This window comes from Castanea sativa, chromosome 4 (genome assembly GCF_040712315.1).
Source record: "Castanea sativa cultivar Marrone di Chiusa Pesio chromosome 4, ASM4071231v1".
Lineage (NCBI taxonomy): Eukaryota > Viridiplantae > Streptophyta > Magnoliopsida > Fagales > Fagaceae > Castanea > Castanea sativa.
Window position 1 is genome coordinate 16,004,908 of NC_134016.1, and position 72,089 is coordinate 16,076,996.

A 72,089-nucleotide genomic window follows, 5' to 3' on the forward strand; every position below is an offset into this window, starting at 1 on the left:
CTTGGTCAAGATCGAGGTCGTAGACAATTATCTTTCTTCAAGATCAAATCCTTTGGTTGCAGACATTTCATTCATCAAGATTAAGATCGCAGATAGTTCCTTCGTCAAGATCGAGCTCGTAGACATTTCCTTCGTCAAGATCAAGTCCTTTGGTCACAGACATTTCATTCGTCAAGTTTAAGTCCTTTGGTTGCAGACATTTCTTTCGTCAAGATCAAGTCCTTTGGTTGCAAACATTTTCTTCGTCAAGATCAAAGTCCTTTGGTCACAGACATTTCATTCGTCAAGATTAAGTCCTTTGATCATAGACATTTCCTTCGTCAAGATCAAAGTCCTTTGGTCGCAAACATTTCTTTCGTCAAGATCAAGTCCTTTGGTCGTAGACATTTCATTCGTCAAGATCAAGTCCTTTGGTCGCAAACATTTCATTCGTTAAGATCAATTCCTTTGGTCGCAAACATTTCTTTCGTCAAGATCAAGTCCTTTGGTCGCAGACATTTCTTTCATCAAGATCAAAATCCCTCGGTCGCAGACATTCCTTCGTCAAGATCAAGTCCTTTGATTGCAGACATTTCATTCATTAAGATCAAGATCGTAGATAGTTCCTTCATCAAGATCGAGGTCGTAGACAATTACCTTTCATCAAGATCAAGTCCTTTGGTCGCAAACATTTCTTTTGTCAAGATCAAGTTCTTTGGTCACAGACATTTCATTCGTCAAGATCAAGATCGCAAACAGTTCCTTCGTCAAGATCAAGGTCGCAGACAATTACCTTTCATCAAGATCAAGTCCTTTGGTCATAGCCATTTCATTCGTCAAGATCAAGATCGCAAACAGTTCCTTCATCAAGATCGAGGTCGCAGACAATTACCTTTCGTTAAGATCAAGTCCTTTGGTCGCATACATATCATTCGTCAAGATCAAGATTGCAGACAATTCCTTCGTCAAGATCGAGGTCGCAAACAATTACCTTTAGTCAAGATCTAGTCCTTTGGTCGCAGACATTTTCTTCGTCAAGATCAAAGAACTTGGTCATAGACAGCTCTAGTTTCAAGATCAGGATTGAAAAGCCTCTTGATCACCTCCATTATCAAGATCAAGATTGAAAAGCCTCTTGGTCACCCCACTTGTCAAGAATCATTTCAAGAACCATCAGCTATCAAATAGGTCAACTATTTTCATTTTTTGTCAAAGGTAAGGCACTAGTTCTATGTTCAAAAGTTTTAAGTTCGAGGGCTAGGTAATCTTTGAAAATTCAACCTTAGTTAAATCATGGCCACTAAAATTAGTGTCTTTGTTTTACATTGATATTTGCTTTCCAAGCTCTGTCAATAAGGAACATTATGTAGACACTTGATTTTGCACCTATGATTTAATCAAGGAAGATGACTGGAATGACCATCCATGTGCCCAAAAAAAAATGATTGCATTACATGAATTAGTTTGTTTATTGCATATCATAAAAATGATCTTGAGGTTCTAATGGTCGTGACAGTATGTCTGGTTTCCAAACCGGACCGTCGGATTGAAAGATATCACATGATCAACTTTGCACAGTCAGTATGCATTGTGTCTAGGTAGAGTTGACCACGCATGATTAGTTTAAATTAATTCTGATTGGTTAAACAATTAAAATTAATTAAGTAATTTTGTGATTGGTTGATAATTAGTGTCAAAAATAAGATTGCTTGCATAGGAATAAAGGGGATAATTGGATAACAAAAAAATTGTGGATAATTTGAACTTTATCAAGATTTATTTAGAATATTTATCTACAAGATAATTGTTGCTGAAAAGACCTGAATTATCCAAAAAAAGAGTTAAAAATTAGAATACAGACTGAAAATGCGTCTAAGTGCATGTCCCGACACAGGATAACCCTAAAAAAGAAGTCCAAAAGGCATCCGAATACGAAAGTGTGATTGGCATCCAAGAGTGCCATTCAACACTTTTGGAGTGCCGAATTGCACTCTTTTGGGCTTTAGCCCAACTCTCTTCGGGTGATGATAAGGCACATCCTTTTCGACTTTTTTGTAAAAGGACGTGTCTCGATTTGTATTCTAAGCATCGTTGCTTATTTTTTAAGCATTCCAACCTCTATAAATAGGGACTGGATCTCAAAATTCAGCACACTCTTTGACATATTTTTTTTTTCTGGGGAGAGAGACACGTTTTCACACTCTCAAATTACTCATATTTCTGACTCTCACACTCTCAAATTACTCATATTTCTGACTCTCATTTTTGGTATTCTCTCTCTTAAAGCTAGGGTTTTTAGGTTTTAAAGATAATTGCATAAGGATCTTTAAACCCTAAAATATCCACTCAAGAAGAAGAGTGCTCCATGCAGGAGGTTGTTTCTGATTACCCTTTTCTTTTGTATGTTTCTTTTGTTGTGATGATGCATGTTTGTATATTTCTTTCAATTGAATTGTTTCAAATATCCATAACATGAATTGTCAATTCATATTGGTAAAGCATGTTCTTGTTTTTTTTTATTTTATATTATTATTGTCGTGATCTCCTTCTTAGTTTCAAAAATCTACATGTTATGAATTCTTTTCTCAAAATGAAAATGGATCTACATCTTCATTAGATGTAGATCTGAATTTTTCTCAAATAAAAACGGATCTACATCTTCATTAGATGTAGATTTGAAATTTTCTCAAATAAAAACGGATCTACATCTTCATTAGATGTAGATTTGAATTTTTCTCAAAATAAAAACGGATCTACATCTTCATTAGATGTAGATCTCAAATAAAAAATAGATCTATGTCTTCATTAGATACAGATCTAATTTTTTTTTAACATAGCATATCTTGGAAGTAAAAAAGGATCATGAATAGTTGTGTTTGTTTTATTTAATACATGTAGCATGAATTTATTTCATGAATGAAATTCTCTTCTTAAGAAACCTTTTTCATATTTTTTGAACATATAAAAACAGATCTGATTTATAAAAAAAAAATACAAATTTGATTTCTTTTTATTACTACAAAACAAATCTGGATTTTTACAAATCAAAAACCATTTTTTTTAAGTTCTTAAAAAAACAGATCTGAGACAATCATGAGTAGCAAAATTATAGCAAATAATTAAGTAATAAGATAACAAGTTAGTCATTCGTCAACCAAAAAGCAAAATTCATCTGCCAAAGAAAAGGGGCTTAGCTTTTCAGTAAACACAAGTCCAAAAAGGGAGTTGATCTCCAACATGGGTAACCTCATAGAAAGCTCCTGCTATAAAGATTACACACTTTGGAAAAACAACCTAGATGGGTTAAACTTTAATCCTTGAATTCTCAGAAGATGGGTTTTTTGAGAGGGAGAGAAATGGGTAGCTTATTGATGCATGCCTCTATTCCTATCACTCCTGTTTTCTTGGATTTTTGTCTTTCCTTTTTTTTTATTATACTATCTTTCTTCCTTGTTCTACCTCTATTTCTTGCCGTAGTTCTGCATTTTTCTTCATTATTCACGACTATGGCCTTTTATATTGCCTGTCGTGACAAGATTTACCATTTTTACCCTTTAATCGCTTTTGGCTCGTTGTGGGCATCCTTCCAAGACTGCCCACTAGCCTACCGGCTACCCAGCCACTACCATTACACCGTGTTGGCTGCACCACGCCTTACTCCCAGAAAAAAGTGGTTTGTCTTGTCTCTTACCTCTCTTTGTTTTCAATACTCTCATTTGGATAAGGGTTAAACCTCTCACTCACCTACCTTTATGGCATGCATCTAGTGGTTCTAGCTTATATTTACTTCTTTTGGGTGAAATGTCATCCTAGCAGGATATTTCTCCCCAAAGAAGTTTAAGTGGGAACCCCAGAATAGGCTCCCCCCTTCTCCCCACCGCCAGACCACACCCTCTCATACACTTGACCCATGGCTCACCTCTCCTGTATTGACTGGGTACAAGTAGGTGATGCTTGGGCCCTATGTGCATGCTCCACTTCCGTCCGAATCTATAACTTTTTTAGCCTTCATGCATTTGCCATTACCTCCGCGTTTGTCTAATTCTACTATATATTCTAGTAACTGTTTAACTCTTGCAAGTGAAAGATACATGGGCCTTTGGGCTTACGTTCTCTACTTTCCATCTCTTTTTTGGATTGGGCATTGCTTGGGTGCAGGCTCTCTCCTTCCTGCCTAGTTCATGTCCTCTTCTTTCTTGTGTCCATGGGCTTCTTAGCTGATGATCCTGTCATGCCACTACATTGCTCCTGTTATGACATCACTTCTCTTTTATTTCTTTGTTACCCATGGGCTTACGGGCTGAGGCTTCCTTCCAGTCCATTTCTATATCCTTTCCTTTTTTGGGCTTCACTAGCCAACATTCCTACTGTGTCAACCCACTTTCCACATCCTTACCTCTTTTGGGCTCTATTGGGCCACAATTCTACTGTGCTAGGCCATTTCATTCCTTAGACTTCCTCGACCCATTTCGTTGATTGGGCTTCCTTGGCCCATTTTCTTCTTTTTTACTTCTTTCACTCCCATGGGCTTTTGTTAGATCCTTTGGGCTTCCTCGGTCCAGTTACCACATCCTTATCTCTCATTACCTTTTGGCCTTTATGCCAACCCTTGGGATTCCTCGGCTCATTTACTTCTTTATCTCTTATTATTCTCATGGGTTTACTACTTCATTCATTAGGCTTTTTCGACCCATTTGCTTCTTTTTTGCCACTTATTATTTTTGTGAGTTTGCTGACCATTATTCTTGGCATTCTGGCCTACTGGTCTTTACTTTACTATTGTTGGGCTTTTTCTTCCCATCTTTTTCATATTGTTGGGTTTCTTCCGCCATTGGGCTTTTTGTCAAAAGTGGGCATCAACACCTTTCTAAAAGTAGAACATAACTACAACATGTGTCAATCTTTTTTTTTTTTTTTTTTTTTTTTTTTTTTTTTTTTGCATTTGGCACATCTCATGAGACATGGTTTTTTATTTTTGGTGTGCCAAATGCTAAAAATTTAGCATTTGGCATACATGATGCTAATGCTCTAAGGCGACTTCGTATCCTGGTAAAGAGAGTATACAATGCAATTAATTTCATGACTAACTTCACCAATGCAATCAATACATCATTGAGATATTGAAAAATTATCTTCTTAAGATGTGCAAAATGATCTTGTAAGACTCTAATTCTATGGTTGTGGCCTACTGCAAGGACAAGTATTGTCACTTTCTCCTGAACTAAGGTCGTAAATGAATAATCATATTGTTCATAAATAGCTTAGACTTGGCTAGATAAAGTGCTCATTTATATTTGTTTGTTTATAAATAAGTCAAGTTTGAGTCTTAATTTTAAGTTTATTTAATAAACGAGTTGAGACTAAGCCAAAAAAAAAAATCTTAACAAGCTCGTGAACAGTATATATATGGCTTAAGAAAAAACAAGTCAAGCTTAGATTGATTATGGGCTTAAAAAAATTAACTCATACACTATGTCTTTAATTAATTAGGAGTTGGGACCACATATCTATATCAAATTATAATATGCTTAATATGAGTTTGATAATGTACTTGTAATGGATTTTGAGTTCAAAAACTTGATATTTAGCTTCGGCTTAAGCTTGATATTGAGCTCAAGTTTGACTTGACTAATGAATCAAGCCAAGCCAAGCAGAGTTTAAAATTTAAAACTATCTAACAAGCTTGTTAATGCCCATTTTGACAAAAAGGTCCAATGACAGAAGAAACCCAATAATATGAAGAAGATAGGGAGAGAAAATAATAAAGTAAAGCCCAGTAGGCCAGAATGGCAAGAATAATGGTCAATAGGCCCACAAAAATAATAAGTGGCCAGGAAGAAACAAATGGGCCAAGGAAGCCCAAGGAATGAAACGGGCCTAGGAAGCCTAAGAAATGAAATGAGTTGAGGAAGTCCAAGGATTGAAATGGGATGAGGAAGCCAAAAAAATGGAATGGGCTGACCCAACAAGAGCATTGGCCAGTAAAGCCCAAAAGAAGAAAGAATGTAAGAAATGGACTAGCAGGAGCTTTAGCCTATAAGCCTAGAGGTAACAACGAAGTAAAAAGATAAGTGATATCATAATAGGAGCAGTGTAATGGCCTGGTAGGATCACTAACTAGCTCGAGGGCATGGAAAGGAAGAGGACATGGGCTAGGTAGGGGGAAGAGGGCTTGCACTCAAGTAATGCTCAATCTAAAGAAGAGATGAAATGTAGAGAACAAGAGCCCAAAGACCCATATATCTTTCACGCCGTAAGAGTTAAACAGATATCAAAATGTACAGCAAAATCAGACAAATGCAAAAGGCAATGGCAAATGGGTGAAGGCTAGAAAAGTAATGGATTCAAACAAAAATGGAGCATGCACACAGGGCTCAGGTACCAGGAAGCCCAAAAAATGGAATGGGCTGGCCTAATAAGAGCATTGGCCAGTAAATCCCAAAAGAAGAAAGAATGTAAGAAATGGACTAGTAGGAGCTTTAGCCTGTAAGCCCAGAGGTAACAATGAAGTAATGAGATAAGTGATATCATAATAGGAGCAGTGTAATGGCCTGGTAGGATCACCAGCCAGCCTGAGGGCATGGAAAGGAAGAGGACATGGGCTAGGTAGGGGGGAGAGGGCCTGTACTCAAGTAATGCCCAATCTAAAAAGGAGATGGAATGTAGAGAACAAGAGCCCAAAGACCTATATATCTTTCATGCCATAAGAGTTAAACAGATATCAGAACGTACATCAAAATCAGACAAATGCAAAGGCAATGGTAAATGCATGAAGGCCAGAAAAGTAATGGATTCAAACAGAAGTTGAGCATGCACATAGGGCTCAGGAACTAGGAAGCCCAAAAAATGGAATGGGCTGGCCCAACAAGAGCGTTAGCCAGTAAAGCCCAAAAGAAGAAAGCATGTAAGAAATGGACTGGCAAGAGCTTCATCTGGTAAGCCCAGAGGTAACAACGAAGTAAAAAGATAAGTGATATCATAATAGGAGTAGTGTAATGGCCTGGTAGGATCACTAACCAACCCGAGGGCATGGAAAGGAAGAGGACATGGGCTAGGTAAGGGGGAGAGGGCCTGTACTCAAGTAATACCCAGTCTAAAGAGGAGATGGAACGTAGAGAACAAGAGCCCAAAGACCCATATATCTTTCACACTGTAAGAGTTAAACAGATATCAGAACGTATAGCAAAATCAGACAAATGCAAAGGCAATGGCAAATGCGTGAAGGCCAGAAAAGTAATTGATTCAAACAGAAATGGAGCATGCACACAGGGTTTAGGAACCACCTACCTATACCCAGCTAATACAGGGGAGGTAGGCCACAGATCAGAGGTATGAGAGGGTGTGGTTTGGCGGTAGGGAAAAAGGGGGAGCCTATTTTGGGGTTCCTGTTTAAACTCTTTTGGGGAGAAATGTCCTGCGGGGATGACATCTCACCCAAAAGAAGTAAACATGAGCTGGAATCACTAGATGCATGCCATAGAATTAGGTAAGGGAGAGGTTTAACCCTTATCCGGATGAGAGTATAAAGAGAGGTAAGAGAAAAAATAAAAACTATTTTGGTCTGGGAATCAGGCGTGGTGCATACTACACAGTGTAATGATAGTGGCTGGGCAGCCAGTAGACCAATGGGCAGTCTTGGAAGACGCCCACAATGAGCCAAAAGTGGTTAAGGGGTAAAAATAGTAAATTTTGTCATGGTAGACAGTATAAAAGGTCATAAGCATGAACAATGAAAGAGGAGGGAGAAGAACAACAACAAGAAACAGAGGTAGAAAGAAAGATAAGGAAGTAGAGTAAAAAAAAAAGAAAAAAAAAAAGGAAAGATACATAAATCCCAAAGAAAAAATAAGAGTGATAGGAATAGAGACATGCATCAATAGACTACCCATTTCTCTCTCTCTTAATAGACCCACTCTTTGATAAGCTAAAAATTCAAGTTTAAGCTATCTAAGTCATTTTTTCAAAGTGTGTAATCTCTACGGCAGGAGCTCCCTCTAAGGTTATTCACATTGGAGATTGACTCTCTTTTTGGGCTTGTGTTTGCTGAACAGCTAAGCTCATTTCTTTGGTAGACAAATCTTTTTTTGGGTTGATGAATGACTAACTCGTTATCTCATTACTAAACTTTTTGCCGTAATTTTGTTATTCGTATTGTATTGCCCTATTCTCCATTGTCATGTTATTTATGTATTATTGTTGATTGGTAGAAATGTTTTAGTTATCTTGCCGTTTCGTGATTCCTGCTGTAATATCTATAACAACCGTTCCTACCGTGAGTACGGTACATCTAAGGCTCCTACTAGGGCATGTTTATGTGAGGATGACCCAACTTGCAGACAAGCTGGCCTAAGTTGTGTTTTAGTTAGGCCGGTCCCAACTCTTCTACCTCAAAATCATGGGCCGTGGTACAACAGGAGAAATCAAGCCCAAAACACAGAAAAGGCTCACCACAAAGCTCAAGGTCAAGCTCAAGTATAATTTGTAAGCTTGATTCAAAGTTAAGCCAATCTTAAACATTTTATATTTGTTGTTGAGTCGAGTTTGAACAGCCAATACTCAATAAAATAGGATGATTTTTTGCATAAAAAAAACAACATGTCCTTCCTCTTTTGGAACAACTCATAGCAAATATCATTAGCAATGTTTTGCACTTCTATAGAGATGCATGTCGAGTCAAATTTGAGTATTTACACATTTTTTAGGCATATGATGAAGTAATGCAATCTTCATGCAAAAAAAAAAAATGTTTTGATAATTACTTGTCAAATTTTGTACATGCCTTATCTCTTTACTACAACAATTGTATAATTAAATTTATTTGTCACTATATATTAGGAAGCATGAACCTACTTTGACATTTGGATAACACAAGTGAAGATTATCAAATATTAAATTTACTTACATATTAGTGTCATATACCACGTACTAATTCAAGTAGATCAAACTTTTTTTTTTTGAGAGAGTTTCAATCTATTGCGTCTGCTCCTGATGATAGTTCTTTATCATCAAATCAAGACACCAATTGATTTTTGGTGTAGGCGGGGATTGAATCCCATATCTCTTATTCAACCATTAGAGACTTTACCAGTTGAGTTAGCTGGAACTCACAAGTAGATCAAACTTTGCTTCTAGAATATTACACATGGTTCACAACAAAGAGGGCATCATCATTAGGAGTGGGATGGTGTATGAGGTTATTAACCATTTCTTCAACAAAGTTTTTTCCTTTTTTGGGTATGCATTCCCCCTAGTTTAAAATCCGGTTCCGTCCTTACAAATAAGTTAATTAACAATTTTTATTCCGTTTTTCTAAAAAGGAAAAAATAAAATTAAAAGAGTAAAACAAATTTTTTTTGAGAAAGAGTAAAATACAGTTAGTCCTCCTGAATTTTGGGTTAATGCTAGTTATGTTTAAGACTTTTCAAAACTGATCAACTTGGTTCCTAAACCGTTACTCATTTTTTTCCTCTCTCACGAAGATTAGGGATTAAATTAGTCAATTTTGAAAAGTTTTGGACTTAACTGATATTAGCCTAAACCTTAAAGGATACGTTTGGTACACTGAATGTGGATTATAACAGGAATTGTAATCTTTATTATTAGGAATAAAATGTGTTGTAATGTAATAACTAAACTTATTTATTAATTTGGTTGTGAGTTATAGCATTAGAATGAAAGTTAATATTTATTTTAGGAAATTTTGTACTCATACAATTATATTTCCTTAAAAATTGTTATTTTTAAGTTGGGCAAAACTTAGGTACAGTACCTCAGGTACCCCTTCTAAAATTAAAACACCTGGACACTCACTTAACCATCATACTGCCATTACTTTCTCCATTTATTTGTTTTTTTTTCTCTTTTTTTTCCCCTGTTTCAGACCCAAGACATCCCACGAAAACTGAAAACCCCAAGCTCCCACCGTTCTCTCTCTCCCTCTCTGTTCTTCTGTTTCTCTCTTCCAAGCTCCCACCGTTCTCTCTCTCCCTCTCTGTTCTTCTGTTTCTTTCTTCCAAGCTCCCACCTTTCTTTTTCTCCCTCTCTGTTCTTCTGTTTCTTTCTTCCAAGCTCCCACTGTTCTCTCTCTCCCTCTCTGTTCTTCTGTTTCTTTCCTTCGCTCTCAGTTAGAATTAGATGAAATAGAAGAATCCAGCTCTGAATTCTCTATCTCGCTCAATTTTCGCAGATTGGTTGGCTGGCACTATGGTATGTATTGGCTAAATCTCATTATAGATTTTCAATTCTAGTTATTTGGGTTTGTGTTATTTTGCGGTTTGGTAGAGTTTTTCATTGTTGATTATGATGCAGGGTATCAATTTTTGTGATTGGGTATGTGGTATTGCTTGGGATTGTGTTGATTTGGGTTTTCAATTATAGTTGCAGAGTGTGAGTTATTTTGAGGTTTGGAAGAGTTTTCCTTTGGCTAATTCGATGAAGGTTTCAATTTTGGCTAATGGGTTTCTCTTAGTATTGCTTTGGTTAATTTTAATTTGGGGTTTCAATTATAGTTTCTGGGTAAGAGCAACCTTAAACAATTTTGTGAGGAACAAAATGAAATTGACCCCTATAAAGTTGAGTATTGGAAGGTACATTACGCCTTGATTTTATAGGTTATTCTTAGAATTTAGAAAGACACCATGCTTTGAGAGAGAATCTAATATGGGTTTAAATTAACTTTAGTTGAGGTAAAATTTAGTAGTTGGTGTGTGTTCCCACGGTCATATGAATTCTTCACATGTCATTGTATAATCGGTTGTGTCAACCTCCAACGCTATCCAACACAAAGCTGTCCGGTTGCGAGGAGATCAATGTTTATATGCTCATTTACACCATGCTTTCCATCTTCAACCATCATCACCAATATGTGTTCTTTTGATTTTTGAATCAAATGTCCTGGGACCACTGTGTTTTCCTTCCATTGACTTGAATTTGGTTGGTAGGGTGGTGCTTTAGATTATATTAAGGTTGCTCCACCTATTCTCACCTTGAAGACTGTTAACTTTTTTCTTTTTCTTTTTTTTTTCTTTTTCTTTTTTGTTGAGGGGAACAAAGACTGTTAACTTGAAAATAAATTTGTGATAGTGGATCATTTGCTTTTTGAATCCTTGGTATGTTGGTTATATCTAGAAACTTTATTTATAACCACAACTTTGGTATCATACAAAATGTTCTTAATGATTAAACCCATGACCTTTTAGATTGACTAGGGCAGTAATCTAAGCGCTTTTGGGCTTGAGTTATTGTATTAAAGCTTATTGGGAAGAGTTACATATCCTTAGTTTCACATTGTAGTAGCATAACACGCATCAGTAAATAAACATATCCTTGATTATTTAGAAATGAAATTTTACCATCTTTTGACTATTTTTGCTAATATTTCTCATTTTGCCTTGATTCTGACTTGTGCATTGGCAGACAGATTGGCAAAGTTTGCCACTTCAAGAGTTATGAGGGATGCATCTCAAGGATTGACCATTCATTCCTGGTCTATTAAAGCCTGCCCAGAAAATCTATTCTCATTCACCAAAATGAGTTGATCGAGTTCATTAATCGGACTGATCTCGTTATATCTCCTCACTGATTAGAAAGAATATCTTACTATCAAGATGCATCAGTGTTAAGCCCAGTAGGAGAACTGAAAGAAACAATTACAATATCCAAAAATATATGCATTGTTTGGATGAAAGATTTATACAACATGGAGACATAAAGTGATTTGCAGCTCAACCATTTCAAGCGTCTTGAGACATAAAGTGATTTGCAGCTCAACCATTTCCAACGGCAAAAAGACGTGTTAGATTGAATAGGCAGTAGGACTTAAGATGTTGAATACATCCAAATTATTTTGTACAATTGCAAGTTATTTAAAAATTGCACAATAAGCATTGTATTTATTTAGTGAATTTTGATTTTACTGTAGTGTACTCCCTTTTGCAATATGTCATGTGATATTTGTAATGTGAGTTCACAATAATAAAACATTGTTTACTTCATTTTATTATCAAAACTTTTTTTTTTTTTTTTTTTGAGTTATAAGTGGGGCATTTATGCCATTTCATTTGAATTTATTGTGAGTTTTGGCTCTATGTTCACCACAGGTTGCCTCATCTTTTATAAAAAGAGTCCACCAGGTCTTGCATGATATTGTTAGTTTGGTCTTGCATGATATTGTTAGTTTCGTATTGATTGGACATGTTAAGCTGAGAAAGTAGGTACTATTTTTCCAAGCAGGTCTTGCATGAAGTGGAGATATGATCTTGAAGGCAAGGCATATAACTAGTAAAGCAATTGGCTACATTCAATTATGATCCAATAAGTACAGCCCTCATCCAAAACCAAGAAGACCCTAAGATTTTCAAGTACACTAATCAAATAATCCACACAAAAAAAATTGTACACGTACAACAAGTGGCAATATTTAGCTCAAAAGAAATGAATGATGCAAAATGTAATATTATGTACACATGTATTTATTACGACTTTCACCATCAGATACACAAGCAAGCCTATTCAATGATGCAATTGCATTAAGAAAACAGCAGCCCACAAGCTGCAGGCAGCAGCTATCTAGTGCAGAAATCCAGCAGTACCTAGTGCAGAGAAACCAGTCCAAAGTGCAGAAATCCAGCAGTTCAGAAATCCAGTGCAGAGTGCAGAAACCAGTGCAGAGTGCAGAAATATGGTAGTGCTTGAAGCATGGGCAAAAACAGTTCAAGTTTGAGATGATTGTAATAAATAAAGTAAGGCAAAAATAGTTCAAATAATCAAAAGGCCAGTAGTGAATCTGGACCAGAAAAAGTATCCAATACTAAAGAAGTTACACCTGATGAGTTATCACAATAAAAGTACCCAAAACACGCATCAGTAAATAAACTGATACACGACACCAAAACAAAGTAATGTCACTTGTAGCAATTAGTAAACAAATTATTGATCACATGTTACAGAACACAGTGGTCTGCCACACAAAACTCTTTGCCCATTCCAAAAAATGATTGATTCATCCAAAGTCACACTAAACTTCTTGCACGCTAAACTCCTTGCCCATGCTATAGAACACAATGGTCTGCCAAAAAAAAAAAAACTCATTATTTATTAATCACATCATTAGATAGTCTATAGCCTAATTCTTGAAATTTTCATATATACTAAAAAATTTAGATATACATAAAATACCTTGTTAATGGTAAGCTGTAGATACTACCACCACACTAAGTACACATCCACGGAATCTAATGACTACTAGTACCGACATCCCTTGCAGAATAATCAAACCCAATGCTTGATGCCTACCAATTCCAAGTAAAATTGAAATAGAATAAGAACTAAGCAGAAACAAAATAAGAGTAACTTCCAAAAAAATAAGCACCACTTAGATTCTTTCCTTCAATAAAACAAAATATAAGACACATCCAAGAATGAAAATAACATTTAAAGGTCTAAAACAAAATATATATGCAAGAAAATTACCTGTGTTACTTGTGTATAGTCAACAGATAAAGAAGCTGGGATGTTGACAGTAGTACTTGTCACAGGAGTTTCTCCACAAGGATGCCTCCTTTTCCTTGATCCTTTTTCAATAAAACTTTTAGGCCGACCTTTAACATGAGATGCACCTATTTTTTTCTTAATCCCAGTTGCTTTATAAGCTGTTATGACAGATGCAACATCAACATGTTCATTATGAGAAGGATCCATCCCAATTTTATTGGAAGGTAAATCTGTTTTTTTTTTCAAAATCCTTTCCACATCAAGATTTAATTCAACCATCTTCTTAGCTAAAAACATAGATGCTTCTTCAGTTTCAGCAGCCTTACTTGCAATGTTTACTGCATTACGACACAAATCTTTGTATCGATTTGTTATATCCAACTTAGGATCTTCTTTCACAATGCAACCATAGGTATCTAGTACACATCCAACTCTCGCTTGCTTAGTCCATCGCTTCAAAATGTATCGAGAAGGAAGTAGTTTTATATTTTGAATATCTAACACCTTTAATGCATGACTACATAAAAACCCAGCAAACTCAAATTTCTTACAACTGCAAACAACTGTTTGGTCCGTAGAATTGAAGATAACCTTATGTTCTCGAGTATGCCCATACATGCAAACCTTGTACTCAAACAATGGTGCAATATCATAGCATGTATTAACAACCATGTCCAAAGACTTCTTATACTCTTCTTGAAAGAAATTAAAGATTTTGGGTGTGTAAACATCCCTTGAGTTCTTCAATAAAAGCACTTCCACTTTCAAAACTGGCAAACGTTGGCTCATGTCATAATTGGAATCCAACTCATTGTGGCGTAGGTCTTCAAGTAACCTGTCAAAATGACTAAAAAATTCCAGCACATTGTTGGTTGACTTTAGATAATGTCTCAAGCGACTATTGAAGCTTTCACTCAATTGTGTGGTCGTTATATTTGCACAAAAATGATTTCTACCATATACCATCGCCCATTTTTCTCTAACTTCAAAAATGAATTTCAACCAGCTATTTTCTTGAAGACCATGTTTATCTAACATTGATTCCCATGCTTGAAAAAAATCATCCTCATACTCATGATCACACATACAACTTTTAAATTCTGCAGCAAATGAATTTGAACTTTGAAAATACCTGTTGAGTTTTTTGAGAGCATTTTGATATATATGCCATCGGCATAAATGATGATGAGATTCTGGTAACACTTCTGCAATTGCTTTAGCCATTGCTGGATCTTGATCAGTAAAAATTGTAACCGGCTTCTTTCCACACGTTGCTTTTAAGAGGGTTTGAAATAACCACGAAAAAGTTTCAGCTGTTTCATCATACAACAATACAGCACCAAAGACCACAGTTTGTCTATGATGATTCACTCCAATTATAGGTGCCAATGGTCGATGGTTTTTATTGGTTCGATACGTAGTATCAAAACAAACTACATCACCAAATAAATCATAATCCACAACCATTTTAGGATCTGCCCAAAATATATTAGTTATTTGATCATCAACATCCAACTGTATCTCATAGAAAAATGAAGCATTTTCAGACTTTCTCATCTCAAAATAATGAATAAGGGTAAATGCTTCTCCCTCTTTCATTTCCCTCATCCATTTAGATTGTAAATGATTACTGATATCTTTAAGAGTAAAACCAAGATTTTCCCTACCTCCAACTTGTTTACTCATGAACTCAAAAACTAATTTTTGCCTAATCCCAGAGCAATTTGCTAATTCAGCTTCTGCTGCTTGGGCAGCTGATATCTTCCTTTGTGATGGCAATTTGTGTTTACTTCGTGGAGTTACAACTTCATGATTGTGTTTCGCTTCAAAAAGGGTAATACGATATTTACCACTTTTTTGACGACTGATAACCATTTGGGCTTCGTAACCACATCTTAATTCCATTCTAGATTTCTTTCCATCATATGCAACTTCCTTCTTGTAACCAGCTTTAAAACAACAAAACTTGCGGGATATGATAGTTGTTTTATCTGTCTTCATACATGTTAGCCAATCTCTACGAACCTTTGAATCCAACATATCCAGCATATATATTATAATATAGATATGCCTCATCCTCTGAATCAAACTCCATTCCGATTTTTGGAGTTATATCTTCTTTAGTGTCTTCATTTTCTCCAATTCTTGGAGTTGTATCTTCCTCTGAATCAATAGACACAACTTCTTCAAGGTTGCTCTTCCCATCTTTCTCCATAACCTGTAAATTAACAAACACAACTTATTAGGTTCCACATATTCTAAAATTAACCACTCTGTAAATTGAGTACTAAACACAACAACCATTGGTGTGGGACAATACTAATAAAGGGTTACACAACTTTTCACCAGATTTTGGTTAAAATTTTTTTAAAGCACCACAACCTTTTCTTCCCCCCTTTTTTTTTTCCCTCATTGTATGATTAATATGTTTTTGTAATATTTTTGAGCTAGTTCTTAGCTTGGCTTAGTAAAACAATGTGGCATTCAATTTACTCAAATAATTTTATACTTTAATAGCTGAAGCAAATAAGTCAACAGTCAAGAACCTTAAAAGAATCATAAAAGAACCATTTAATTTATCCTCGGCTCTCTGTTTGTTCCCATAAATTAACTTATTAGTTAGCCCCTCCTTTGCAGCTTATATATATATATATATATACTATATTCCTTTTGTTAGTTGATACAGAATATCAATTTGGAATCTTGAATGAATTTTACATTAACAGTTTTTTCATGTTTGGACCAAAGTGTGGCAATATTGCTAAAGCTATGTTCCTCTGGCTTACCTCACTATATATATAAAAAAATTCTGGTTGATGTAAATTGTTTAAGGTTGATCTTACCCAGAAACTATAATTGAAACCCCAAATTAAAATTAACCAAAGCAATACTAAGAGAAACTCATTAACCAAAATTAGAACCTTCATCAGAAATAGCCAAAGGAAAACTCTTCCAAACCTCAAAATAACTCAAATTAAGCAACTATAATTGAAAACCCAAATCAAAACAAATCAAAGCAATAATAACACAGACCCAATAACAAAAATTGATACATAGATCATAATCAACAAAGAAAAACTCTACCAAACCTCAAAATAACACAAACCCAGCAACTAGAATTGAAAATCTATAATGAGATTCAGTCAATACATACCAACGAATTTTCTTAGTGCTAGCCAACTAAGCTGCGAAAACAGAGCGAGATAGAGAGTTCAGAGAGTTGGATTCGTCTATTTCATCTAATCTGAGTGAGAGAGAAGGAAAGAAAGAGAGAAAGAGAAGAACAGAGAGGGAGAGAAAGAATGGTAGGAGCAAAGAGCGTTTGGCTGGAGTTCAAGAGTCAGAGTGCTTGGGTCTGAAACAGGGGAAAAAAAAAAGAGGTGGCTGGAGTTCAAGAGTCAGAGTGCTTGGGTCTGAAACGGGAAAAAAAAAAGAGGTGGCTGGAGTTCAAGAGTCAGAGTGCTTGGGTCTGAAACGGGAAAAAAAAGAGAAAAAAAAAACAAATAAACGGAGAAAGTAACGGCAGTATGATGGTTAAGTAAGTGTCCAGGTGTTTTAATTTTAGAAGGGGTACCTGAGGTACTGTACCTAAGGTACTGTATCTAAGTTTTGCCATTTTTTAAATTTAAGAGAGATATGTGTTATTTTTTATGATTTTTTATTTGTATAATTGTTAGTTGTATATGGAAAGTTTGTTTATTTGGAAATATATTAAGTTTTGAAATTATTTCATTTACTAAGAATTAACCTAATACAACATTTTAAAGAGGAATAATTATTTCTCATTTTGAAGAATAACTATTCATAATGAATGATTATTCATTGTAATAAAAACATAACCAAACTAAAGAATAACTAAACCATAAGAATAACTATTACATTACAGCGTTTATTACAGTCTACCAAACATACTTTAAAAATGTTAACTACATTTGACCTTGTTAAAAACAATAAAATAATTAGTGATTTCACAAATTTAACGTGTGAATTGATGATATAACCCTTTTCAAAAAAAGAAAAAGAAAAAGAATTGATGATATAACCCCACATAAAAAAGAAAAAAAAAATTAGAGCTTTTACTGCTGTTGTGTCTTTATTTATTTTGAGATAATGCACTTCCCCTATATTTTTTCATTGGAATATCGTTGGTTTTGGTATTTCTTTTGCTTTTTTATCGGTTAGCTTAGCACCAAATGTTATATTCCATATTGACCAAAAGAATGCTATTTTTAAAGAGGACAAGCATATAATTGGTCATCTTTAAAAAATTGAAAGTCACACATTTTTGCTTTGGTGTGATCTAGATGTGAAAATTGAGAGAATCATTCAAACTACAAATATACTAAATCTAAAAAAAAATAAAAACTATAAACATGCCAACAGGCAAACACAAAAATCATCCACAGTAAATAAATAAAAAAATAGAAAGAAGAAAAGGAATAAAGAAATGGCAGTAGTAGATAATTAAGATATTTGAGGAGATTTGAAAGGTTTGGTGTGGCTTCTTTCTCATAAAACTTCTAACACCATGTACCTTTTAACCCAAAAATAGACGCATTGCCTATGCTTTTGGCTTTGCTTTCCCCTCCCTCTCCTAACATTTTTTTTTTCACCACCACCAAACTAGCATAGAAAATAAAAAGAGAGAACAAAGAAAGAAACAACCCATCAAATTAAAAAAAAAAAAAAAATTCAAAAACTCAAAAACACACAAAAGAAAACAAAAAAAACAAAAGAAGAAGAAGAAGAAGAAGGGAAGAAGGCCTTGGAGCTAACAACTCCAATCCTCTCTATCTCTATATCTCTTCACCGCATGCTCGGACCTTGTCAATATCAAAATCAAATTCTGGTCTCTTTATTTCTCTCCTATCCCTCAGATCTGAAAATTTTCGTTTCCTTTTTCCGACTTTGCCCTCCGAAATTCCGGCCGAAATGAACGACTTCGAGGGCCTATTAGCCTCCGATTTTGGCTTCAAACCCCAAGGCAAATCGGCTCCGATGGCCGGTTCCAAATCCACCTCCGCCACCACCGTCGGAGGATCATCAACGCGTCCTCGCTCCTCCTCCAATTCCTTCGAGGATCGCGATTCTCTCTTCACCACCAACCCGCAGCAGAAACCCCAAGATTTCGGTTCCGGATTCGGCGATCTCTTCGGCTCCGCTCGCTACGCCACCAAATCGGAGACCACCGCCGCGGCTTCTTCCTCCTTCAATTTCGATATGTTTCGCGATTCCGGTGCTCCGGTGAAGTCTTCGTCTTCATCGTCGGCGCCTCCTCCTCCGGTCTACGACAAGCCGGTTTACGATGATGACATTTTCGACGGCGTCCCCGGGCTCAAGAGCTCGTCGGCTAGCGCGAAGTACGAAGACGTTTTCACGTCGGTTGCAGCTTCATCGTCGCCGCCGAAACGGAGCGGCAGCGGGAGCGATGCGTTTGACGATCTTCTAGGGGGGTTCGGGAAGGTGGAGCGTGAGTCAAAGGGTTCGGGCGTAAATGTAAAGCGATCGCAGAGGGAGGAGAAGAAGAGTGTGCCGGATTTCGATGATTTGCTACCCGGCTTCGGTGGTTCTAGGGTTCCTAGTGAAAGGTAATTGCTCTAACTAAGATTACTGATCTTCAATTTGAAACAATTAAGTTTTTTTTTTTTTTTTTTTTTTTTTCTTTGGCTTTAGTTTGATTCATATCTGTTTTGATGTGGAATTTGATTGGCATTTTGCTGATTAGCTAAGTTTATTTTGCATAGTTGAATTTGTTGGATTTGAATTTTGAACTATATAGCTGTTATATTGGTTTTGATGTGTGATTAGATTGACATTTTGTGGTAATGGTTAATTGGGTTTAGAGCTAACTACTGGTGGAGTGGAATTGGATTATGGGTAGCATCTGATTTGGATTCTGATTTGTGGGTTGAGGTTGGATTTGACAAAGGAAATTCTGGAAAACATATTGTATTTGATTTCATTCAAGTTAAAGTAAATAAATAGAAAACAAATGGGTTGGAGAATAGTGAAAATTACGAATGAACTAAGAGAAGTAATTTGAGAGGGCACTTGAAATAATAAGGAAAATCGCCTGCTGATGTGGTTTAAATATATGGGTAAACTGGAGAAGGATAGTGTGTCTGCTTGGGTAAAGTTTGGGTTCTATTCAATATTACATCGATTCCTCCTCCCAAGACGTGCAGTTGAAGAATTCCCTCCCCCTCCTCAAAGAAAAAAGAAAAGAAAAAAAGAACTGACAAATAGAAGAGAGTTGGGTATCAATTTGTGTAATCCAATTACTAACACACTCTAATTACTCAATTTTGCTTTTATTGTGGGATTTATTTTATTTTTTTAATCAAGGAGAAGAAAAGAAATTTCTGTATATTCTGTATCAGGTATAAACTTTGGTTTGTAAATATATTTCTGTGATTGTGGAAGGTGCATGTTTGTATCTTGTGATTTTTGGAGGAAATTTTATGTCTCCTGCAATCATTGGAGATGGCATTCAGTGTCAATAATCATGTTGGAACCTTTTGAAGATGATTAATCATAAAAATTTTGTGATTTGTGGGCGTTGCGGTTGATTGGGATGGTAGAACTATAAAAATGGACAAATGCACTTACATAAGTTACATGAACAAAATAGGATTATACAGTCAGTACCTGCATGGTATGTTGTTGTTGTTGTTGTTGGTTGTTTGTTTATGCCTCCATGTTAACAATGAATTTATTAAAATGTCTTTTGTTATAAAGTCAATTCCTGTATCGTGGCATCCAACATGTACAAGCATCTTTCTTTGGGATAGAAGAGTCTTTAATGTCCTTTATGTCATTATGTGTCGCATCATTTACTTATCAAAAGAAAAAAGTATCACCCAATGGAATTATTTTTGAGATACTTTTGACATTCACTATCCTTTTCTTTGGCATTGACATGCTAGTCAGTCTTTGATGCGTCCAATCTCTGTAATCATTTGATTATAATGACTGAGATTATGTAGAAATGGGACAGATGCAGTAACATTCACCAATATTTTCTAGTTAACACTAGTATTTACATTTTTTTTTTTCTGATAAGTACTAGTATGTACTTATTGAAACACAAGAAAGAAAAATTAGTAACAGTGTTATGTAATACCTTTTACTCTGTTGGTTTCATTATTCACTGTAACATCTCTTGTAAGTATATGCCAATATTTATCTATATATTTGCTGTGATGTAGCAGTATTAGTTGATTTATGCATTAGCACCATGTTGCTTTTTTCACAGGCCAACTTCAGAGACCAGTTGGTCCTCAGAACCAACTGTCAATGCAGCTAGATCTCCCTCCAGCGACATGGAAGACCCCTTTAAAATATTAGAATCAACTACACGTCCTGTTGTTTCATCTCCTGAGCACTTTGTTGATCCATTAGAAGAAATTAGTAAGCTCAATAATTCACGAAGCACAAAAAGTGAGGATTTTTCTGCTGCTAATGGAGGAGTATATGATGATGCTGACCCCTTTGAAGGCCTTGGGAAATCTGTACCAGCATTTTCATCAGAGAGGAATAACAAGGGGAAGGACAAGAGTCCTTCAAGGACAGATACGAACGCGAGTTGGAACAGAACTTCCACTAGTAAAGAATCAATTCAAAGAACGTCTGTGAGAAGTCCTGAAAGTCACTCACAGAGGAAAACACCCGTTCAAAGTGATCAGGAGTCTCATCAGACCCCATTTGACATGCCAACATTTTCATCTGATTCTCATAAATCTTTTGGTCAAACAGCTTCCCCCCCTTCCTATGTAAATGCTAGTTCTAATGAGGCAAATGTTCACGTAGATATGTCTCCTAGATCTGAAGAAAATTTGGAATCATCGGAAGATGTATGGCTGACTGTATCAGAAATTCCTCTTTTCACACAACCCACGAGTGCTCCACCACCTTCAAGGCCCCCTCCCCCCAGGCCAGTACAGGTTTCAAATTCAAGGGGAAGATCAGGTTCCCCTGCTTACACGAATTCAAGAAAGATGAATGAGTACAATTCTTTCCCGAATTCTGCCCGATTCTCTCAGGGTCCCAAGTCAGCTTCTGCTGCAGCGAGTGACTCAGTTGCATCTCCCTTTGATGACCTTGAAGACTTTGCCACGGGTAGGAGTCAAAATAATGTTGATGAGAGTGCAAATGGTGTTCCTAGTGAAGAATTGGAGATGAACTCAGTTGCTGCTGCCATGAAGGAGGCTATGGATAAAGCTGAGGCTAAATTCAGACATGCAAGGGAAGTAAGGGAAAGAGAGAGTACAAAAGCTGCTAGAAGTAGAGATACTGTGCAGTTAGAAAAAGATGAGAGAACTACGCAAGATGAGAGAGTATTAAGAGAGAAACAAGAAAGGATAGACCGTGAACGGTTGCAGAGAGAAAGGGCAGAGGAAGAGAGGGAACAAAAAAGACTTCAGAAGGAGAGGGAGAGAGCTAGGGAAATTGAGAGGGAAAGGGAGGAGAAGGAGAGAGAACAGAGGAGGCTTGAGAAGGAAAGGGAGAGAGCGAGGCAAGCTGTGGAAAGGGCTACTAGGGAGGCACGTGAAAGAGCTGCTATTGATGCTCGCCTCAGAGCTGAAAAAGCTGCTGTTGAGAAGGCAAATTCTGAAGCTCGAGAGCGTGCTGAAAGGGCTGCTGTCCAGAGAGCACAAGCTGAAGCCCGTGAAAGGGCAGCCGCAGATGCGAAGGAAAGGGCTGAAAGGGCTGCAACAGAAGCAAAGGAGAGAGCTGCAGTAGCAAGGGCTGAAGCTGAAGCACGAGTAAGGGCTGAACGAGCTGCTGTAGAAAGGGCTGCAGCAGAGGCTCGAGAAAGGGCTGCAGCTGCTGCGAGGATGAACCAACAAAAGAATGAAAATGATCTTGAATCCTTCTTTAGCATGGGTCGAGCCAGCAGTGTGCCAAGGCCTAGGGGCAACTCTTCAGTGAGTACCTGAGGTTGAAACATATATTTACTTTAGCATGCAATTTTGGGTTGCTGAATTACTGATTGTATATCTCAGGAACTATTTGATTCCCAATTTCAGAACAGGCAAGAGCCTGAAGTGGCGAGAAAATCTGCAACAGCTTCCACAAACATTAGGAAAGCAAATTCGGCAACAAATATTGTTGACGATCTTTCGTCAATTTTTGGAGGTAGTTTGAATGCAGCTTTAGTAATAACGTAGTGATATTACTTCTTTTGTGGCCTCCTATCTCATGTTGCTGCTGGATGTTTTATTATTTTTATTTCTGGGTGAAAGCTGCTCCATCATCTGGAGAGTTCCAGGATGTTGAAGGAGAAACTGAAGACAGGCGAAGAGCCAGGTTGGAACGCCACCAGAGGACCCAGGAGCGTGCGGTATGTGTCTGTCGCTAGACTAATTTATTCTCTGTTCCGTTGTATACAGGATGGGTTTAAAGTACATATTCCACTTGGATTAAATGGTGGCTATGGTTCATTCAATGTGTTTATTATCAGTTCAGTTTCACTGAAGTTGTTATTGTTGTCTGCATTTTAGGCTAAAGCACTAGCTGAGAAGAATGAGAGGGACCTTCAAACTCAGAGGGAACAAGCCGAGAGACATGTAAGTACCTGTTGTTTCCTATCAAATGTTCTAATTTTCTCATTTGTTTTTGTTTTGTGCCCCACAACAGCGCCCCCCCCCCCCCCCCTCTTCTTTCTTTTTCCAAAAAAGAAAATAATGGTGATGACTACACACACTCGTCATCTTATCATTTTATGAACGGGTAGGCCTGATTTATGTGAAATATATTGTTAGATTTAAATGATTTTCATTTTATAAACCTAAAACTGAACCAAATAGGACTGACTAGGCTGGTTTGTGCCTTTTTTTTTTTTAATAACATTGTTGCACTATTCAACGTTGCATCTTTATTCTAGTTCAGTGAAAAGTGCCATTGATTTACGCTGCATCTTTATGATTATTAATTATAATTTTTTTTAGTAATTTTTGGTCCCTCTCAAGTACACCATATGTGTACTTGGTGGTGCTCTCTAGTCTTTTCAAAATTTTACTTATTAAAAAAAAAAAAATAGTTGTATGGATTGCTGTATTTTATTTTCTTCGTTCAGTGCATTTCATATTCTGTAGACATGCACGCATATGTTGTTTCTTTGCTTTTGTGTGTCTTAGATGCTAGGCTGTACTGAAACTCATGTGAAGTTACTGTAGTCCTTATTAATTGTGCAATCCTGCTATGCATGGTTTCAGAGGATTGCGGAAACACTGGATGCTGAGATCAAGCGTTGGGCTTCAGGGAAAGAGGGGAATTTGCGTGCTTTGCTCTCAACTATGCAATATGTATGTTTTTGTGATCTATATATAATTTATCTGACATCAATTAATGCTTAGTAGTATCTTGAATTGCGTTCTCTTTGTACATTATATGTGTGTGTGCGTGCGCATACTTTGTTCTTGGCTTTGCAATATGTATAATTTATATATACATATATATATATATATATATATATATATATATATTTGTTTGTTTGTTTGTTGATAATATATGTTTTCATTATCCATATTCCTTCATGCTCTTTTATGCCACTCATATGACATCAATTGATTGCCTAGGAAGTATTTTGGCCTGCTTCCTCTTAATACAGTAATTATTTATGTAACACATAGGTGCAGCACTGTTTTGTTTCTTCAAAATTCCTTGGTCAAGTTGTTCGCTTCTTCAAATGGCAAATTCTTTCACACTCAGCTTGCTGCTGTTTGAATTGATTAACAAAGTGCTTACTAGCTGCTTGTCATTCACCTTATTGTTTTAGTGTTTGATGCAAACGAAAATTCTGATCTATGTATAAAATGAATTCATTATGTTGAATTTAGGGATTTGATTTGTTGAATGTTCTATGTCCCTGTAGTTACCAATGAGTTTTAGACAATAAAACAATTCTCTTTCAAAGCTTATATGCCTAACCTATGGTGATCTGCCTATGGTAGTTAGTTGATAGTGATATGATCAGTGAGAATGATATTAAAATGGGTATGTAATTTTGCAAGTATGCACGCAGGGAGATTTAATTTTGGTGAATGTCCATGCTGTTGGTTTCTTTGGAAGTTATAGTCTTTTAAGCAAATTTGCTCCCATTCTTACTCCCTCTCTCTCTCTCTCCCCTGCTCTCTCTATTTCTTTTGTGTGGTGTAGGCCCTGAATATTATGATAGCAAGGATTAGCTGAAGACCTTTGATACACCTCGGATTATAATTTCTAATATTCTATTTGTGGACAATGCCATTAATTTTAGCGGGGTCACAAGTCACATCTAGAGCAACTTAGATTACTTGAGTATTTCCTTCTTTTCTTTGAGGTTCTTTTGTCCTAAAAATCTGTTCAGTAAAGAGTTATGGTATTGATTGGGGTGGTTGGTGTTGGGGAGATTGCTGATACTTTTTATTTTATTTTATTTTATTTTTATAAGTGCTGATATATTATGTTGTAAGGTCAGCTCTCTTCAAATGACTTTTTCGGACTTACCATTAGGCTCTATTTATGAAGCTATTATGATCTAGAATTTTGAGGTTAAGATGAGAGAGAAGAGATTGGCAGGCTAAAAGGAAATCTCTGTCAAAAGTGTATGTTACTTTTGTTGCTATGCCTTGGTCTGTCGCTGGTGGAGTTGATATGCCAAAGAGGACTTTCTTTGTGCAGGCCTTGGGGCATGATTTCAAATATCACTTCGTTCGAATGTGTATGTTGCTTTTACTACATAAACGAACTTGCATACTTGTTTGTCTTTTGTTACTATGCCTTGGTCTGTCACTGGTGGAGTTGATATACCAAAGAGGACTTTCTTTTTGGGGGCCTTGTTTGTTCCCTTCTCAAGTTGGAGGTTTAGGAGTTGGGAAGGTTAGTATTCTCTATCTAACAAATTTTGGGGAAATGAGAATGGATGTATGAGATAAAAAATTGTTGCTTTGTAGGTGTTTGATGAGATTAAAATTAAGGGGTTGGTGTACAATCATTGATTTTTAGTGAATTCAGCTGACCTTTGTTTAGGTATGTTAAGGCTACTTCCAAATGTTGTAGGTTGGTGGTTTATGTGCAAATCCAATAGGGAGTGTGGATTATCTTCTCCTTATTGTCCTATTGCTAGGGAGTGGATGAGTTGTGGGACCTACTGTTATGTTTGTTTGGTGGTACTTGGGTAATGGCCAATTCAGCAACTGCTACGTTCGCTTCTTGGAGGAGGTTGGGCAAGCTCAATAGTGGGGAAATATGGATGACTGCTTCTTGTCTCGTGTGGTGGCTTTGGAAATAGTGGAATATACATGCTTTTGAGGGAAAGTAGATCCATGCCATATTTCAAATCTCTTTCTCAAGATGTTATATGGATTGACTTCCAATTCCTTCAATTCCTCCACGATTAGCTTCTTGGACTTTTTAGATGACTTATTTTTCAGAATTATTTTCAGATGTTAATCTCTTTCTTTCTTTGGTCCTTATTAGTTTTTCTTTGCTATTCTTTTGTATACACCCATGAACTAGGATTGCGCTTTATTTTGTTATTTTTAATTAAATTATGTTGCTTATATATATAGAGTGCTTCCGAATGTTGCTTTCTTTGTTTGGACAGCCACCTTGCGGATAATAGGAGAAAAGAGAATTGCAATAGTGTGATGAAAGATCACTTCTGTAGACTTTTTCTTTTCTTCTTTTTGGCCTTTTTTTTTGGGGTGGGGGGGATTAGCCAAACTCTGCCCCACTTGTTAGCACTAGACAAGGCTTGGGCCAAATAATATTTTCCGTTCTCCATTGGGAGCTATGGTCTTTTGTCTTTGATCTAGTTGGAAATCCCAGTTTTGTAGGCTTAAGAGTTGGCTTTTTTGGTTAGACTGTCCCATTGTGCCTTTTGTATTTGAGAATTGGTGTTAAGGGTGTTGAGATAATGCTTTTGATAAGCAATAAAAATCCATTAGAAGAAAAAGTGCTAAAGGGGCACAGCCCAATAACACGGGGGTATACAAAGGAAAAGCTCAAATGAAAATTTAAAAATAAAGTAAAGAAAACAACAAAGGTTAATTCAAACTCAAGGTATCCAAGAACTCTTGGAAATTTTTAGATGAGAATTGAAAATTTGATCATACAAAGTCTTCAAGAATAAAAACTTCAACTTTGACTTGTGCATCTCATACCCCTAAAAGCAAATGAGCATTTTATTTTATCTCCAAATGCACCACATTAAACACGGGAACAACAATGTTCCATACCTTCCTATTGCTTCCCTTACCAAAATACCCCTTCCAACTGAATAATTCCAACATGAAAGAAGGCATTACACTGGCCACATCAATGAAACAGAAATTTTGAGATTACAATTGCTGAGCCACTGCACAATGGAGATATAAATGACCTACCCCATTCTCCTTGTCTTTTGCACATAAAGCACCAATCCATAATGATTAACCCTCGCTTCTTAAGGTTATTTGTAGTCAAGATCTTACCTAACGATACACACCATATGAAAAAAAATCCGCCATTGGTGATACATGAGCTTTCCAAATACATTGCCTAGGAAAAAGATTCCTACCTCCTCTCAATCCGTCAGGGAGCACCCTAGTGGTTGAAAGCTTGGGATGAGCTGTACACCCAGACATCCTGGGTTCATCCCCACTTGGAGTTACCCTGGATTGCTTGATACACCGTTCTGGCGATAAGGTTGTGTATATGTGGTTTACTTCCTAGGGGTGGGTCCAAAGGGCCCTGCCTTGGTTGGGTTCCATGTCTAAAAAAAAAAGAGATTCCTACTTCCTCTCAATTGCTTATAATTTGGAAGCCTTCAGTCTTTGAAGGGAGCCATTCCAATTTTCTAGTTTGTCTTTCCTCCTCGTGACATAACTTTGCAGTATATGCATCATCCAGTAATTGAATCATATATTCTATTTCAGTCTTGCACCTCTCTAATGAATAATGGATTCTTGTAAAAACACCCATTCCTATTCTCCACGTAATCTGCCACTTTAGCATATTTGACCATAGCAATAATGGAAAGGCTAGGTTATCTCTCCTAAAGAGTGGTCTTGTCTTTTCACAAATCATGCTTAAATCATGCAAAATCATATTCTAGACCCCTCACCAACATAATATCTAATAAACAGTGAGAAACTTTCCCCACGTCTAATATTCTTTCATAAGCCTTCACCAACATAAAGTCCCTAACCTCCTTAGAGCCTCTCAAGTAGTGCCATACTTTATGTCTACCACCCTCCTCCATAATGCATTTTCTTCTTCCCCATAGTGCCACAATCATTTTCCCAACAAAGCGTGATTAAAAAGCATTAGCTTCTTAATCCCCGAACTTGCATCACCAAATGGGGTGATGTAGGACTAATAGGAAGGAAGCAAAAATCAGATTGGAGAGCTGAGCTTTTTTATAAATTAGGGTTAGTGTTTGGTGGGAAAGGGCTAGAAAATAGAGTAGGATTTGAGGAAAACCATGGTAGTCAGAGGCGAGCCAGTTGAGGTGAAGCGCCACTAAGGCACCTATAAGGCTCTATGGTGAAGCGCCTTGAGAGCCTAGGCTGGCGCCTTATTGAAACTTTTCTTTTTCAAGCAATTCAGAAGATTTCTTTACATCAAAAATTTCTGCTTTTGACTTTTCAGCTTCTTGTTTGGACTCATCTACAAGCTTTTTAGGATTTGAACATCGTGTTTAGGTGTTCCTTTTTGGTTTTCTTGTTCAATTTTTATAGCAGGTTGTTCTAGCTTTTTAGCTGGCTGTGTGGAAATTCAATTATTATTATTTTTTTTGTTTAGGCTGTTCTAGCTTTGCAGATTCCTTCACTTTATGATGAGATTCTAAAACCCTTGTAATTGTTTCCCACATGTAGTTGTGTCATTAAATTCTTGGATCAATAATTCATTAATATTGAGAGATTGAAGAGTATGTGAATCATAGGATAAGAGCATGGTGGATAATTTAGAGAAGCACATAAAGGGTATTGTGTGATCCTAGAATACCTATTAAGTTGAAGGAGAAATTTTAAAAGACTACCATAAGACCAGCTATGCTCTATGGTTCTGAATGTTGGGCTGTTAAGAAGCAACTTATTCATAAAATGATTGTAGCTATAGTGAGAATGTTAAGATTGATAAGTGGAAATGCATGGAAAGATAGAATTGAAATGAGGAAATACACTTAAAGATAGGGTGGTCCCTATTGATAAATAGATAAGGGAGATTCGTTTGAGATTCAGAGGTGAGCGATTATTGCACTGGTAAGACAGTGAGTTTGTTCAAGTTGAGGGAACAAAAAAAATGTAGGGGAAAACCAAAAATAGCATTAGTAAAAAGAAGTAAAAAAGGACACTTCAATTATGGAAGTAACAGAGTATTATTTTGGATAGAATATAATGGTAGAATTAGTACATGTAGCAGATCCTCATTAATATGTTGAGAATCCATAGTTGACTCCCAAAATTTTGGGACTAAGGTTTTGTTGGTGTCTCTCATCAAATGACCAAGATAAAAAAAAAAAAAAAATCAATTAGCAATAACCAAGCCCATTATACCCATCCATCATGGGGTTGACCATGTCATCAAATCACTGTGAAAAAAAATTCAATTCGCAACTCATTTAATGAGTCACGTGGGCTGGTGGAATACTGACCAAAAAACAAGACAAAATATTCAATTCAAAAAAAGAAAAAAAAGAAGAAAAAATAGTGATTGGGCAAAGAAACCAGAGAGCTTTACTGGAGAAAAGATGATTAAGGTGTTGAGATGTGTGTACAGAGGGGAAAAACGAAAGGCAGTGAAACTTTGAAAAAGATGGTGGAGTAGGAAGATATATCATTTTGTACAATTTTGGTTACACAATCGTATAAGCACTGGAGACCAGATAGAGTAGTCTGGCGGTGCTTGTCCATCTGTAAGTTTTCGAAAGTTTTAAAAAACTTCCCTTTTTATATGTAAAAGTTACAGGGAGGATATGAATCATTTATTTATATGTGAAAGTTACAGGGAGCTGAGCTTTTTATATGCAAGGTATTAACTTTTAAGTTGCTGCAAATTTTAAGAACAGAAAAGGAAAAACAATGAACTTCTAGCCATTAGACCTAGGATTTCCTTGGCATCACACCTTAAAGAAGGTTGTATTACACAAATCTTAAACAAAGCTTCATAGCCTCTGAAGATTTAGGAAATCTATTCTTTTTCTCTCAATAAAAAGTACTACATCCATATCAATAGATAACTAATGCCTAAACTCAGATTTCTTAAAACCTTAATAAGAGTTGGACTTGGAATCCTTGGGATTTTATAACTAAACCCAAACTAAATAACTAAACTCAAATAGAAACCAATAAAATAGTCAAAAACCAAAATAAGACCCAATGGACCTGTGTTCATAAACCAGAAAATTACAGAATTGATCCTGTCACTTAAAAATGAAACTAAAGTAACATTTGCTTTGTGCTGCTTATGTCACATGGAGGAGTTAACATGGTTGTTTTTAAGTTCTTGCTGTACTGATTGATCTCTTTTAGAAGGTAAGTTATTAGTTTCACATGTCTTAATTAGCAATTTTTCTAAATTTGGGATGGATTTGATGAACTGGTTTTCCTTCACTGAGAATATGTGATTTCTAAATGTTGTAAGTTAGTATTTGCTTATACAAATGGTTCAGTAATTGGTGTCAGTATTGTTTTTATTGACTGGATTCATTCTCTGGATGATCAGGTACTCTGGCCTGAATGTGGTTGGCAGCCAGTTTCTTTGACTGATATGATTACAGGGCCTGCAGTTAAAAAGGCATATAGGAAGGCAACCTTGTGCATCCACCCTGATAAGGTGCAACAAAAGGGTGCCACCCTTCAACAGAAATATGTTGCTGAGAAGGTGTTTGACCTCCTAAAGGTACTTAATGAATCTCCAATCCATCTAAATGGTTTTATTGCTCTGTAAAATTAGTTTTTCTGGTGTGTGTGAGAGGCCATGGTCTACTATTGACATTTGACACTGCAATTGATAGGGTTATCTCTAGTAACAATTCTGGCTTTTTGGTGTTAAAAATGTAAACATATATGGTAGCAAAATTTGCCAAGCATTGAATTTGTACATTCATGCTGTAAAAGTGAATAAACAACCACAGATTATAAGAATTGCTGCATGTAGTAATGATGCATGTGGCATTCTGTGGAGTGTATCTGCCTTCATTCGTGGAATTTCCATTATATAATTACAAAAATCATCTACCTATATTATTAAGTTCTACTCCAGAGAAATGTTTGATAAGTTGAAGCACTTTCATTTTTGGTTCTATTTATTGTTGGATAAGTTAAATAGTACTTTGGTTCTATTTCTCTGGATTGTTCTCATTAAAGGTTTGATAATATGATCACAGGAAGCTTGGAACAAGTTCAATTCTGAGGAGCTTTTTTAAATATTACGGTGGTTTTTCCACATCAAATTAAATTCATTGGGTAACTGCACCATTTGTTGGGAGGTGAAATAGACATCTGTTCTTGGACTTCGTACAGCGATAGTGAATTTTGGTTGAAGTTTAAATGTATCTACTGCTAAAGGAGGGCTCCTTCTGTAGCCACGGAGATGCCTGTGTTGTATCCTGTCTTCTATTACCATACTTGATGTTCCTTCAAGGGTTATCAGGGCTCCAAGATCTGAGTATGAAGTTCAGAATGGCCAGTTGATGTAGAGTAGTATTTTCTTGGCATCAAGCCCATGCCAATTTCATTATGTCACCTCACTTCAGTGAGAAGGCCAGTCTGTTTTTTGTAAGTTCTTTTTGTACTTTTGTGATATAGAACAATTCATTTATTATATGTATACCATCATGTGTATTGATATCAAAACATTGACTTGCCAGTGTGCGATTGAGTTGAGAATTTAATTATGATAAAGATTCGAGCGTATTGCTTTTCTGAGTGTGATGTTTGATTTGGTTGTATTTTTCATCGGTAAGGCACACTCCTTGAGCCTATCAAAGCTAGAACACCTCTTATGCTTTTTGTACATTAATTTCTTCCGTTTGTACCAAGAGAAATTATGTGGCTAATGGAAGAGCTAAGTGGAGGCATAATATGGGATCATGGCAGGGCCTGCACTCAACTTAGTCCTTGTCCAACTAAGATGCTATTTTCTCATTTCTCAACCAAATGAGATTTCTCTCATTCTTATATTCGCACAGTGGGAAAGTCTGTGGCTAATAAAGAGTAGAGTAGAGGCATAATATGGGCATGTTAGGTCGCAGGCCTGCACTGCAACTTAGTTTTTCTCCAACTACTGGCTTGGCTAAATGAGTCTTTAACTCCACCATGGTTAATCTAGTTCCTACTTATTAATTATAGGTATGGTTAACCTTTGGTACCTGATGCATATTTTCTTAAGTCGCTTGCCCTTTTTTAATGTTGGAACGTATATATTTCAAATTCTTAGTAATTTTAGCATGTCCCAAAATTTTCCTACTTGAACTTTTATTAATTAATTAAAACAAATTGAGGTAGGTAGAGCCATGGCTCTCATGCCACCAATTGGCCCTTTCTTAAGTTGACAAGTGAACAAATTTTGGCATGATATCTCATTGAGGTAGGTACGGCTCACAACTTCGCTAGAAGCGACTATTTGTCTAATTTTTTTCACTGAAAAGGTATTTAGCCTGTTGTTTGCATGTGGGCAAGCGACCACTTTTCTAACCACTCTTTTTGGAGTAATTCTTAGGTGTTCTCAGAGCAAAGTGAATGGTGTTCTCTCCTATTACATTTATGGTGGGGTCTACCACAAATGTGAGAGAGAGGAACATTATTTTACTATATTCAGGGAGTACCTAAGTATTTCTCCTTCTTTTGTGTGAAGTAGATAGGATCTATGATCCATATGCTTTTAGGTTGCACTCTCATTTATCTTAATTTCCCACGTATCACATAAGTGAATTCATTTGTAAAAATTGTAACAGAAAAATTTAGAGATAAAGGAAATAGAGAGTGAATAAGAATTAGAAGCGCTTTTATAGAAGTTTATTCTCAATCTTTGTAAGTGGAAGTGCGTCCAACACAAAGGTTAGGGCTGTCCAACCCAACCGGTGGCTCGACCCACCTGATAAATCCGACCAGACCAGGGCTGACTACCAATTGACCAAACTACCATAGCGGCCGGTGGTGGGTCTTTTTTCTCCAAAATTCGAAACCATCGATTTGGTCTCGAATCTTCTTATCAAAACCTGAATCGACCGAGATACATAGCATTTTCAGGCAAGATATGTTAGATCGAGTGAGATCTCAGCTAGATCCATAAAATCTTCACAAGATTTGGCAAGATCTCTTAGGATTTGGTGAGATTTCATCAAATATAGAAAATATCACCAATATTTCGCTGATTTTTGTTGTTAACTCATCGAATTTTGGCCAATTTTTAGATCTCCAACTTCAATCGAACCAACCACCGTCCATTGAAGGTCGGATCCACTCGATTTGATCAACTACTCCAGTTGGTGGCAAGTTGAAATCTTGAACACCCAATCTGGTCGAGTCGGATGCCGGTTGGACACAAACTCGTCCCGTGAACACTCCTATCAGAGGTAGACATTATAGTTTGATCATAGGAGGTTTTAACTTGAGAACTGATTTGCATCGAGTTTTACTCTGAATGACATGAGTAAGGACAATGCATTCATGTGATTCAATAGCTTTGTGAGATTGTTTTTGAACTTATTTATATTTTGTTCTTGTTGTTGAATTTTTAGATTAAACTTGTTTTATTGGCAAAAAGAATTTGCGCATTTAATAAAATATTTCCAATTGTTGGGGATGTGGATGGGTCAACTTGGGTTGAGTTTGAGGTATTTTTCAACCCAATGGACCTTCTTAAGTTGAGAAAAATTAAATTCCACCCTCATGGGATGAGAATTTTCAACCCAACCAAACCCATGATAACTCTAAAAATCAATTCTACCCAATTGGGCTGGGTCGAGTTAGATCTTCAAGTAGAAACCAAGTTTGCCAAGCCTAATAAGAAAATTTGGTGTTCCTTCATTATTCACTAAATGATAAAAACTTATTCAATTAATCATAATATTCCAAATACCAAAGCAAATTGAACTGACAGATGTAAACAATCTCTCAAATCTAAAACAAATTAAATTAAAAAAAGAAAATATTTTTATAACAATTAATAGTATGGGTGGGGTCAAGTTACTTGGGTTGAAATTTTTTCCCACCCAAACCTTACCTAACCCAAGGAAAAAAAAAATTCTAGCACCACACAACCCAATCAATTCATCAACCAACAAAAAATTAACCAAGTGCCCATTTGACATGATTAATTTTGCCAACTTATTTTACTATTTAGCTTATTTCGCTACTATTCATGAGTTCCACTGCACTTTTTAGTATTACTTATGAGTCTCACTATACTATTTTATCTAACTTTTGCTTTTATTTACAGTACTTTCAACAAAAAGTTTTTAGTTTCAGCAAAATAAGCCGATCCTAAACAGACCCTAAGTGTGTGTTTGGCATTGATGAAAGTTTCCAGCTTATTTTACTATTCAGCTTATTTTTGCTACTATTTATGGGCCTACTGCACTTTTTGGTATTATTTATGCGTCATACTGTACTATTTCAGTTAACTTTTACCTTTATGTACAGTACTTTCAGCAAAAAGTTTTTAATTTCAGTAAAATAAGCGGATTCCAAACAGACCCTAAAGTTGGGTTGGGTTGGATTTATATGGTTGGTGGGTTGAATGCACACAATTAGTTGTAATCAATCATTGTGTTTTTGGTTTGCAACGATCTTGGGTGGTGGTGATTTTGCGTCGCAATGGCTATTAAGGTGTGGTAGTCGTAGTAGTTCTAAGTTGTGGTCTTTGACGGTGGTGATGATTTTGAGTTGCAACGTAGTGATTATGGGCTATATTGATTTTACGTGGTGATGATTTTGGGTCGCGATAGTCGTTATAGGTTGTGTTGTTGCGGTGGTGTTGAGAGATTTTGGTATTCTTGGGTAGTGGTGGTAGCTTTGGATTGCGAAGTGGGTGAATTGAGATTTGATTGTGTTGATTAGTATTATGTACTTTCAATTTTTTTTTAAAAGTAAATCTCACCGTATAAATGTTTTTAAGTCTCTATCTTTTTTCCTCTCTTTTGTCTTAGATATATATAGCTTACAATACCATTGTCATTGCCATAAAATTGTACTTTAAACTCTACCTAACTCAAAGAGGTCTTTTTACATTTTATCAGATGCTTAGAGAGTTTATGGAAATGTTTGTTTGACCCTACTTTAATCGAAAAGTTTGTCTGGCCCTACTTTAATTCATTCGAAAGTAATGATGATCATTTAGTCAGCGTTAATTTTTCCTAATTAACAGTTTGAGGCCTAAGATGACCCTTTAAATGAGATATTCTTTTCATATATAATTATCAAGCAAACAATATTTATTTAAAATTCATTCTTCATGCTTTTCTAGATGAAAAATTACGAATTAAATTTGTGTATTTAGGTTTTAATAATATCTCATTTTCAAATTTTTTTTTTGGGAGAAGAATCTCATTTTCAATTGATAATATATGGTAATCCACTTAAGATTTTTGTGACATATTATTCTTAAGTTTAATTTACTTATTTTTTTTTTTATTTTGAAAAACTTCTTTATGCAAGAACATTTGCAATAAATATTGTAATTACAATTTTCTAAGCGATACATACATTTGGAAAAGAATCTAGTCTTTTTTTAAAATAAAGTTTTGTTATATTATATATTTTCAATATTATTGTGATTATTTTTATTGTTTTCTTTTTGCTATAATATTTCATTATCTTCTCACTCTTTTTGATATATGCTATACTTTTTATATTGCTTGTTACAAATTTATCAACTAAACCTATTTGAGATTCAATTGCTCTCTCTCTCTCTCTCTCTCTCTCTCTCTCTCTCTCTCATATCCATATTGTTAAAAAATATTTACATATAAAAGAAACAATATCTACAATATAAAATATAATATAGTTTGAATAAAATAAATTTTAAAGCAATGCAACTATTGTAAATTTACTTAACAATAGAGTCACCAAGCAAATATGAATTCAACACTTTAAGTTTTTTTTTTTTTTTGAGAAAAATTCAACACTTAACTTGATGAGTTAATACTAACCAAACCAAGATTTAATTTAAATATAAAATTAAATATAACGTTATGCTTAAAATTTAACAAAAATAGATGAAAATTATTATTACATTTTTTTAATAAAAAAAGGAGTTTACTTTACCTTGGGAATGGCGATGCATGGTTAAGGAAGATTGTGTGACTAATGTTGATGATGTATCATGTGTGAGACTAGCTTACAAAATTTAAAGCTTCAATTGTTAGGGAAAATAAATCGTCAATGATTAATTAACACATCCACAATTTTTTTTTTTGGAAATATCTTTGATCTTTTCAATTTGGTTGTATTTCTATTGACTCACAATTTTGGAGGCCTTCTTGGGGTGGAAAAGAGAGTGTGCGTACAATCCACTAATTTGGGAAAAATTTGGAACTCGATATTACTAATGTTGAGTTCTAGTTAAAACTTGAAACTTGACATTAGTTGTAAGTGCACAATTGCACCTAGAGTCAAAAACGAATGTTGGGCTCAGGCCTAATGAGCCTTATACAATAAAATTTGTAGAGTATGAGTTTGAAACTTAGGCTTAAGATATTGGAAGTTCGATTAACAGGCTAGAGTGTTACAATTTGTGCAAATGATGAACAAATATGACAAATAGATCTCCTCGGACGTAAGCCGATGATGATTTGTATAAATATACTCTCTTTAGGCCAAAGTTTACAGTCCTTCGTTCCTATTTTATTCTTAGCAGAAAGTCTCGATCCTTTTCTCTTTCCTCTCTCGTCTCCTTATATACTTCTTCATCTTCACTGTTCATCCACGTGTCGTACAAATCTTTCCCTTAGATACTTTTTTATGTACCGCCACCTTGAAGTTTTCAAACAAATAGTAGGGGGGGTTGCATCCTACTGTTCAGAGGTCATTTCTCCATTAATGCGGCCAGGGAGGTAGATGCAGGGTCTTTAATGTGGAGGTAGCAGCATTTTCTCAAGATATTTCTATCACATCCTTGCGTCTAGAGGGTGCTTCGATCACCCTCTTACCCATCAGTTTTTTCCAGAGTTCTGCCTTTAACCTTCTTGGCCAGTCTCAGGGTCATTGCTGGACCTGTCTGAGGAGACATTCCTCCTCGGACAACTCCTCGGACCTTTACAGCACAGACTAACTTGTGGGTCTGGAGGCCTTAATAAAAAACAAACTGGTACCCGTCAATAAAGCCCAAAGCCCAAATGTTTATTTGGGAATTTTTACCCCCCACAATAGCCTCTTAAAACTTTATTTTTCCCACCCATCCGAGGAGAAAAATAGAGTTTTGATCCGACCAGAAAACCTCCCACACGCTTTGTAGACCGCCACCCGTGTATGGGTCCTTTCGTTCCCTAAAAAACGCTTCTGACGCTTCGAAATCCGGAATGTGCACATTTATGACCGTAAGTTACATCCAGTTCCCCACGTTCAACGGTAAGATGAACATCCAACGGTCCAAGTTGCCCCCTAAAAATTTGAGCGGGACAAATTTAATTTCGAGGCCGCCTCCCGCACGTCAAAACGCTTGGAAACTCGCGCCTTCATTCATTTCTGCAGAAATCAATCGTATCAAAGCATCAATCATCACCTTTTCTTTCCAGAAATTCGTGAAGAACCGCATAACCAACTCCAGTAAGTTTTTGCTTTTCTTTACTCCTTCCTTCTTGGATTCTATCCTCGGCTCCCCTCTAAACTTCTTTCTTCTTTAATGCCGCCCTCACATAGGGGTGATGTTACAAGCATGGGGCATATAAATCTACAAGGGATGTTACATAGGGCGTTACTGCATATACCTATCCTAACAAAAGCCTTTGATAATAGTCTAAGGTCTATTTGGGATCCGCTTATTTTACTGAAATTTTAAATTTTTTGCTGAAAGTATTATAAATAAAAGTAAAAGTTAGCTGAAATAGTATAGTGAAACTCATGAATAATACCAAAAAGTGCACTAAAACCCATCAATAGTAGCAAAAATAAGCTGAATAGTAAAATAAGCTGGAAAAAATAATTTTTGCCAAACACACATTAAATGAGCGTTTGGATAGCATTAGGAATCCTGCGTCTGGCGTTTTGCGTTTTCCTCTTTTTTTTTTTTTGATGTATGCGTTTAAGCTTTTAGGAGACAAAGTGCACTGTTTACGGGACCCACAACCACTTTATTTATAAAAAAAAATTAAAAAATGGGTCCCATGATACTATTCGCACATTTAAAAATTATTTTGCGATAGTGTTTTCAGTTTTCAGCAAAATAAGTTGTATCCAAATGGACCCTAAGTGTCTGTTTGGCAAGATTATGTTTGCCAACTTATTTTACTATTAAACTTATTTTTGGTACTATTTAGCTTATTTTTGGTACTATTTATAGGTCCCATTGTACTTTTTGGTACTATTTATAGGTCCCATTGTACTTTTTGGTACTATTCATGAGTTATACTGTACTATTTCAGCTAATTTTTACTTTTATCTACAATACTTATAGCAAAAAGTTTTCAATTCTATTAAAATAGACAAATCCAAACAAACCCTAAGTAGTCAATGCCTGGATCCGATCTTGGCTCTTATAATAAAATTCATACGAAGTTATGATGTCACTAGTAGTTATAAGTTATGAACTTTGTTACTTTATTTTTTGAATAAGTCTTGTGTCATATAAAGTGGTACAACAAATGTCACAACTCGCCCATGTGACGAGTTGTGATTGATAGAGAGGTGTTTCTATATAGACCCACCACCACCCTTCTATCAACTACAACTTACTACATGAACAAATTGTGATATTTATTGTGCTAGTTTACGTGGCACAAAACCTATTTTTGTTTTTCTATTATATCGGGTAGTGGGTCTTCACTAGTCACTTACATCACTGTCAGAGTTTGTTGGGCTGAGCTTATCTTCTGGATACACTTTTCTTTAATGTCTCACTTTTTTCCTTGTATAAATGAATTTTTACTTTTAACTTTTTTTTTTAAATCAAATAAAATAGTTAAAATAAGCGCATTCCGAACTTTTAGAATAATACAAATTTTCATTTGAGTTAAAAACTCATTCCAAGCTTGTTCAAGAAAAGGGATAAAGTATTGAACTGTAACCATCTTAATTAGATAGCCTAAAAGTTGCTGTCTAAGATAGCCTGTGACCACACTTGTTTTCACTGAGAACCAAACTTATTTTGAAGTTATCTCAATAATATTTCGCACCAAAATTATATGGTTGTGCCCATATTCATCCTATAAACTTGATTGGTGTAGGGCTCGGAACAGCCCTCGAATCCAACCAACCGATTCAATGACCAAAAGAAAGGGAGAAGAAACTAGTATGCAAAAATTTTCCTACCAAACATCCTATAAGATTCTCTCCATTTCCATTTCACACTTAAAATTATATTTTTTTCAACAATGCTACAAAATTATAAATACAATAAATTTCACAACATATTTAAGTGACATTTTAATTAATGTAACATTACTTTTATTGAAATTACCATTGTCATTATTTTTATTGTACATTAATCACAACTTACTATTTTAATAATTATTAAAAATATTATGTCAATCACTGCACACAAGTACCCTTGGTTTGATAGTTACTTCACAAATACAAGATCTTATAGCAGAGAGAAGGGGGCAAGGGCCAGAATTAAAGTTTCTAAGAAGGTGTTTTACACACATATAAATACTTAAATTAGACTAGATTAGAATTCTATTTTAGAGAAAAAAAAATGTTTTGTCAATTGTTATTTTTTGGATTTGACATACAACATAATGCCACATCATTTAAAATTATATATTGTTAGGACAAATTTAGACATTGGTTGATTTTGCAGCGAAATTAATCAACTTATTAAATTAACCTATTATGAATTTAAACTGATATCCAGGTTAATTACCACATAGCAACATATACCATAAGAAAAACAATAAATAACTAAACAGAAAACACACAATATAGTAAGGTAGGGAAAACCAATGGAAATCCCACTACACTCTAGAGGCAAAAAAGAGCACTATATATATATTATTATTTTTTTCTTTTGCTACCTACTCTAGAACTTACTTATGTTACTCAAGACAGCTTCAAATCCACGTGCTACCCTATATGTGATTGTTGCATGTGAACAACCTCCTCACGACTTCAATTACCCACTTGAAGATTTGGTCCAACAATTTCATAATTCTAGATGTAGCATCTTTGGGATCAACGAATCTTTAGTGCCTTAAATCTTGATCTATGAATGATTGCTTTCAAAAAGCGTGGCACACACAGCCCTAGATGCAAAGTATAGATCTCCAAAAGTCTTTAATCACATCCATTAGGTTTTGATTTTATAGTCTTCTATCTTTCTTTAGTGGCACAAAAACCATAATGACTGGCGTATTAGGTGTATATAGAAACTGTAAAACTTTTATAGCCTGTGGTGCCCTCAGATTGTTTTTTAGAAGCTCGCTTCATACACCTGAAATACAATATATTTTTTCACAAGAACATATAAAATTCAACTATTCAAATAGCCAATTTGCATTTCTAGGGCTAAGAACTGAGATATTTCATAAGAAGATTCATACTTTGGAATTGACATGCGTAATTACACGGAAGTAATTCATCTTCCTGATTCTTGAACTTTACAAGAACCTTTCAGAATCCAGACATAAAACTACAAATTAATAACCACACCAACACCAACCACTTAAGGTTGTTTCATTTACATGAAACTGAAATATGATCTTCGTACTTCTGTTCAACAGTTAATTGATTGAAAAAAAAAAGACAGCCAGGTAGTGTTCAAGCGGTGGCCTTGAATGGCTTGTAGGACTTAAGGGCGAGAGCAACACCAGCAACTGAACCAGCAGCGGCAGCAATTGATATTATGAGGCAAGAAATGCTGAGCATTTGGAGGCATAACCATCTAGTGCTCCACTTTGGTATTCTCCTCTGTTTAATGTACATCTCAACCGGAAAATACACAGTTAAGGGCCAAAAACCAAGTGCGCCAAGAAGTCCCACAACATCATTGAAGAAGGGAAGCAACATTGATATAATGGTGGTTAACATCACGAACATGGTTCTCCAAACCAACCGGAAGAGGTTTAGTTTAAATGAACCCAAGCCCGGGATTGGGATTGGGAATTCCTTGGTGATAAAACCACTTTCAGGCCATTTTTGTGCTGCCTTTTTCTCAACGAAGGCAAAGATAGGTTGGCAAAATACTTGGTATGCTCCAACCAGATGAATTACTATGGCAGCATTAGCTATATCAAGAAGCCAATATGGGTGGTAGAAACCAAAACCAGTGAGGAGATTGCCAGGTGCTAAGTCACCAAAAGCTGCATAACCCATACACCCACAAAGCATGTAAAATATAGTCGTTACAGAAACGCTAATAAAAGTGGCTTTCTTCATTGTCTTTGATTCTGCTGGTGGGGATTTGATTGTGTCCTGCAAAAAAGTTCATTACCTATTTGTTAGACTTAAAATATTACAAATTTTACTGCTTAAAAGTTAAAACATTACATGTGTCACTAATTACACACAAAAAATTATATATTTATTTTTTATGTGTTGAAATGGTATAATTAAATTTATTGTCACATCAACTTATAAATATGTTGAACTAGAATTGATAGTAATTTTAGTATTTTGCTTTTCCTAATTTGAGTGAAAGAAGTATACCTGAATTTCAATAAGGATGACTGAAAATGAGTAAGCAAATGCTATGTTTCCTAGAGCCTGGAAACTCCTCCACAACTTTTGGGTTTGAGTTACATCTGTTCCAATGGTTATTCCTGTAAAACTACCCCTTAAAGTTCCTCTTGCTGCTCATCAGTGAAGAACAAGCTTGAGTCAGTTTAAAAAAAATCGTTGAAAATTAATAAAAGTATAGTTCAAAACATTACTGAAGCAATTTAATTCAACCTGCAACTTTGGCAATTCCAAGTGCAAGACCAATTGAAGAATAGGTGAAAGACATGACAGCAGCGACTATTGAAAGCCACCATATTTGATCGAAGTCTGGGATTTGAGAAAACACAATTTCGGTTATACCAAACAAGAGCATATATGGAGTGCTAGACTTGTGACATGGGTTCTTGTCGCCACTCTCATGAAAACAATTAGACCTCTTGATAGCCCTGTACATATATATATATATATATATGTGTGTGTGTCAATTAAAATCTATTAATCTTAGCATTAATTGCATGCAAACTAACTAAGAAAGCAATAAATCACAAATCTTGTGACTCACGTCATGCTTATAGATGCTGCTATGGTGTATCCAACAGCTATTCCAAAAAGATTCATGTACTGAATAAACCCACATGCCTTGAACTTAGCTCCACCTGAGAAAGATCAAAAAGCATATCACATTAAAACCCAGAAAGATCCTTTTCACATGTTACTATATCTGGAATTGGAACACTACTTAAGAGTTTGTTTGGTAACAATTCTTTTTAGTTTTTTTTTAATGATCCGTTTTATTTATTTTTAGTATGAGTATATTTTAATCAACTTTCAGTAGTGAAGTTTATACCAAGAATGGATCGGACTGCGTCCATGTAAGTATAGTTTCTCTTGCCGGAGACGGGGTCACCGGTACGGTAACAGTCAGCCAGCAGTGATGAAGCGTAGAAACTGACAAAGGAGAACAAGAACATGACAGTAGGTCCAGCAATCCAACCAAGCTGAGCAATGGCCCAGGCTAAGGACAGCACCCCAGATCCAATCACAGCAGTTATTATGTGAGCACTAGCAGTCCAAAAAGTACCTGATTCATGTCAAAAAAGTAAGACTCCTAGAAAGTTGTTAAGGAAAAAACAAAGACTGCATGTAATATATTTTATTTAGGTCCGGTTAACGGGTGTCGTACACATTAATTTTTGAAAATATTCAATGTAAAATTGGAGAAGTTGTAAATTTTTTCCAATTTTCGATAAATTCTTTTTAAGAATAGTATATTATCCTATTCTTAGGATATACGTTAGTAAAATTTATTTTATTTTACTTTTTTAAATAAAAAATGCTAACGAATGTTTCAAGAAGACTCATTAAAGATCCGGTTTAAACAAAATTTTATTAAAAAAAAATTCAATTAATATTTTAACAATTTTTTCTTTGTTAAAATTGTCCGGAAGTTGATTATTAACTATTACCCACCTACTGGTTAGCATGACTCTTCTTAAATTTAGCTCAATTTTCCAACTTTTGAAGATTTAAATTTTGTCAGTTATTTGTGCATTAATTTTTGTTACAGGCTGCGTCAGTTTCTTTTAGGTGCATGTCAGCACTCTTGTCTGTCATGTAACAAATTTCTTTAATACTACATGTCATGCATCAAATTTCTTTAATAGCAAAGAAATTAAGAGAAAGATAAAATTGACATCTTTCATAATTTGCTAGTAAATAACTACAATATTTTTTCAAATTTGCATGAAGAGAAATGAATTTGAAAATATTTACTGGACGAAAAGAGAAAAAAAAAAAGTTTTTAAAGAGGGAGTAACAAAATACCATGTTAACAAGGAAAAAAAAGTAATGCTAAAACATGATACTTTCCACAAGTTTCTTTACAATAATTGAGGTGATGAATTGTCATTGATTTTTACATGAGACATAGTTTTATTGTCTAAGAGCAACTACATCAGTTCGTGGATAGTTTTCTAAAATGTAAAAAGTGCTCAATTTTGCACATTTTAATTTAAAAACCTTGTCTTTGTAAAAATGTCTAAATATACACAATAGTCTTGAAAATGAACAGTATACAGTTACTGTTTATCGTATAAATAATTTTTTTTTTCTCTCGTCTCGCTCTTTTTTTTTTTTCATTTCCTTTCTCGCCTCACTCTTACAATTACTGTTCACAGTATTAAAGAAATAAATATTTTATTTGAATAAATGTATATAATAGACAAACTGATGTGGGTGTTTTGTAAAAATACGTAAAAAAAAAAAAAAAAAAAATAGATTTTTGATTTACAAAATAGAAAATTTTTTGAACACACTGATGTGAATGATCTAATACTAAGAATTTGTTATCCTTGTTAAATAATTATAAAAAAGGTTCTGCATGTAGATTTTACTCTTAAAAAAGAAAAGAAAAAGGTTTTGGAAGCAGCCAAACAGGGCACTGAGGATATTTACCAGATCGTTTGAGACGGCCATCATCGTCGAAGCATTTGGAGCCGTTCTGAGCAAGCACATCTATGGAAACGTCAAACACTTGGTGGTGCTGGTTGTTCTTTGTGGCAGCGTTCTCACCCATCTTTGAGTACTCAACAAAAAAAACCAAACAAAGAAGATGGATATATGTTGGTGAGAAGAACAAAAAACAAACAAAAGTTGGAATTGGGTTTTTGTTTTTAATGTCAAAAATTCAAATGGAGAGCCAAATATGAACGAGCAAAGGTAGCAAGTTGGTCAAGAATATGGTATGTCTCACTTGCATTCAAAACCTAACCCAAAGACATATATAGAGTGAGTGAGGATTTTCTTTGTATGCACTAGCTAAACTTAAAGCCCCAAGCAAGAGAGAAAGAGAAAGGAGAGTCTTTGTATGCACCACCTAAAAGCTTAACCCAAAGAGAGAGAGAGGAGCGTTGGGAAGAGGAAATGCAGGAAATAGCAGAAAGCGTTGGGAATGGAGGGAAATGAATGAGCGGCTGGGGATATATATAACGGTTTTATTGAAATTGAAAAATAATAGTAATAATGATAAGGAAAAAAAAAATGGTTTAGAAAGTAAGGGTGCCACGTGATACTATGACTCAATATGACTGGGTGGTCAACGACCGACCTAAATTGATCTTTTTCAACAACCCCATCAATCTCAGGAAAGAACATATTGAGTCAACTCTCTCTCTCTCTCTAGATATACTTTATGACTTAACACTATTTTATCAGTGAATTATCCCCGTAACTACCAAAAAGAACTAAAATCAAGTGATCTTGGTGAGAGTGAGAGTGAGAGTGAGAGTGATCTGCCAAAAAAAAAAAAAAGGCCTAACTTAAAAATATCATTTGTCAAGTTCAAGAAAAGAAAAGCAGCAAGACAAAATGGGAGGAGGAGAATGGAAAACTCAAGAAAGTTTATTGGAAAATTTTGGGTTGGTGGGATTAAAGATTTTAGTATTATTTAGCTTTAAAAAGTTATTAAAAAATGGCAGCTTAATTATAAACCATACTTTCTAAATTTGACACTGTTTCAATATCATTCATGAACTTTTGATTGTTTCAATTTTGTCCATCAACTTCTGCTACATGTTTAATTTCATGTGGTCCTTCTGCTTAGTCCCATCAATTAATGAATTGCCGTCAAACAAAAAAATGATGCAGTTTTGATTTTTTTTTAGCATCCACATAATAAAAAGAAAAAGAAAGAAAATCATTTCTACTAATTTCTAAAATATAAGAAAGTTTATTACTTTCTAGCTTTTTTGGAACCAAATTGTGGTCTGTGTGAATAGTTCAGAATCATTACCTAAAAGTTAAGAAAATGTTTATGGTTTCCCATGCAGCATCGAGTTGCAGAATAGGCCTAACTTCTAAATATCTTGCATATTCATATATATATATATATATATATATATATATATATATATTAAAAAATTTGACTTTCTTTTGTGGTTGTATGTGTGTGTAGAAGAGTGGGGTGGGGAGAAGGAGAGAGGAACTAATATTTAGGCGAGCTTGGCCTAGTGAATGGTGTATCCACACCTAACATGGCTTGAGCTAAGGTTGGTTTAAGTTAATGAGGCTTATTATTGGACCTAATGTAGTAAAAACGTTAATCGAATGTTTAAATTAAAATAGAAATCAAATCAATCTAGCTTGACTCAACATGACCTTATGCTTGCATTTGCAACATGATCACCAGTCTTATGATTAAGAAATTTTACTGGTCCGTGTTACAACTAACATATAGCAAACAAAATGCAGCATATATTAAAGTGGCCCGTCAACAATTTGAAGGAACAAAAAAATGTAACAAAAGACAATATAACAATTGATCGCACTATTGGTCACTACTGTTGCTTGATGCTTAAGTGATTATGAGTAATGTCAAAAACTACTTAGCCGCATATATGTTAAGCCAAAACCAAAAAATGTACATATAGCATATATGAAAGTGTCTCACCTGCATTATTCAAGTCCCCTCTTGCTTCCTCAAAACAAGGAACTCAAGAATATGTACAAAAGAGGGTTTTATTAAAAAAAAAAAAAAGATCGAGATCGATGGGTTTATGAACCTATTGCTGCAGTTTCTTTTGTTTTAGTGTTTCAAGCTTATATATAGGCTGTAAGCAATGATGTACTAAATTTTATAATGCTGAAGATTATTACTTTTGTATTGCTTTCTCACGTGTATTGCCTCACGTCCATCCCTATTGAAAGAGAAGAATTGATGCTCCTTCCATCTCCTCCGTACCTTTGATGAATATGTATCTTTATGTGTTTGATTGGATGCTAATGCAAGTGCAAGAATAAAAATTGTGTCATCATGATTCATGGTCATGTCCATGTACTGAAGGGTGAGATTTTGGTCCCCCTTTGTTATTTATAGTAATTACAGACTTGTGGACACTAACACACACATCAATAAGAAAGGTGCGGCCACTTAACCATTTCTATGATGAAATGTAATTATTTTGTCCCTTCTATATTGAATGATATAGCTAAGCTAATGTTTGGATGGAGGGCTCTCTATTTTCTTCGTTCCAAACATATTCTATGCAACTTCAAGTCTTCAACCCTCATGAACTTTAAAGTCTATAAATTTATTGTAAACTCAAGCGATAGATCAGTCCTTTTACAAGTTCTTGTCAATGCAATGTTATGAGGTTACGTTGGTTGACACTAGTGCTGCATTACTTCATCCAACCCAAAGCTAATAAGTCCACTTTCATTGAAAATAATATGAAAATTAAATATATACCAGCAATATATATACGTTCCAAATTTGTTTGACATCCCATAATTAAATTGCTTGCTAATTGTAGGTTTAAGGAGAAATTTAAATTAATATCATATGGGATCTCTCAAAGTGATCATTTCCTCTCACCTCCTTTTGTTCCAAACATACCATTAGGAAGATGAATTAGCTATAAACTCAAACAATAGATTAATACTTTTAGGTGTTCCATTAGTTGATCCGGACTTAATGCCAAAAATCCAATCTCATTGCTGAAAACAGTAAGTAAAATAAATATATATATTCAAAATTTGACTGACATATACCATAAAGTGGTTGCTTGTAGGTTTAAGGAGAATTTTTAACCTTAGCCTAGCTAGGATATCTGAAACCCACTTTATGATTAGAAAAAATCTGGAGCGCCTAAAGTACACCAACACATAGTCTTTAATAAATAAGAAAGAAATGGTTTTAAAGGTAGAATGCCACAAAAAGGTACATACAACTTTCCCTTCAAAAAATCAAAATAAGTGATGACCGTTCAATCTTCCATAATGAAAACAAAAAAATTATTTACTGTTGAACAGTATCTGATGCCTATAGCTAGCTTTGATGCCCAAAGACTGCGGAAAAGAAAGGTATTGGAGAACCAAAATACTCCTATCATTACAAGATATAGGTATGTTTGAACTTTGAAGGGTAGAATTCCATCTTTTTCAATTATCTATTCATTAATCTTATTTAGTATAGTGCTAACAGATTAAGTGGTCAGTCAATTATTAACAGCGTCAAGCAGTACATAATTTGTTTATTGCTAAGAGCACTATGTGATCCAAGCATATTTTAGTCTTCCACCATTTAGAAACCTATCGAGTAGTTATAGTAATTTCTTATGTAGACCTCTAGGAACTTATGCACCAAATTAAACCAATTAATTCAACAAGTTATATGATTTATTCTAACACATACCAAAAGTAATTAACTTTATAATCACCAAATCTAAGCAATAAACAATACATAAGGACAAAGATTTGGTAATGAAGTCAAAAACCAATATTTAAGAACCTCTTAAAAGGAAAAATTACTTAGGAGTCTAATTCCGTTAGAAAATTTACTATAAAGGAACGTTTAAAAAAAAGGAGAAAATGCAAAACGCAGCAATTATAATCCGGATCCAAACGGTCACTAGGTATAAGAATTATTTTTCTCTATTTAGTCCAAGGTAAAATGTTTCAAGATCTACTTAGGAATCTATTTTTCTCTGTATAATTTAATATATCTTATATGGTAGGCTAGGTTAAACACAAATTAGCTTTTTAGTTTCGGATTGAAAACTTCGATGATTTCACCCAAGAAAAATAGTTGCAAAGTATTTGACTAATTTTAGTATTTTACTAAAGAAGTCTTGGTTCTGCCCGAGCGAGATTCACTTGATCATTTGAGGGGGAGTTCAAGTTCACTTGAGCATAATTTTGTTCTTAAGTCTTGATGGACTTTTGATTTGACCAAACTTTACTATCATCAATTACAACTCTTAAATACTATGTCACATGGAATTAGCCAAAATCTAAACCTAATAGAGTCAAATTGGATATAGGTTAGAAACAAATCAGACTAAAACTGGTTAAAAACCTATGGCTCTTATTCGATCTTTGGCAAGTTGGGCCAACTTGATCGGTATGATCCATTTCTTTCATATAACAAAATAATAAAGAAACAAGAAAAAAACTTGAGCATATTCTTGTCGTCTTCCCTCCAATTCAAATAAGACAACAAAGAAATGAAAGTACTTAAAACTTAAACGTTAAGACACAAATTTGTGCACTAGTCTAATAATTTCATAAGAAAATAAACTAGAAAATGGAGAAGGTGGAGGATACGCCATAATAAATTTTTCTTCATTAGTATCCAATATTTCCAAAGTTATAGATCTTGCTCATAATTGGGAGCAAAATATGTCATTGAGTTATGAAATTCTTGACAAAAGTTTGATAATTGATAGCATAAAAATACAATTCTATCAAAATTAAAGCATTTTAATAAGTTGATAATAACAAGATTTTTAGATTTTATCCAAAATGACATAATCATTATAGGGATGCACATATGATGTGTAGAGAAGTATTTGTTTAGCTCAATTAATTTTCTAGTAAAGGGAGGCTATTTTTAAGAAAGTGAGAATGAGAGGGAAGAGAGAAGGACAGAGAAAGAGAGAAGAGAGTCTGAAATTGAGAAATAAACAAAGTCATAGGCACCATACAAGAAACAAATATTCTTCTTTCCTAAAAAAAAAAATTGTTAGAATTTAGGTTGAAAAATTCCATGTCTTAATATATTTTTTTTTTGAATAAGTAACATGTGTCAAAGTACAAGCTTAAAAGGCCCAAGATGTAGCTTAAAAAAAGACATTTTTTCAAGAATAATATGCAATTTCGACAACTATTTGGTTGCTATTTGATTGGTTGAAGGAAGTATTTTGACTACCCATAAACTAGTTTCGACTTTTGATTGATTGAAAAATCATAAATAATGATTATGACGTGATTTAATTCATTCAGTTGTTGCCTTAATCTTCTTATTTTTGCAATACATGCAAACATTTAAAAGGCTTATCCTAGCACAACTTCAATATAGGTTTCAGAGAATATTTTCATGTGCCTCAAAGGGAGAGAAAACCTAAAAATTTAGTTTTGATCAACTCGTGACTCAGAAATTGATATTCAAACAACAATTTTACCATTTTGGTGTTCAAAAGCTGAAACTACAGGGTCTGTGATCCTGGTATTATTGTTGTGGAAGTCAAATCTTCAAAGTGGTCATTGGAAATGTTCATAAGAGTTTGATCGTGATCACATATGCGATTTGTGAGAGAATGAATTAATGTAAAAAAAAAGTTTATAAGGTCTGAAATTGGTGTAGGGTCATGTTAGTAAGTTTATCTATCAAATAGAGTCTAGTGTCATGGATATGAATTAGATTGAAAAATTTCTCTTATATTGGATTTCTTTATTGGAATAAAGGTACTTGGAATTTTTTTTTAGGAGTGTTCTTATCGGCTTAGATACTACCTTAGAGCTTATAAGGAGTGATAATATCCCAAACTTTTCAAAAATAGTTTTAAATTTCTCAGCAAATTACATGGATACCTATAAGATTTATATATTGATTACCATGCATTTGGTTTTGCGTTTTGGAGAGTTTTTTTTTTTTTTTTTTTTAAGTTTTTGAAACTAATTTTTATGGATCCTCTTTTCATGTTGCTAGGTTGAGATTCCCTTAAAAAAAAAAGAAAAAGAAAAAAAGAAAAGAAAATACGAAAATATGCTAGTTTATTTTTCATATATATATATATATAGCTAGTTTACTTTTTTCAAAGCATAACTTATTTCTGCACCACTTTCATGAGCAAATCAGTCAATCTAAATATGCACACTAAATGGCAAAAATACCAATGCCTCTTCAACAACTTAAGAATTAGTCAAAGGTGTTGAGATTAATTCAGAGAAATCAAAAGAAATAATTTAAATAATTACAAAATCAATTGAAAAGCAATGCACAAATGAACAAAAACATTGGTCATACTGTCAAATCAAACTCATTAAATTTCATTTATTTGTGAAGGAATTTTTTGTTCTCGCAGGTATATTTTCCAGAACTGATTCTAAATAGATTGGAACTAACAAGAAAGTAATACTAAACTACTTTTAGATGTTAAATTATCTTCAAGTTTTTTAAACTATAAATGCATTTCAAGGTTGGAATTTGGAACAAGTTTGTTTCCATGACAATTGTTTTTCCTTTTCTGAGGCAATCATAAATGAATAAAAAAAAAAGAGAAAAAAAAAAAAGAGAAGAGATTCTCCTCTTTGTTACAATAGATAGATATATATATATATATATATATATATATATATATATATATATATATATTCATTATGAGGGTGACAATGCACGTTGGGAAGACATTATATTCTAGGGAATTTAAGTTAGAAGAAGAACCATTGAAAGTGGGGTTTCAAGAGATTAACCACAGAACTGAGTGGCGGGTCCATTGCAGAATGTTAGGTTTAGTTTAGACTTCAGATCTCAATTGGCACTGTGATGATTGAGCTACAGTATGCTAAAGCCTACCAATCATAAAGAATCAGGTGGACCAATACCACTAAAACATTGTAACCATGTTTATAAATCATTTTGTACCAACCAATTGTATCAATGTTTCATCACTGGGTGGATGGGTAGCTTCAGTAGAGGTGGACAAACTTCTATTAGGTGCCCCACTACTTTGAGAATATCTTCTTAGTGGCTACAGTGATATGAAATTTTATTAAATAGAAACAATAATATAACAAAAATATTCAACCACAATTTTTTTTTTTTCGATAGGAATGTAGCCACAAATTTAATTTCAATTCGGGCTATAATTTATTTGTCATGCTTAGTATCAACCTACTTTTTTTTTTTTTATAGAAAGCAGTATCAACTTAATCACTCTTGCATGATTTTTTTTTTTTCATTGATGATAGCCTTAAATACATCTTTAATATGCATATAATAAAAAAATAGGATTTTTTTTATGAAAAAAAAGCTTTGGTTTTATCCTAGTAACGAATTAAAGCTCATACGATCATTATTGTGCTAAACAAAACTCCACCCATAGTCTCAAGTCTTTTTTTTAAAAAAATTTTGTAAAGTCTTCAAGTGCTTAACACAATAATGAAAATGTGGCGTTTGAAGTTGAAGTGGTATATTCAAAAGTATGTGGTTTAATTTTTTTTTTCATAAGGAATAAAATTATTTGGTTTTTTTTTATTATTAAAAATCCCGAAGAATTATATGTTCTTAAGATAATCATTTTTATGTTAAGTATAATCAAAATTTTAAACTGTGATATAATTTGATTAAGATCTGTACAATCATTATTATGCTTAAGTTTTTCTATTATTTGAGATCATTACAAGTATATATTTTTATTTAATTAAATAATATAAAAATAATTAATATATTAGCAATAATAAAAAAATGAATGAGCAAAGTTCACTTTTTTTGTACATAAAATTTCATGTAGATTCACTTTTGGTACCTCAAATTTAAAAAATTCATATTTGGTTTTTGAAATTTCAAATAAGGAATAGTTTGGTCCTTCTATCTATTTTCATGTTTATGTGACTAATGGAATGCTGATGCACCATATATACTATTTTAGGGACCAAATCAACCAACCACATATTTAAAGGACCAAAATCAAACTTAATCCAAAATTTAGAGACGAAATTATAATATATCCCAAAAATATCAACACGTACAAAAGCAACTTGATCTCTTTTATATTGTCAATAAGAAATTTATATATGTAATTGGATTAGATAAAACTTATTAAATATCTATATTGTGAAAATAAGTCAAGATAAAATTATTAAAAAATATGATAATATATACTTTTAAATTTCACAAGACTCTATGTTTCTTTTCTCTTTTTTTCTTTTTAATTTCTTCTAACTTTTAAGAAACTATACACTGCCCAAGATTTATTCCTTCAATCATAAATATCTTTTCAATTATTCAAAAATTAAGTTTGTAAGAAAACGTTAGAAGAAGTTCTCAAGGACCGATTATGGAAATAAAGAGAAGGCTGAAATATAAATTGAGGTGGGATTTGTGAGTGTTAAGGGTATCATACCTTTTTTTATTAAAAAAAAGAAAAAGAAAAAGAAAAAAATTGATTGTAGCCCATATATTTTTTAAATTTTTTAATTGTAGGCCTTACAACGTAAAGAAAAGTGGCTGTCCTGGGCAGGTGGCTATCTATTGTCACTTTATTTATTTGATTATTTGAGGGTTGGGGACGAGAGGCTTTGTGCTTAATTATTTCATTCACAGCTATAACTATATCTAGTACCTTCCTGAAGTTTATGAATGCGTTTTTTTTTTTTTTTATTATTATTATTATTTTTTTTTTTGAGAACCTAAAACACCAGTACCCATGACCCACTCATTAGGTTTCTGCTTTTATTTATTTAATATATTTTTCAATGAGTGAAAAGATTTTTGTTGCACAAAACAAACGGGAAAACCTGAGTAAAGTCTAGCAAAGGTTGATTTTACCAACCTTAAAAACAAATCATCTAAGAAATTAATTAAACATTTCGATCAAACAAAAAATTACATCAAATAGGTTATTATTCGAAGGTTACAGAAAGAATGTCCAAAAATTACATGGAGTAATTCTTATTGAAATATGCACATATTAGTTTCCTGCAAAAAAAAAAAAAAAAAAAAACCTCATCTGTCCCCAAAGACTTCGATTTTTAGTCTCCTTAGTCCTATATTCTTACGTAGCATTAGTCCAAATGTGATAAAATGAGATATTCATGCTAATTTTGATATCATCACAATCAAGGAGTTTTGAAACCAAATAACTAAAAAAATAAAACATAATCAAGGAGATTTGCAAATCACAGGCCAAGTGATTTCGATCATTATACATTTCAAATGAAATAGAAAAAATTCATTTTACAATTAAGACTTTATTTTTTGGATTTGACGGTGTACAAATAATTACATTATTTAAAATTTTAAGTAACATAACATTGGACATAACTTTAAATTTATAATATTTAATATTAATATGAATTAGGAAATTGATTCATTTCAAATGAATGATCCAACATCCCAATAATTAATAGCTTTATTGATTAAAAAAAATTATTTGAAGCTCTTTTCCATATTCTTCTCAAGAAAGCCCATTTGTAAATTAAAAAAGATCATTTTTACTTTACATGGAATTTCCTCAAAAGCCAGAGTATATCATCCCCCATTGCACCTGTTTAGATAATCTAATTTATATTAAAAATCAACTTAGGAATGAATATATTTGGCGATATGTTAGAATATCAAACTAGCTAGCTTGCATTCACCATGCAACTTTTAAGTACCCCTTATCACTTCCCAAGTAGGAAAAGAATCATGAACATTGAACACCAATATCTGAAGGTTCCCATGTGATTGAATTGATTAATAATGATATTTTCCTTGATAAACTGATTAATAATGATATCTATACATTTGTTTCGAATATTAATTAACTAGATCCTCAACTTTAGCATTTGTATTACTGGCATTCTGGAACAAATAGTTCCTTTTAGTGCCAATTATCATGCCATAAAGTGAGTTGATGAATCCTTTCCAATATTGTGAAGCCTGAAGATGGGCAATGACTTTAATCAATTTCCAATTCAAGCCCTTACTTTTTCTGTCTACGAATAGATGCCCTGCTAACTTAGGCTTCTTTAAGGCTTAATATAAATAAATAAATAAATAAAGCTTCAAAGGTTTTATTTGCTGAACCAGACCATGGAAAGCATTAAATTGGTTCTTAATTGAGAAAGTATGAACATGCTAGATTGCTAGTCCAATACAGAATAAACCCATTGTGCCATATAAGAAAGCCTGAGTAAATTGGACCTTTCCAGCAAAATGACATTTTTCTAGAATTCCAAGGTTCAATTCTCTTCACAATTCTGTCAAGCAAGGCTTACAGTCATTATAAGACAGCTTTCCAGAAATCAGAGGAACACCAAGGCATACATGTGTAACCAGAACCATATGCCTTATTCAGAAAGAATAATTCTCACGATTAAATAATTCTTGATTTCTTCTTATGTTACTGCCAAAAACACTCTTTAATGAATTAACTTTTAGCATTCACAACAAATTATTTAAACTTATCCAGCACCTCCCTACCAATTGTCATTGAAGAGTGGATTACTGCAGAAATGATAATCATGGTCATCACTAATCAAAGCACAAATGTGTTATCTTGTGGCAATTGGCATATATGAAAGCCAGATTATATGTCTATCATTCCAATAAAAATTGCAGGATATGCAGCCCATTACTAAGAATTTTGAGTAGACGGCGACTAAACCCTCGTCATTATTTCCTATCAGGCACCTTTTTTTCTCTTTACTAATTTAAAATTGAAAAAGAAATGCTTTAATGCTCTTTCACTGTCAAGTTCTTTTAAGCATATAAAATTGGTCAAACATGTCCAAATTCTCACACAAAAATGTGCTGAAAGAAATAAAATAAGAAAAAAAAGGCAAAATTAAAATTAAAGTAAGTAAAGGGTTGGCTATATTTTGAAGCTTTCTGCATGCAATAAAATGCTATATGCTATATCAATATAACATGTCCTATCACATCAAAAAAAAATATATAGAAGCTGTTTTTTGATTCTTCAGTAATTAATGTGGCAGCCACACAACATAATGGTTCTACTTGCTACTATAGAGCTCATTTTTCATGCCACTTGATGTTGCAAGGTGCCAACTTATAAGATTAATTACACTTTGGCCAACTTTATGGCAAGTTTTCTTCATCAAATCATTAAAGCTCTTGATAGATATTATCAGGATAACTACTTGCTTAGATTTTAAGATTAAGATGAAAGTATTTAATTAAGGAAAAATATCTATCCAAAAGGTGCCCAAAAGATCTTCCAACATAGTTAATTAAGATCTTCAAGATATAGTTCAAATGTTGAAATATACCTGGCATTTCCAAATTGATCACATTCAGAAGATATTAGGTTAAAAAGAGTGGCTACTTTTCAAACAAAATGATTACTCACTTTGCATGCCTTATGCTTCTATTCTTGCTGCCTGTCACTTAATGAGAACTCATGTAAACATTATCTTGAATTGGTACTTGATAGAGGTTCATTATTTTCTGCATATATCCTCTCATCTACCCAATCCTGCCATCCACTTTGCATCTAAGTTCCAAGTTCCAACTCACACACCCCACTTAGCACCTAAGTGTTAATGAATTCTAATAATTTATATAATCTGAAATAGTGAATGATTGAGAATGTCAATGTTCTGGTGCGTCGGTAATACTATCAGCCCACATGGGATTCAGCTAAGGTTTGGACCCAGGTTCCAATAACTTCAAACTTTCGATCTTCTCGATCTTTGTTCGCACATCAAACATAATAATTATATCATTTGATTGATCAAAGTTGTCAATATAATTTCAATTTCATCCTACAAGTTTAGTAATTGTGAGTTTGAGTACCGACAAATCTTATTATTGCACAAGTAGTCTCATGTTATGCACGATAGGGTTTAAGTGGATGGCAATGACTACTACTGCAAGTCTCCCAAGCCTTTTCGAATTATCAAAGACAAAAGTTCAAGTTCATAAATTTTTTTCTCTCTCTATCTCTCTTTTATAATTATATTGAAGTTATATGGATTGCAAATTAAATTTATTTTACTCTCAGTGTTCAATCAAAACATTGTGAGGATTTTTTTCGCTAGAACATGTGTTCCACTTTGATACATCGGTGATTATATAGAATCTGGTTTTTGGGTAGTCAAGTTAAGAGCTCATGCCAATAGATCACATGTCGGCTCCTACTTTTATGTTACCCTTTTGACAATAAAATAACTTGATTATAGCAAGTGATTTTTGTTTTTTTTGGAGATAGTTTAACCTATGGCGTCCATGATAGTTTTTTATCATTATACCAAGACACCAATTGGTTTTTGATGTAAGTGGAGATTAGACCCCATATCTTTTATTCAGTTATGAGAAACTTTACCAGTTAAACTAACTGAAACCTACTATAGCAAGTGAAGTAAGATATACGGTAGTGTATAATATTTTTCATAATAAATTTTAAGTGGCAAACTGTTACTGGTAAGCAAAAAAAAAAAAAAAACAAAATAGTAATTGTCTCAAATTAGAACCAATGATAACTTGCTATTTAGAATTTGTGTATAAATGTTATACACGTAGCATTACACTATATTTTTTTTTTTTTTGATAGTAAAGATAGAATTTTTATTGGATCAAGTAATATAGTACAAGTATCACCAGGCCAACGTAATACAGGATTTCAAAATTTGGCTAGGCATGAGTATGCATGTAATAAAACCCTTTGGCAACCTAATGAAGCTATGCATACAAACAAAATAAACTACCACCACTGATGTACATAAGCTATTCATTGGCAGAGCCTTTGGTAGTCTTGTAGCAGTGTCATTTCCTCTCTAAGAATGTCACTGGGGTGGGCTTGGTTACTGTCAAAGATGTACCTGTTACGTGCATTCCATATAGCCCATGAAACAATAGCCCACACTTCCATCTCATTCTTCGTCAACATGGGCATCAGTTCACAAACAAGACTGTAAAAATCCTCTACATATGAGCTTCGCTTCTGCAACTTCCCTTCTACCAACGCCCAAACATTTCTAGCCATAGGGCATGCCCAAAGAGCGTGAGCCACCGTCTCATCGTGTTGCTGGCAGATTGCACATGCCGGGTCCAACGAGATCTTCTTTCGACATATATTCGTGCAAGTAGGGAGAATGTTAGAGCACGCCCGCAAGACAAACATTTTAATCTTGGGGGGTACCTGTAGCTGCCAAATACGATTCCACAAGCACTTATCCCGCAGTGTCGAAGAATGCTCCACCTGTTCTATTTGCCTCATGCGGATCGCAACTCAGTAGGCTGATCTCACCTAGAATATGCCCTTCTTGTTTTCTTTCCATATTAGCTTATCTCGGTCAGCTATTGCATCCAGCTTAATGAGTTGAATCTCTGCCACCGCGTAAGGCATGAACGTATGACTTAGTAGTTGTTGGTGCCATTGCCTTGTATCCGAGTTGAAGAGGTCACAGACCCTCATACTTTTGTCTGCCTCTGGTTTGAGTTGTAGGGGATGTGGGAGCCACCTATGATCCTTAATCTTGATGCCCTTCACATCTCCTACTTTCCACACCGTGGCTGCCCGTATAAGGTCTCTAGATTCAAGCAGACTCCTCCACACAAATGATGGGTTATTGCCCATTTCGGCCTCCATAAATGAACAATTAGGGAAGTAGCGCGCTTTATATACCCTGAAAAATAGAGAATGACTTCCTTGGATCAGCCACCAAGCTTGTTTTACGAGCATGGCAAGGTTGAATGCATGAATATCTCTAAAACTCATTCCCCCTCTATCCTTCGGATTGCACAATTTACTCCATTTAATCCAATGGATTTTCTTCTCGCTTCGTGTTTGACCCCACCAATATTTTGCTAATACCGAATTAATATCATCACATATTTTATTTGGGATTTTGAACATGCTCACGGAGTATGTTAGGATTGCTTAAGCCACCGTCTTGATTAATACCTCTCTCCCCGCCTTTGAAATGTTTTTTTTCTTTCCATCCCATTACTCTTTTTGTTACCCGCTCCTGTACCTCCCTAAAAGTGCTCACCCTGGATTTGCCTCCCACCATTGGTAATTCAAGGTACCTCTCACAGTTGGTCATGATTTGTGCTCCCAGCATGTTTTGGATTTCTAACTTCACTTGTAGTCTTGTGTTTGGGTTGAAAAAGAAGGTAGTTTTTTGTCTGTTGATGGCTTGACCCGATGCTCTCTCATATGACACCAAAATATCAAGCAGGTTTCGGCATTCAGCAGTTGTTGCCTCACAAAATAGTAAGCTATCATCCGCAAATAGTAGGTGTGATAGCCTGACCCCACCATTACACGACAACACTCCTTTCAGAAGTTGGTTTTCCATGACTCTACGGATGAGAGAGAAGAGACCCTCAGCACATAGTAGGAATAGGTATGGAGACAAAGGGTCTCCTTGCTTGATTCCACGGGATGGTGTGATGAAACCTCTAGCTTCTCCATTGATTAAGATTAAATAGGATGCAGTGCGCACAGTTTCCATGGCTAGGTTGACCCATTGCTCTAGTAGGCCAATTTTTAGCATTATCCTTTGGAGGAACTCCCACTCCACCTTATCATATGCTTTGCTGATGTCAAGTTTCACCACCATGTGTCCCTTTTTTCCCTTTCTCCTGTTTCTCATACGATGGATCATTTCAAAAGCCACTATAGTATTATCTATTATACTTCTACCAGGCACAAAAACACTTTATGAGTTATAAATAATATTAGGTAATATGGGCTTTAACCGGTTGGCAAGAACCTTAGAAATAATTCGTAATACAACATTTCCCAAACTAATTGGTCAGAAATCTGTGATATATTTTGGATCATTTTTTTTTTTGGAATAAGAACAATATGTGTGTAGTTCATTTTTCTAAGGTACCTTCCTGAGTGTAAAACAGATAATACAACAGTAGCAACATCATGTCCAACAATATGCCGGAATTTTTGAAAAAAGAAAGGCGACATACCATCAGGTCCCGGTGATTTCGATGGATGCATTTGGAAAAGTGTAGTTTTCACCTCTTCTTCCATGTAGGGACGGGTCAAGGAGTCTGCCGTCCCCTCAGTCACCACCCGTTCCACAGAATCAATTACAATCTCCATATCTAGTGAGGTGGATGTTGTGAACAGCTGTTTGTAGAACTCTTCTGCTATGTTGGCAATTTTATCCTCATTAGTGTACCACTCTCCTTCCCTATCATACAACCCCACAATGTTGTTGTTCTTTCTTCGCTGACTCGCCCTTTGGTGGAAGAATTTTGTATTTTTATCCCCCGCTGGTAGCCATATGGATCTCAAGCTTTGTCTCCAAAATACCTCCTCATGGTGCAAGAGCTCATTTATCTCCTTCTTCACACCACATATCCTCTCCATATTCTGCCCATATCCTTCCTCCATCAATGTGGTAAGCTCTCCTTGTTTTGCTTCAAGGCGAGTTCTAGTATTTCCAAATGCAACACGGCTCCAAGCTATGAGGTCCATTCTACATTTTTTTATTTTCTCAAAAAGACAAAACATAGGGCTACCATGAGGTTGTATCTGGTTCCATGACTCCTGGATTATCCTTTCACAATCGGTGTGCGCCACCCATTTCTCTTTAAACCGCTGGATTTTGTGTCATTGTCTCCGGGGTTGAGTGGGTGGTGTCATGTCTAACATTATAGGATCATGATCAGAATAGGATACAGAAAGGTGACTCACTTTTGCTCTAGGGAAGATCTCACACCAATCCGTTGTTGCCACTACCCTATCTAATCTTTCTTCAACAAAGGTTGCCCCTAGCCGACCATTCCTCCATGTAAAACGGTATCCACTGAATCCCATATCAACCAACCCATAATGGAGGAAAGTGTTACGAAACTCAATCATTGGAGCCATCGGTCTCCTATTACCTCCATTTTTTTCGTCTGAGGCCAACAATTCATTGAAATCACCTAAGCATACCCAAGGTAGAGATGCTCGGGCATGTAGGTGTCTCATGAGTCTCCATGTTTCAATTTTGCGTTCCTCCACAGAATGGCCATATATTCCTGTTAGTCTCCAAGTTGGTGAAGTCTGTGTGTGGACGATCACATCAATGTGGTTTGGTGAGTATGTTTGTGTGTCCACAGTCACCTCCTCCTTCCAAAGTAGAGCCAATCCACCCCTACGGTCGTTGCATGACACAGCTAGCAAACCATAAAATCCCAGTTTTGTCTTTATCGGCTTCATTTGTCTGTCAGTCAATTTTGTTTCCATGAGGAACAAAATTGTGGGAGCTTTTTTCCTCACCAGTTCGACTGCATGGCGGTTCCCAAGCCCCCGACAGTTCCAACTTAGGATGATCATTGTGATTGGCGGGGTTGAACCTCAGCCTTCGCCATTGATAATCCTGTTTGTGGTTTGCTTTCCTCGACCTTGAACCGCTTTGCATCATCCTTCCCATGGTTATTGTTATCATTCTGTCTCTTTGTGCCTACTTTCAGAAGAGTAGTTTGTGAGGGCTCGGGTTGTGTTTTGGCTGGGGATCGTGTGGGTTTTTTTTGCATGTGTTTTCTTATTGGTTCTTTAAGTGGGTCACGTGGGTTTGGTGTGGCTAGGGTTTGAGGAGCAATTTGTTTTGCGCCGTAACTAACTGGGACAGGAAATAAATTGTTGGCTTGATTCTCGGTGGTGTTAATTGTGTGGGTTAAAGTTGGTTGGACCAAACTTGGAATGTTTTGGCTCTTTAGCTGGGGCTGTGTTAATGAGGCGTTATGGGTAATGATGGAATTTGATGATGGTGGAATTGTAACTGGTGTATTAGTAGTGGCCAGCTATGGTGACGTGGTGGAATTATGCATGGATTTCATGGGACGTAGCTTGGTATTGATGGAATTTGATTTTGGTGGGATTGTAGCTGATGCGTTACTTGTGTACAGCTGTGGTGACGTGGTGGAAACTTGCATGGCATTCATGGGATTTGATTGGGGCATTGAAGGTCTTGATTGAGGTTGCGAAGAGACCGGGTCGGCATTAACTTCTCTGATGGAATTTGATTTTGGTGGGATTGTAGCTGATGTGTTACTTGTGTACAGCTGTGGTGACGTAGTGGAAACTTGCATGGCATTCATGGGACTTGATTGGGGCATTGAATGTCTTGATTGAGGTTGCGAAGAGACCGGGTCGGCATTAACTTCTCTAGTTTTTGGCGAAATATCGGTTTCAATTTCAATTGGCATATCAGTATCGGTTTCCGTTGGTTTCTCGTTTTCAGGCAGCGAAGGACTAGTGGTGTTTCGTGGTTTAGCTCGTGGAGTTTGCTGGCTTCGGATTGGATGGTTTTGAGCCCCTTCAACTTCCACTAATCTCACCCTTATTCCTGCCTTAAGCCATTCTCCATAGGGTCGGTTTCCATCTTCGACGCTCACCGATGACGGGCACTCCTTTTGGTCATGGCCTATCTGACCACAGTTGAAACACCATCCCACCAACCTTTCATACCTGAAAGCCACTCGCGACGTCACTCCTTCTGGGCTAATCACTGGACCTCCCCGCCGGAGTGGCTTATCAAGTGGGACCTCCACTCGTAACCGCAAGAACTTAGATTGATCCAAACTGAAGGCTTTGCAGTCGACTTCCACCAACTCACCTATACTCCTACCAATGTCACTTCCAGCCTCTTCATTAATGAGATCAAACGGTAGACCCCACACTTGAATCCAAAATGGCTGTTTCAAGAATGTTACGGACTTGACGAACATCTCTTTTTCCGTCTTCACAAAGCCAAGAGATGGTTGTCAAAACACCAATGTCCGTTGTTCCAAACCCACTGCAGTTGGCTTTCCATCGAGAATTTGAACAATAAAAGCCCTTCTCCCACTTCAATTATCTTCATATCGTCACCTAGCTTCCACATATTCCGCAACAAGTTTTTTGCAACGCGTAAATTGATTTGCTTCGATGTGAGAAATCTCCCTATGAGGCTTAGGGAGAATTCCTCCAAAATTTTGTCTCTCCTCACTGATCGGATTGACATAACCTCGTCTTCCTCTGTAGTGAGTTTCATGTTCTGTATACGTTCCAGCAAGTCAGATTCCATGGTAACAAACTAGTGACTGCTTCCTCACTGTCTAATCAAGCTACAACTATTAATAGCTACACTCTTGGTCTTCCCACGTATTAGGAAGAAAAGGAAAAGTATAGCTCACAGGGCGTGAGAAGAAAAATTGTAGCACACGATCCTTTCTGCGTTTTCTGCTTTTTGGAAAAGCGCGTTTAAGTGAATTTTTACACTAAATTTTTAAGAGTAGTACTACGTTCACAACATTTTTATAATATTTTCACAACAAATTTTTAATGAGAAGTTGTTATAGTAAATAAAAAAATTATATTAATGGTGGCCTGGTGGCCTAATAAGTAGTAAGCGCTAGTAAGTAGTAAAAACATAATGTACATAACATAACTCCTATGAAGGTTCTACTAAACATGCATTTACAACCTTAACCTAAAAGTACTAAACTATGAAAGTAAATCTCACTATAAAAGAAAGCAATAAGTGAAGGAGGAAATGCAGAGACTCGCCATCTAATGTTTTGGTCAACCAATTATGTGAAACTTGCTATCAAAAAAAAAAAAAATGTGAGGCCCAATAAAACGTGTGAGAGTAACTAAGCATGTAAGCATCAATCAGGCATGCGAGTATCTTTATTAAAAAAAAAAAAAAAGCATGTGAGAATCAATAGCAAATTCTTACTTTCAATGCTTTGCCTTGTTCATATTAAAACTTTTAGTTTTTTTTTTTAGTTAAATGAATATTTTCATTAACGCCTACATTTCTTGCCAAATTAGTTTTACAATTCAAAATCAAATATGCTCGACCTTTATACTTCGTTTGGTTGAAGCGATTATAGGGTGAATGGAAAGTGGGAAAGAGAAAAGTAGAGAGAATAATATTTGTGGTTGTTTGATTAAGAATGAAAAATGGGAAAGATTTTGGTGAGGCCTAAAAGTTCTCTCTCCTAGCCCACCAAAATACAATCTCCTCAAATTGGGAAGAAAATGAGAGAGAAAGAGGGGCAAAAATATTTGGACAAAAATGCCCACATCACAAGCTTATTAGTCCACAGTGTAGTGTGTACATGTTCTTCCTAGTCTTTTTATTTTTATTTTTTGATAGAAACATTTGTCTTTGTTTTTTTTTTACTGTGTACACGTTTGTTTTTATTTTTTTTGATAGAACGTTTCCTTTGTTGTTTTGGTTGAATGGCTATTTCTTTTTTCTTATTTGGCTACTTGTGCGTGCTTGTATTTTGTGTTTTGTGTTTTTTTTTTTCATCTGTTCATCTTTTTTTCGTCATTTGTTTTGAATTCTCCATTCTTGTGCTCATTTTTTTTAATTAATTTATTTAATGAAATGTCTATCTATATACAAATTTTTAAAAAATATGATGTGCATTTTTTTATCTAATAGGGGCATAAAAGTAAATTTATATAAATTTTATTTTCTATCTTCCCATTTTTCTCCTTAACCAAACAAAAAAGTTTTTCATCTCTCCACTTTTCCATCCTTCCGACCAAACATAAATAAGGGAAAACCATAAATCTTTTTTATCTTCACACTTTTCATTCTCTCACCATTTTCTTTTTTCTCACTTTTCCATTTCTTTGACCAAACGAACTCTAAATAATCTTCAAGACGAAATATCTTTGCCATTAATGTTTCACTTAAATTTCTTTCCTAATCAAAAACATCAATTAAAGATTTGAATTTAAAGATCCAATCTTAGGGAAAATTCACCATTAATACTTTTGTCTTTTCCAATTTGACTCTTGAGATTCAAATTTCACATTCATAACCTTAATTGATTTAAATCTCCTTAAAAAAAATATTTTTTTTAATCAAATGATTCAATTGATATTCTTATTCAAGATGTCAACTATCCTTTTAAATTCAAACTTTTGTGTCTTTTAGGAAAAATATTTTATTGATTTAGTCATTAAAACTTAAGACCTTATTTTTCCCTCCAAAATTCGAAATTTGAATTATATGATAATTGAGATGGGATCTAATTCTCATTAATTATTTTAGGTTTTAGACTAACCCTCCGTTTGTTTCGATGGAAAACCTTATGTAAATATAGTTTTCCTTATTTTCCAGTGTTTGGTAGCATAAAAAAAGATAAGTCAAAGGAAAATTATCTTTGGTCAACATAAAAAGTATGACTTATTTTTAGAGATTGTTTTCCATTAATTTTTTTTGGAAAACAACTCTATCTCACAGCAAGCTAAATAAGGGAAGTTAGGAGGTTGTTTTTCAACTCATTTAAAGTTGCTACCAAACATTGGAAAATGAGATAGATTTATAGAAAATGCTTCTTGAAAAATGACTCATTTTTTAGAAAACATCATTGTCAAAACAAACAGAGCGTAAAATGCAAATTACACCTTTTAAATTTGGCCAAAACTCATTTTAACCTCTAACTTTACTTTCGTTCAATTTAGTCTTCTAAATTCAAATTTATTCAATTTAGACATTCCTTCTAATTCCATTAAAATTTTCTATTAATAAAACTAAGGAATTATGTTTTTTTTTTCAAAAATTATTTTATATGGATAATTTTATTTTATTTTTTCAAATAATATTTTTTTTATTAGTTAATTGCATACTTAATGACAAATTTTTAACGAAATTATACGAAATTCCTAAATTTAATAAATTTGAAACTTAGAATACCCAATTGAATGAAAATAAAGTTAGAGATGAATTTTAATCAAACTTAGGGGAAATTATTATGTAGTCCCAAAGTACAAGGTCAGCAGGCTGACCTTGTACTCCCAGCCATAGTTTTAAAAATCGGACCGGACCGGTCGGTCCGACCGGTTCAACCGGGAACCGGCCTCAAATCTGGTCCAGTTATGAGGTAAAACCGGAAATAACATTAAAAACGGTGAACAGTTCTGACCGGCCGGTTCAACCTTAAAAACTGAAAAACCGGCCGGTCGAACCGGGAACCGGTCATATTTCAAAACTGTGCCGTTTTGCCTAAAAAATTAAACCTAATCAATCCTAATTCCTAACCTATCAGATTCATTCAGCTCTCTGCCTCTCTCACTTCTCTTCAGTCGCCTCCAGCCTCCTCAACTCATTCCTCAAGCTCTCACGCCCCGTGATCACGCTCTCCCTCACGCCTTCACCGCCGCCGCAGCCGCCCGCCCCGCCCCCCGCCCCCTCGCTCACCCCTCGCGCGCGCCCCCCCTCGCACGCGCAAGCCCCGCCCCAGCACTTGCCACACCCACGATCACTCTCTCTCGCCTCCACATATAGTTAAAAATGGGTATGGTAACTAACTAACTATGGTTCAATTTCATTTTTGCCTTTGTTTTTGCATTTCAATTTCCCTATCTTTCTTTTCATTTTTCTTTTCTTGTTTCACTTAAATTTCTCATTTACATGCTTCAATTCTTGTTTGTAGGAGAAATTTATGGTTGTGATCGTGGACTCGAAGTCTCAAGTGTTGTTTGCCGGGTTTTTTTCAATTCTTGTTTGCTCGGGGTTTTTTTTTCCTCTCGAAGTGTTGCTCTCTCGTTTTCCGTTTGGGTTCATCAGGTAACATTCTTTCCTTTTGATTTTGCTTTTGATTATATTGTGGATTCTCTGTATGGTGGGGATTTGTTGTGGATTTGATTTACAGAGATTATTGTTTGCGAAATATTTTTTATAGAGAATTATACGTGTATGTCATTATGTTGATTGTTGTGTTGATGAATTTATTAGTTGTTAAAATAGTTGCCGCAAGTCTGAAATTGTTGAGTGAAATGGAGTCTGCCTCTGTACCATCTAATGAACATGCTTCTACAACCGGGTCTTATGCTAATTCTTCATCTGTGAGAGCGAAATGTGATCCTGCATGGGATCATGTGACTGAAGAGTTGAAAGATGGAAAAAGTAGCTATAGATGTATACATTGTGGGAAAATTTATAAAGGAGGGGGCATTAATAGGATGAAAAGACATCTAGCTGGAATTAAAGGTGATGTAGCTGCATGTATGGGTGTACCTTATGATGTTAGGTTTCAAATGGTTGAGAATTTGAAGGAAATTGCTAAATCTAAAGAACAAACAAAAAAGGATCAAGAAGCATCTAATTATTCTCCATTAGAGGACTCACCAGAATTTGAAGATGTCCAAGAAATTACTCCTAGAGGTAGGGGGTTAAGTAGGGGAAATAGAAGTGGTGGTCCTAGTAATTTTCCATTAAGATCTAATCTTGGCAAGAGAAAGGTTGGTGACATTGGTAATTACTTCGCTCCTAGAACAACACCGGGAGCTCAACCTTCTATTAAAAGTGTTCTTGCTGGCAAAGAAAAGAAATTGAGGGTTGATATGGCTGTAGCAAGATGGATGTATGATGCTTGCATTCCAATTAATGCTGTGAATTCTAGTTATTATCAACCTATGCTCAATGCTGTAGCTTCTTATGGTCCTCGGATATAGAGGCCCAAATTATCATGCCCTTCGAGTGCCTTTGTTGAGAGAAGCAAAAAGAGAAGTCCAATTGATTGTTGATTCTTATCGTTCATATTGGGCCGACATCGGTTGTACAATAATGGTTGATGGGTGGATCGATACTAGGCATAGAACATTGATTAATTTCCTTGTTTATTGTCCTAAAGGAATTGTTTTTATACGTCTGATGCTTCGACTTGGTTAAGGATGCTATTAATTTGAGTAACTTGTTTGATGAAATTGTTAATTGGGTTGGTCCCGCAAATATAGTACATTTGGTTACCGACAATGCCGCAAATTATGTAGCCGCCGGAAGAATTTTGTGTGGAAAATATAGGAACATTAGTTGGTCACCTTGTGCAGCACATTGCCTAAACTTAATTTTTAAGGAGATTGGGAAGATGGATCATGTAGCTAAACTTGCAAAGCGTGCATCCAAGATCACAGTGTTCATCTATAATCATGTGGCTTTGCAAGCTTGGTTGAGGACTAGAAAAAATTGGACGGAAATCAGTGCGTCCGTGGCCAACTAGGTTTGCTACTACTTTCATTGCCTTAGGGAGTCTTAAGGAACATAAGCATGACTTACAAGCATTGGTGACTAGTAAATTTTATGTTGAATCAAGATATGCAAAAGATAAGAAAGCAAAGGCAATGGTGAAAATCATTCTTGATAATCAATTTTGGAATGATTGTCATGTAATTGTGCATATTATGTCACCATTGATTCGTTTATTACGCATTGTTGATTCTGATGAAAAACCAGCTATGGGTTATGTATATGATGGCATGTATAGAGTAATTGATGGAATCAAAAAAAATTTTAAGGACAAGAAGAGACTATGGGAGCCTTATGTTAATATTATCAAGGATCGTTGGGATAATCAATTCTATAGAGATATTCATGCTGCTGCTTATTGGTTGAATCTTGCATTCCAATATGACTCATCTACTCTTAATAAAAGGCTAGAGACACAATCTGTTGTGACAGATGTGATTGAATCAAAAGTTTCAGTTGGCCGATTGAAGTTGGTGGAGGAATTAAGGCTATTTCGAGAGCGTGAACAAACTTTTGGAACCCAACTTGCTCAAGAATCGCCCAAGACATCTCAAATGGTAAGATATCATTTACTTTAGTTAATTATGTTTTAAAGATTATAGCTCTTTTTTATATTTTTGGGATAAGTATGTTTATTGATTCATTGTATCTTTGTTTTGTGTTGTATATGGAACTTAGATGAGTGGTGGAAGTTGTTTGGATCTTGTGCTCCAACCTTACAAAAGTTTGCAATTCGGATCCTTAGCCAAACAGCTGCCTCTTCGGGATGTGAGCGGAATTGGAGTGTTTTTGAACAAATACATAGCAAAAGAAGAAATAGATTGGAGCATCAACGACTTAATGATCTTGTGTATGTTCATTATAACTACCGATTGAAAGAAAGGTATATATTATATAATCTCTTTTAATTAAAGTTGTTGTGGGAAAATATGAGTGATTCACTAATTTGCTTGAGTGGGTTCTTTGTGATTGTGAAATATAAGTGATTTGGTTATCAATTATTCATTATGTTCATTTTGTGATATAGAGTCAAAAGGAAGAAGTTCAATTTTGATCCTATTGATTATGCAAGTATCGATAAAACTGAATTTTGGGTAGTGGAAGATGAGGAACCTCCATTTCTGGATCATGAAGAGATAGAGAATGCATTATATGAAGAGGGAGCTCATCCAATCGAAGAAGGGTCTTCTAGTCATGTACAAAGAGGTTAGCTTATAACAATTCTTTGCCTAATTACATATTTTAATTAGACTATTTATGATTTATGATAAATGATTATTAGAATCGTTATTTCATTTATTGTTCTTTGGTTTTGGAATTTGTATAGATATGTATAATGAAGTGATTGAGGATGATGATGACATCAATTTCGAATCATTTGGTGATGAAGATGATGCTCCTCCCGGATTTAGAGATAAAAATCATCCTATTCCTATTGAAGATGAAGAAAATGAGGATGAGGATGATGATAATGATGCTAGTGGTGGAGCATTTGGTTTACATGATGATATTGATTTCAATTTTCTTCATAACAAATGATGCTTGACTTTTCAAACTTATTACTTATTAGTTGTTTGTTTGAAACTTTAAAACTTATTTGCTATTTGGATGTAATGAACTTATTTGTTATTTGCTATTTGGATGTAAATATAATGACTAAGGAACTTATTTATTTGGTTTTGTTGATAGTTTATTATGTTAAGCATGATTTTTTTGTAATGTTTTATGTTAAATTCTTTAAAAAATGTTATATACTTCTTTAAAAAATTTATTAATTATTTATATAATTTAAATAAATAATAATTAAATTATTTATGACGTCACCGGTTCGACCATCGGTCGGATCTCGGTCCGACCTTAAAACCGGTAATTAGCTGCTTTTCCAGTTCGTTCACCGTACCGATTTTTAAAACCATGCTCCCAGCCAATAGGAGTATGCCAGCCCATTAAAACTTGCTTACCTCAGTAGGACTGCTATCTCTTGTTATTTGTTAACGTCTGTTAACGGAAATTTTTAACAGTGGCGCTCCTGCAAAATATTCACGTATGCCCTCATGAACTCTCAGTTAATAGGTTTGGGCCCACGTCAATAAAATAAGTAATACAGGGTTCTCAGTAGAAGACAAAGGTTTAAAAGCCATAAAGAATATTGACAGCAACACAAAGCTCTCAATAGAAGACAATGGCAGACACAAAGGAACAAGTTACTATTTTTTTTTTTTTGGTTTCGAGTAAAAGCATGGTAGAAATAATGGACTTAGAAAGTGATAAAGGTATATTTTGTTTTGCCTTGTTTTGATTTAATTTATGTTTTGGAACAATGTTTAATTATTTGTGGTGATATATTTGCTCTCAAATAAAACTATATAAATCCTTATTGTTTTTTTTTTTTTTGCTCTTTCAGTTGACTTTCTCTGTTCATTTTCTCGATTTTTTCTTCAGCTTCACCAAACCTTAAAATCTTTGTTTCTACCATACTTTTCTGTGGGACACCCATGGCCGAATCTCCATGGAGCATCAGCCACCGAGTCCCACACCACCACCACCGACTGTGCTTGCCCATGTGACCTCCTATCTTAAGGCATTCTCATCTCTCTCTCTCTCTAGCCTAAATATTGCTGATTTATACTTGATTTGATTTTAATGTTGTTTTTGAAATGCACAGATGATGTTTGTGAAAATACCTGTTAAAAACTTTGGTTCCAATGCATTGTGCTTTACGGCTTTGCCTTGAGCTGATGTGTTATTTTAGATGGTGGTAGTTGTTTTGCTTATTTTTCTGCCAGTTGGTGTGTAACTAAACTATATTCATATTTTCTTAAATTTTATGGTTTATTATGTTAGAGAGGATGATTTTAAAATTTTAATATATACGGAATATTTCAATCAATGTTAAAAATGTTGCTTTTGATCTTATGTTGGTTTAGTTTCATGGTTGACTAAGAGGACTACTTAAAGTTTGTCATAGTGTTTCATGGCTGAGTAAGAGGACTACATAAAGTTTATCTACATTTTTACAAAATTGCAGACAGTTCAGCAGTGTAATTTCTTCTTGAGAATCGATAATGAAATTTGTGCCAAAGTGCCTATGCATGTAAGAAGAATGTTGTTGATTTAGAAGATAACGAGTCTGCCATGGACATTCAATTGATGAATTTGGAGGAAAAGAATATCATGAGGAAAAGAATGATTGCTGAGATTTAAATTGTGCATTAGTAGAGGGAGAGGGACTACTTGTTTACTTGGCACTAAGTTTTTTTGTTGTTTTTGTGGTCATTTTAGCCTGTTTAGTGAAAGCAAAAAAGAAAAGGAGAGTACTTGTATTTAGAATAGGTGGAAGTGTGGATGAATTGTAGTTTGGTGATTGTGATATGTTGTAATGACAATTGTTTTGAGATATTGGTAAGCTTGGTCTTTTTTTTATTGTAATGAAAATTGAAATGGCCACTAGTTTTACCATTTTGTAATGGAAATTTAATACACCGCTTCATGAGGAAGTTTGGTCGTTGTAAAATATTTGCACCAATTGAAAAAAGTAATTTTCAAAAGATAGAGGGTGTTCATTATACTAGATTCCTTCTATCTATACAAAAGTGGTAGTTTCCTTGTATAGTAACAGTTCTGGAATAACAAAAATTTGTCCAAAATTATGCAACAACAATTCTGCCTACTGCAATGCCTACAGCCCAAAATTAAAAATTGAACTTAATAGACACAATGGTCTCATCAACTAAAATTAAAATGATCAATATGGATTCATCATAACACTGGCATAATATTAAGTCGATCATTACAAAATTGCCTCATGAGTACACAATGGCTCTGCAAAAAAAAAAAAAAAAAAACGCATGGAGAGCTTACAAAAGAGCGACCACAATCAACCTCAATCTAGCACTAACATATCCTAATAATATAAAGTCCTAACAAAAAAAAAAAAAAATCCATCAAATGTTGATCCTAGTACACATCATATATCTCATGTTCTAACTCTTCCAGTCCTAGCTCCAGCTCCAACTCTACCTTTTTCATATCCAGATCCAGCTCTTCCTTTTCCAACTCTAGTTAAAAAAGAGTGGACATATGAAAAGATTTTTATGCCATATTTAGACACAAGATATGCCAAAAGGTGGCCTAGAGAAAATTTATACCGATGGTAGCATGAAATTTTCCCCCAAGAAACATTTAAAACATTGCATCAATTAGAATGGAACAAAAATGAACCAAATCCCAATTAATATCAACTATAATAATAAATACCTTATGAACTCTCTTACTTAGTTCATTGTGGCCATTGCCCATGTCTTACTTCTGTAACTTTCTTATGTGGTTGACAACCTAATTTAAAGAAAAATAAATAAATAAAATGTATATAGTAAGTAATCCTTGAGAACAAGAAATAAATGACACTTGATAAAACAAGTATGCCACAATAATTTCCAAATTTACCTCTTGGCTATATTTGTAATCTAGTTGCTTGGAATTATAAATCAATGAGCTCATTTGGGAAGTAGATGAAATCCATAAGGAATAAAATATAAGAACACATTATATCATAAGGAATAAAATATAAGAACACATTATATCAAAATAAAGCTTTGTACATATAGTTTCACATAGTATCGAATGAATGAATTGTGTCAATTTACCTGACTAAGTTGGGCTACAACATCGGTACCTTGCAACATTGATGTAAATGGTACATTTACATAGCTCATGTCCTAAATAGAAAATAGCTCATAATTAGGTATCAAGTATAGCAATCAGATTATGACTATACACACACACACACACTTGAGAATGCATTGTCCAAGGCGAGTAAGATTGACCATATAAGTTAGCACTTGTAAAGCCTATATAAGAGTAGGGATTAGGTAGTTGATAGACTAGTGTATTGTATGCGCCACCAAATGGGACATTTGAATGTTCTTCAACTACTTGTTGTTTTCTTTTTCCTATGAAATTGTACATAAAAAAATCACACACAAAATCAAAATTTAATATACAAAAAATATTTAGTGATGATAAAAATGTTAAAATGTATATTTAGTTTTTAACAAAAAGTTACTCACTTGAAGAAGATGCATCTTTAGATGTGTTTGGCTTTCGCTACTCAAAGTGCCCTTTAAGTCTAGTATTTCTTAAACCTTTTGATCTCACACACGGGGGATTTAACACTGACACCTCATTTGGCAAGCAAGGCATTTCATTAGTGGTGTCAAATTGTAAGACTTCGTTCTCTTCCACATTTGCATCTGCACCAAACTTGACCCTTGATAACTCCCTTTCAATTTTTTCATCAAGTTCCAATAGCAATTTTTGGCAAATTCTCTTAAGGCTATCCTC

The 72,089-nt window shown here is 34.9% G+C and overlaps 4 protein-coding genes across 5 annotated transcripts; 1 reads left to right on the top strand and 3 right to left on the bottom strand.

Moving 5' to 3' along the window:
• Nucleotides 1-12,684: 12,684 nt before the first annotated feature.
• On the bottom strand, nt 12,685-15,461 carry LOC142631101 (protein FAR1-RELATED SEQUENCE 5-like). Its single transcript, XM_075805181.1, has 3 exons — nt 13,450-15,461; nt 13,156-13,268; nt 12,685-13,045 (listed from the first exon to the last, which is right to left on the bottom strand). Exons 1-2 carry the CDS (start codon nt 15,373-15,375, stop codon nt 13,212-13,214), a joined length of 1,983 nt encoding a protein of 660 aa, XP_075661296.1. The 5' UTR covers nt 15,376-15,461; the 3' UTR covers nt 12,685-13,045; nt 13,156-13,211.
• A 2,555-nt stretch (nt 15,462-18,016) lies between these two features.
• On the top strand, nt 18,017-31,364 carry LOC142630334 (auxilin-related protein 2). 2 transcript variants are annotated; one of them, XM_075804321.1, is made up of 8 exons: nt 18,017-19,058; nt 20,726-22,397; nt 22,476-22,608; nt 22,716-22,813; nt 22,974-23,039; nt 23,688-23,777; nt 30,163-30,339; nt 30,827-31,364. In XM_075804321.1, exons 1-8 carry the CDS (start codon nt 18,403-18,405, stop codon nt 30,863-30,865), a joined length of 2,931 nt encoding a protein of 976 aa, XP_075660436.1. In that variant the 5' UTR covers nt 18,017-18,402; the 3' UTR covers nt 30,866-31,364. The 2 variants fall into 2 exon arrangements, with proteins under 2 accessions (XP_075660436.1, XP_075660437.1); XM_075804322.1 differs by having other exon boundaries at nt 22,500-22,608.
• An 8,754-nt stretch (nt 31,365-40,118) lies between these two features.
• LOC142630505 (amino acid permease 4) lies at nt 40,119-45,830 on the bottom strand. Its single transcript, XM_075804501.1, has 7 exons — nt 45,703-45,830; nt 43,710-43,830; nt 42,103-42,336; nt 41,818-41,911; nt 41,487-41,701; nt 41,244-41,386; nt 40,119-41,009 (listed from the first exon to the last, which is right to left on the bottom strand). The coding sequence occupies exons 1-7, from the start codon at nt 45,706-45,708 to the stop codon at nt 40,356-40,358; spliced, it is 1,467 nt and encodes a 488-aa protein (XP_075660616.1). The 5' UTR covers nt 45,709-45,830; the 3' UTR covers nt 40,119-40,355.
• Nucleotides 45,831-59,338: 13,508 nt separating this feature from the next.
• On the bottom strand, nt 59,339-60,049 carry LOC142632520 (uncharacterized). The gene has a single exon (XM_075806905.1). It carries the CDS (start codon nt 60,047-60,049, stop codon nt 59,339-59,341), a length of 711 nt encoding a protein of 236 aa, XP_075663020.1.
• Nucleotides 60,050-72,089: the final 12,040 nt, after the last annotated feature.

Bases quoted from the DNA above. Each gene is read 5' to 3' on its own strand.
- LOC142631101 (XM_075805181.1), bottom strand. From the start codon at position 15,375: ATGGAATTAAGATGTGGTTACGAAGCCCAAATGGTTATCAGTCGTCAA. The intron at 13,269-13,449 runs GTAATTTTCTTG...TGGAATTGGTAG, and splicing joins ACTATACACAAGTAACACAG to GCATCAAGCATTGGGTTTGA.
- LOC142630334 (XM_075804321.1), top strand. From the start codon at position 18,403: ATGAACGACTTCGAGGGCCTATTAGCCTCCGATTTTGGCTTCAAACCC. The intron at 19,059-20,725 runs GTAATTGCTCTA...CTTTTTTCACAG, and splicing joins TCTAGGGTTCCTAGTGAAAG to GCCAACTTCAGAGACCAGTT. The intron at 23,040-23,687 runs GTAAGTACCTGT...GCATGGTTTCAG, and splicing joins GGGAACAAGCCGAGAGACAT to AGGATTGCGGAAACACTGGA.
- LOC142630505 (XM_075804501.1), bottom strand. The intron at 41,912-42,102 runs GTATAAACTTCA...GATCTTTCTCAG, and splicing joins CGCAGTCCGATCCATTCTTG to GTGGAGCTAAGTTCAAGGCA. The intron at 41,702-41,817 runs GTGAGTCACAAG...ATATATGTACAG, and splicing joins GCAGCATCTATAAGCATGAC to GGCTATCAAGAGGTCTAATT.
- LOC142632520 (XM_075806905.1), bottom strand. From the start codon at position 60,049: ATGATCATCCTAAGTTGGAACTGTCGGGGGCTTGGGAACCGCCATGCA.